We start from the raw sequence: 72089 nt of genomic DNA, 5'->3' as shown, positions 1-72089 counted from the left end.
ATTACTGTCATTTTTGAAATACCAATAAACAAAAGTGTTAATATGTATTAAAAAGAACTTAGCCATAGCAGTGCTTAACTTGTAAAAGAATGAGTGCTGGTGCCCAAAGCTGTGCTTAGAAGCCCACAGCTGGCACTAATTAATGTTAGTGCACTGAAAACCAAGGCTGCATAATCTTCAGTCCACCTCAGGCCTCTTTAATCCACTAACAGACAGCCCTTTTGCCTTTATCTCACTCTTTTAGATTCTTCCTTTCTCTCTGTGTGTGGTCTTTCTTTCTTTCGTTTCCACCTTCCTTCTCCTTTGAGTGTTTTTCCTCTCTTGATCTTGGAAAATGTCTGATCAGAAAAAATAAGCACCAGTCCCCAAAAAAGTGTGCCAGTGGCCCCCACCAGCAACCACTTGCTCAAATTAAGCACTGGCCATGTCATAAATAGATAGAGCCAAAACCCTGAAAAACACATAAAAAGGTTCTAGATAAGGTATCCGGTAATTTCTGTGGGAATTACTCCAGGCCCTGAAGATCCATTAGGATGTTATCAAAAGAATACAGATTCTATATAGATTCCCAGTTGCTTGTTTTTGTATTAGTGTAATCACATCTTCCATGTAGGTGTTAGTCAGGGCACTCAACAGCCTGTCCACTCTTGCTAGTTCTGTTTGCTCCTTATTTGGAAGCATACATTAGAAGGAGGTTTATAAATCACTAATTTAAGAAATATCTCTGTTATATTTCAGGAAATAAAATGAAATAACTAAGTTTGTTCATTATGGTTAGATGCTATGGTTTATATATAAGAACCTTACAGACTGCAACTCCTCACAGCTTATATCTGTGCTCACTGTTGATTCAAATATGTTTGCTAAAATATTAGCAAATAGACTTAATACCATGCTTTTATCATCAACATTTGAATGTCAACATGGGTTTATTCTAGGGAGAGACATTAATTCTCGAGCTAACTTAGCCAGAGCAGTGGTCAAGTCCTGGCTGCAAAAATGAGCTTTAACCTGAGGGTGCGCAGACCCTGGAGCTGTAGGCAAGATGGTCTGCTCTTCCTGCACCGTACTATCCTGCAACCTATGTTGCTCACACACTTTATTACAAGACTTAGGCACGCATGGACACAGTTATAGTTTGTAACTCAAATGTTTATTATTAGAAGCTGATGGCATCTAGTCTTCCTGAAAGTGCGACCATAACCCCATACCTAGTGGGAGATCATTTGCTCCTGCTTGCAATGCATGAGATATAAACTGTTAACCCAGGATACTGACTGAGTGGTAATATTGTGCTGTATTACTGTCATTTTTGAAATACCAATAAACAAAAGTGTTAATATGTATTAAAAAGAACTTAGCCATAGCAGTGCTTAACTTGTAAAAGAATGAGTGCTGGTGCCCAAAGCTGTGCTTAGAAGCCCACAGCTGGCACTAATTAATGTTAGTGCACTGAAAACCAAGGCTGCATAATCTTCAGTCCACCTCAGGCCTCTTTAATCCACTAACAGACAGCCCTTTTGCCTTTATCTCACTCTTTTAGGTTCTTCCTTTCTCTCTGTGTGTGGTCTTTCTTTCTTTCGTTTCCACCTTCCTTCTCCTTTGAGTGTTTTTCCTCTCTTGATCTTGGAAAATGTCTGATCAGAAAAAATAAGCACCAGTCCCCAAAAAAGTGTGCCAGTGGCCCCCACCAGCAACCACTTTCTCAAATTAAGCACTGGCCATGTCATAAATAGATAGAGCCAAAACCATGAAAAACACATAAAAAGGTTCTAGATAAGGTATCCGGTAATTTCTGTGGGAATTACTCCAGGCCCTGAAGATCCATTAGGATGTTATCAAAAGAATACAGATTCTATATAGATTCCCAGTTGCTTGTTTTTGTATTAGTGTAATCACATCTTCCATGTAGGTGTTAGTCAGGGCACTCAACAGCCTGTCCACTCTTGCTAGTTCTGTTTGCTCCTTATTTGGAAGCATACATTAGAAGGAGGTTTATAAATCACTAATTTAAGAAATATCTCTGTTATATTTCAGGAAATAAAATGAAATAACTAAGTTTGTTCATTATGGTTAGATGCTATGGTTTATATATAAGAACCTTACAGACTGCAACTCCTCACAGCTTATATCTGTGCTCACTGTTGATTCAAATATGTTTGCTAAAATATTAGCAAATAGACTTAATACCATGCTTTTATCATCAACATTTGAATGTCAACATGGGTTTATTCTAGGGAGAGACATTAATTCTCGAGCTAACTTAGCCAGAGCAGTGGTCAAGTCCTGGCTGCAAAAATGAGCTTTAACCTGAGGGTGCGCAGACCCTGGAGCTGTAGGCAAGATGGTCTGCTCTTCCTGCACCGTACTATCCTGCAACCTATGTTGCTCACACACTTTATTACAAGACTTAGGCACGCATGGACACAGTTATAGTTTGTAACTCAAATGTTTATTATTAGAAGCTGATGGCATCTAGTCTTCCTGAAAGTGCGTCCATAACCCCATACCTAGTGGGAGATCATTTGCTCCTGTTTGCACAGCATGAGATATAAACTGTTAACCCAGGATACTGACTGAGTGGTAATATTGTGCTGTATTACTGTCATTTTTGAAATACCAATAAACAAAAGTGTTAATATGTATTAAAAAGAACTTAGCCATAGCAGTGCTTAACTTGTAAAAGAATGAGTGCTGGTGCCCAAAGCTGTGCTTAGAAGCCCACAGCTGGCACTAATTAATATTAGTGAACTGAAAACCAAGGCTGCATAATCTTCAGTCCACCTCAGGCCTCTTTACTCCACTAACAGACAGCCCTTTTGCCTCTATCTCACCCTTTTAGGTTCTTCCTTTCTCTCTGTGTGATGTCTTTCTTTCTTTCTTTTCCACCTTCCTTCTCCTTTGAGTGTTTTTCCTCTCTTGATCTTGGAAAATGTCTGATCAGAAAAAATAAGCGCCAGTCCCCAAAAAAGTGTGCCAGTGGCCCCCACCAGCAACCACTTGCTCAAATTAAGCACTGGCCATGTCATAAATAGATAGAGCCAAATCCCTGAAAAACACATAAAAAGGTTCTAGATAAGGTATCCGGTAATTTCTGTGGGAATTACTCCAGGCCCTGAAGATCCATTAGGACGTTATCAAAAGAATACAGATTCTATATAGATTCCCAGTTGCTTGTTTTTGTATTAGTGTAATCACATCTTCCATGTAGGTGTTAGTCAGGGCACTCAACAGCCTGTCCACTCTTGCTAGTTCTGTTTGCTCCTTTATGGAAGCATACATTAGAAGCTTCAAAGTTACGCTTACTCTCAAATTTAAAATCTTCCACCACAATAGCCATGTATGCCAATGACTTTTTCATATGCTCTTCTACTTTAAATGCAATATTGACAATCATTGAAAAATCTGCAGAAGAATTCAGTTAACTATCAGGATACAAATTGAATACCACACAAACCCAAATTATACCAGCAAGTGGAGCAAGATCCATAGATCCACAAATTACTGAATCAGCACAATATTTGGGAATCATCTTATCTCCTTGCATTAGAACATGCTTCAAACATATTTATGCTACCCTACTTCATACAACCAGAGATCAACAAAACCTTAAATATCTCTTCTCTGCTTAGCTAGCCATATCAATTTAGTTAAAATGGGCATCACCCTCAAATTTTGTTTCTCTTTCACTCAATACCCACCATGTGCCTATTAGCTACTTAAAAAATCTTGCTATTTTAATTTCTCAATTTAAATGAAAAGGTAAAACTTTGTGTAGAACCCTAAAATTCCTTAACCTTCCTACAGTTAGAGGTAGATAGGATGTACACGATTGAAGGGTGTATTATTCAACCAGCTTTTGCAACATATAAGACTATACTTTATAGATAGTCCCAAGGGATACTGCTATGAATGTTTGCTGAACAATACTATGTGATAATCAATTATATTGTTTGGTGATCCAATTGTTTTTAAGACGGTGAAATTCAAGACATTATCTCCTTTAGGTAAGCTCTGGGATGAAATTGAACATTGATCCCTTCATACATTCATTGCATTGAAAAATAACTTTAAATTACCCAATGTGTTTCATGATAAATTTCTGGGCAAAAGGCATCAGCAAGGAATAATTTACTATCCATTTAAACAATATTTTGTGATATTTACAGATCATAATTTGTTTAACAAACTATGAAAATCGGACACAGCTCCCCTTGAATACAATAGTTCGTAGGCTAGGAATGTAATGCACAACACTGGGATGGACTGGTGGCTTCCCCAGCTGTCTTGGGACATTTTGGAATGTATTGTGGACAACACTATAATGGGTACAGATGGCGCATAATGCCCGAATTGTAGCCTGTACTTTCTGAATAATCACAGTGTTCAATGTGATGTGTATTGCGATGTACCTCCACATGAAAATCCCAATAAAGTTTGTTTTAAAAAAAAAATATACAAACTATGAAAATTACTTATTCTTCACATCCACATGGTATTGTAAAACTGTGCTTGGCACAATTCCACCCCTATTTCTGCTACATATGCCAAATTTACTCAAGCTAAATCAGACAATATGATACTTTTAGCTGATAAGTAGTCACATTGGTTACAAGAATCAATGTCTTCTGATCTAATTTTGTCTACGCTTCAGAAATTCTGTTGAGTTAATATACCTACTTGACCAAGATCACTGTTATACTATATGCTATACAATTTCTACATCACCACGTACAAACTAAAAAAATTGTACAACTCATTAAACGATGTCCTTGCAGCTCATGCTCTCAAGCTGCCCATATTTTATATTGTCTAAAAGGACAAACATTTTGGACTTGAAATTCTATTCACAACTAACTTTTCCATGTCTTTAGTCCTTGTTTTTTGTATTTCATCTTCAGTTAGACACTTGACTTCCAGAGTGCACTTAGTTTAAAATTCTGAGTTTGCACTTCACACAACTAACCCCAAAAAATCATTGCATTCATGCTGCATTACCATCACACTCATTAGATCCTGCATACTGTAAAACATGAGGACTCTGGGGCTTATTACGAGTACAATAGTCCTGGGACTGCTGTACGCGTGGTGTGGGTCCGACGACCACCATGGATCAAGGATCCCACTGCCGTGGGGTCTGCAAATGCTGAGCATATTAAGACCTGCATATCCACCACCATTTTCAAATCCACCATCCAGCCATGAAAAGGGTGGCAGATGTACAGGTAAGGGGGACTTAACAGGGCCCTTTGCCGAAGCTCAGCTAGGGGGTGCGTGCACATGTTTTGCCCCCTGGAATTGGACCCTTGTTCCTGCATGGTGTGGCATGCATGACATGGTGCATGCCACAACGTACAGGAATGTGCAGGAGGGACTCTCACTGCAGCGGTCTGCTTGTAAGAGCCTAACAGACTGCCACCATGACACTGTCATTGCACAGCCCTCCTGTCCTGCGGGATGGTCTTAACCTGGGCTTGATGATCTTCCTGGGACCACCGCGGTCCTATTGGAAGAATGCCAAACTCCTAATAAGGCCATCTTTTCCTACATACAGCACAATACACATGCCTGCTACTATGTTTTTCCTCTGTCAAAAATGCTAAAAATAGCTAATTGGTAAGTATAAAGGTCAATATCAAATGCTAATAACAAAATTATATGGTTTTGACTCAAAATGTTCCAGATGACTTTTGGAACTCATTTGAATCAAAGAGGATGTATATAGGGCTGTGAATTGCTGAATAATCCAGTGTCCTTTAAAAAACAATGTAACAGCTAATTTCTTAAAATTTGTTTATCTATTTATGGGGTCTATGGATGTTTTTTGTGTAGGTTTCTACAGTCCCCTCATCCTGACAATGTGTCATATTGTTCCTCCTTTGCATATTTGTCCTGCCAGAAGATTCACTGACACCCGTTTATAAAAAATTGTGTCTGTTCTCTCTATATTCTCTATGTTGAGTGAAGAATGTCACAGGCAGTGCTTACACAAGCATTTTAGATAACTAGGAGGATAGTGCATGGAAACGCTAGAGCATAGTACAAGATCATGACATTTCACTGATCTATTCTGACAGCAACCACAATTGCATAACCCCACCGTTTCTTTTTTGGCAAAAATGTATACATACACCTAATGTTCATTGTTAAGTATGCCCCCATTCAGGTTGCAAACTTAAATGTAAATGACATTTTTAGAAATGAAAGTACTCCTGCATTGTTTTGTTCATATACATCCACACATTATGTTACTCCAAGAGATGCAACTATCACCATGGGAGTTGGCAGTAAGCGATTAAGATTGGGTGGTAATATTGAACCACACAAGTATATAATAAGCAACTTGAACTTCCCCTTTGTGCTGTCCACTAACTGAGTATGTATTTCTTAAACCAATAAAAACGTTTGGCGTAAAAAGTAAGAACACAAAGTGATTGCTTAAACAAATAGATTTTAAGGAAATGTCATTTCAGTATCCAGCCACCCAAACTTTGTTTAAACAAAGTAACCCATTACCCCAATACAAATTATTTATTTTTATTCCTCAAACCTGTAAAAAACAAAGAAAATAAAAACACAAAATCAAAGCATTAACATAAGATTAGCACACATAATATACAAAAATGCCATCTTTAAAAATACTAAAAAACCATTAGCACTTATGTACCAACCAATACAATGTTTCATTAATAGTGGCCAGTTACCACCCGCCAGATAAGGATGGCGGGCAGTGTGACTGGCGGGCTAAAAGCCCGTCCGCCACGAGTCAACAGAGGCAATTGTTACAATTGCCTGTCAGACCACACCACATCCACCATCTGCCAGATCAGGATGCTGGATCCCCACCAGCCTTTCCATGGCGGTTCAACCGCCATGGAAAATCTGGCAGGGATGTACTTTGGGGGCCTACGGCGGGCCCCCCCTTGTGCAGGGACAGTTGGTCTGTGCACCTACATGTCCCTGCACCATGTGGCAGCACTGCAGCCAGCAGCACCCGCCATAATGTTAAACATGCCGTTTGCAGCCCCCACGGTGGCGGTCACATCCTAATTTAATTTGCGGGACCGCCACCTTATAGGCGGGCAGTCCCCATACCAGGGGTGATGGCAGATGGAATGAAGTCTGTCCGCCATCGTAATGACCCCCTTAATACTTAAGAAATTACAAACATTGCAAGACAAGGAAACTCCGATGGATTCTCTCACCTGACCATTAAAGAAATAATATATATGTCTCAAAAACTACCTAAACAAGTAAGAAACACTTTTGTGTAAACTAAAACATAACTGTCATTAAACTGAAAAATATAAAACAGCAACACTCTCCAACTTCTATCTCTTTACAAAGATTCCCTATAAGAACATATTTATGACTTGAAAACTGATAAACTGTAAGAAAATAACTAACCAGCAAAAAGATATGTATACGTAATTTATTAAAAGATTATAAGCTCACCCAAATAATAATAAACAAACCTACCGACCTCAGCCTCTACAAACTACCAACAGCTTAACATTTCAAATGAAACTTATGTTTTTTTCATCCAACAGGAAAGAAAGCAGCTGCTCTATATTAGCTGCTCTATATTAGAACTCCCCGAGTGGAAAAGCTGTATACCTGTGTAAAACATCTAAACAGAACATACATGTAAGTATACGTAATTGAAGAAGTTGCATTGTTTTACATGTTAATAACAAGCATGCAAAAGTTAAAATATAATATACATTTATACTATTACACTACTTTCAGATAAAATGACAGAGGCTGCTAAATTTATCACTTCACGGAAAGGAAAGAAGTTACTAAATCACATGGGCTTCACTTACAGCCAAGAAAGTACAGCAAAAATAAACTGTAAATGTTCAAAATATTATTCTAATGCATGCTATCGGAGGGCACCACTGCAGATGATGTTGCAATTCATGTAAGAGAGCACAAACACCCATAAATGTGACAGAAATTGAAGTAAGAGAAATATTGAAGGACAAAAGCGAGGTAAGCACTAGCTCCTAGGAACCCACTAGCAAAATCCTTCAAGGTATACTGCCTAAAGTCTCCAAACATATACCAGGGTAACTATCACCTATACCCACTTTCAAACATTGTATTTGCGCAAATTAAAAAAGCCACCAGTCATACCCTACCTGCACCTAGAAGATACCAAGACATACACATACCTGAACAATTAACAATAGCACAAAGGGCCTCATTATGATGTTAGTAGGAGTTGCCTTCGACTGACATTGCTGCAGTATCGGGACCGGCCGACCTTTGGTCTGCGGTACTGACCACATTATTACGTTGTGACTGCAAATAGTCCCGTTGCACACTCCCATTTTCCTATGGGAGCTTGTGCTGTGGTCAGAAACCGGCCGCAGCACAATCTCCCATAGAGATATGGGAGTTTGTGTAAATCCCTGCACCCTGTGGCAGGCACCTCACAGTGTTTGCCACAGGGTGCAGGGATTTACAGGAGGGCACCATAGGGGCCCTCAGGCCCACAATTGAAGGCTTCGGAGGGAAGTGGGCCTTGCTAGGGACCCTTAAACCGATTTATGTCAGCCTTTCCATGTCAGAAAGGCCGGCATGCAAAGGCTGTGTGAAACTGACATTGTAATCCCGATGGCGGAAACGCCGTCCTAAAGGGATTACGTTGGGGTTCTGACTGGCCAAGGGGCTCCTTGAGCCCGCCGGAAGCCAGGCAGAATGATTTGCCAGTTTGACTTCCGCCCACCGGCATTGAAATTAGGCGGGTGGCAGTGAAACCAGGGATGTCGGTCAGAGAGCCTCTGACCACAGGTCGGATGTTTTCCGACCGACATCATAATAGGGCCCATAATGAAGAAAGATTTCTTATACTTGACAACCTAAATAATGAGAAACAAATCCTAATTCTCTACAGCAGACAGCTTAATAAAACATACCAAATATCAAACCTCAAAGATTGATACAACCTTCAAACTGTGTCCCAAACCACTTATTCAGATATACAGCATACATGGTGAATATCAAAACACAAATATCCCATTTACATATGCCCTATTACCAAATAAACAAAGCAGTGCTTACTGTGACTTCTTACGGCATATAAAACCTCAAACAAATAACTACTACCGCCAAAAAATAATCATAGACTTTGAGCAAGCCATGATTTAAACTATTCTAAAAATGTTCCCCAAACAGCCATACAAAGCTGCTATTATCTCAAAGAAATTACAAAAACAATCTTCTTTTTTGTTCTTATTAGTATTGCTTGCATGAAGGAAAATATGCATGAAATGGGTGTCGGCTATGCCACAGATTTTCAGAGACTGAGTGATCTCAGCTCAAAGTGCCAACAGGCTTAATTGCTGCTGCCAGACTGTTAAGAGGGCGGAAATGTGGATATACTTTGAGAACTGATGTAAGGAAGGATTGGGGAATTATAGACATCACTGCAAAAGTGATCCTGTTGTCCAATGGTTATGACTTTAAAATGAACAAGTGAGGGGTTATAAGGCCAATCCCGATACCCCGTTGAATGTTGGGCAAAGTAATTGACCTGGGGTAGCACAAAGGGAGAGTGTTGTCACTAATATGTGTAGTGTTTCTTCACCTTAGCTCCTACCATCTGCCACAAATGCGGAAAAAAGGCTGCTGCTATCATTTTAATCAAAGTATATGGAGACACCTCCAAAAATTTGCTTTAAGAGTAGAATATGCTACAAACAGCCAATTTGCCTTTCAAATTAAAATAAATGATAGCACTAGCCTATGTCCCTGCTACAGAAATAGCCAACCACTACAATTTGCTAATAGAAAGACCTTTCTACCAACAAAATGAAGACAAACTTAGTCCCCTCGTGGACTTTTTTTAACACCCTTGGGTTGGCAGACTGCATCACTCCGGATTCAGATGCCAACCCAAATTCCATATACCATGGTTGAATGTCTATGACAGCACCTTGGCACAAGAAGCCCAAACAAACAAGGTAGTGGAAAGATGGCACAACACCTTTCAATCCACACTAGGCAGAATCCAGCATTACAAAAAGAACAAAGCTACCAAGAACTACAAATGGAGCAATCTGTTATCTAAGTTGTCACTAGATTTTGCAGACAAATCCAAAGAATTTACAACATGCAACAAATTAAGATCAAACTCTACATAAATTTAAAAGCAGTAGATTTCTGAGAAGTCGCAGCCTAACAGTTGTGGCGCCGCAGCCTGGGCGACAGATGCTGGAACTCTGGGGCTCACAGTTTGATCTCCGGCACCGGCGACAGGTCAGCCCAGCACCATGTGACTCTGGGCAATAGCTCGCTTAATCTTCCCGATGGCCCCCAGCGCCGGGATGCCTTCGGGTAGCTGTTCACGCATTACAAATACTCGATTTACATTTAACAAATATTATAAAATAAATGGTAACCTACCAAAGTCCTCAAAAATTATGACATATTGTAAACCAACATACCAAACTTTGTTTGTTTAATACATTTTAAATATAGTATTTTATTAGCTCAGGTAAACAACTATTTAAAATCCCAATGTTAATAAAGACTGATATAATAAAATGATATACAAATTATTTAGAAAACATGTAACCGTCACCAACCAAGAGAGTTGAAAACAAACTCAATCCATCACATAAATGAATTGCAACACACAAATCAAACAATCCCAATAGCAATCTCATATTTTTGACATAAATATTATATTATCACATTTCACACCCAAAAGAAAAGAAAGAAAGAAAACTTACTGTTCTGTACCTGAAGATCTTTCTCTGTATCCACGTGATGGATGCAGAATGCAGAAACATAACAAATTCAATAGAAATCCCTTGAGGTAATCAAAAGTATCTGGGATCTATAAAAAAGCTTGAAAAAGTGTTTTAAAAAAAGAAACGGTCCAGGAAACCTAAAAAATTAAGTCAATGTAAAAACCAATGTTTTATTACAAACCAAAACTGATTTCCTTAAAAAAAAATTATAATCCAGATGCCAATAGGACACATTTGTAGAAAACATCTGTAAAGCAAATTTGAAAAATACACCCACAAAACACATTATATTCCCAAAAATACATATACATAACAGTTAGTCATCAAAATATTACCAACATCACACAATTTAACATAACATAGTGATACAATGTTAAAATGGTCTACAAATCCGCAAAATTGCAAACTAGCTGAAAATACTCACACTAATACATTGAAATATGCAAAAAAACAACAAACAACACTATAAGTAACTTTTAGACCTCCATTCTAAATCCTCACTACCCTCAAAACCCTTAAAAAACTCCTTTAAAAATGACGTACATGTTCCAGCAAACAGAAGCACTTTACTGCAACCTAGTTCTTCAAAAATAGACGAGAAATAACAAAACTAGATTAGAAAATCGAAGGCATGGTAAAATAAAAATGCCAGCTAAATAAAACAACAAAAAATATTTTAACCCCATAGAACTGAATGGGGAATATTATAAAAATGTTGATTAAATGTTTAAGAAATGTAAATAATTATTAAACATGTAAAACATATAAAATCAATGTTATAAAACAAATGAAATAATTGTAAAGTATAAATTAAGTAATAGTATAAATATATATAATTATATATATATTCACTGAAAAAACCATGGGTTTCACACACGTTACAGTTAGGAATTCAATGAAAAAACCAAAGGTTTCACACATGTTATAGTTAGCTGGACATTTCACTCGTAAAAAACCATTGAAATTCCCCCGTTATAGTTAGTTCAGCTAACTATAACTCGCGCGCCCGCAATGCACTACTGATGACGTCACATATTACATCACTCATGACATGGTCAGTGACATCACTCATGACATCACTGATGACATCTCAAATGACATCACTGATGACATCATCCAGTGAATGTGTGTTTTTCTGAAAATTAAATATGTTTAATATATGTATATCTCAAGGTCGATGGAAGAATAAATGAGTATATAAGTGTCTAAATTGATGATTTGTTTTTGAAAAATTGATTGTATTACTGACTGATTAAGTGTATCTTTATGAATACATGGCTAAGTGAGTAATGTTTAAATGTGTAAATACCTGTATCAGTCTCTCACTTTGTATATAAGTGGCTGCATGGGTTGGTGAGTAGCTACATTAGTGTCTATATAGGTTATTAGTTGGTTTTTTGAGTATCAGTATGAGTGTCTGAGTGTCTTCATGGTTCGGTGGGGGTTATTATGTAGTGCATAGGTGCATGAATGAGTGACTCACTGTTTGTATGTGTTGAAGACAGCATGTGTGTAGGACCGTATGGGTGGATGAGTGTGTGTATGGGTGTGTTAGTGAGTGAATGACTGTCTCAATAGTGTCTTTATGAGTAACTACATATGTTTTAATCTAGTATATGTGAGTATTGGTGTTTATAAGTGAGTATATGTCAGAGTGAGAGATTGGTAGACTTCCTGTATGAATAAGTATGTGTTTCTATAAGTGATTGTTTAAAAGACTAAGTATGTGTAAGTTTCTGTAAAAGTAAGTGTGGTGGTGTGTGTATAACTGTATATGCAGGTAAATGGATGTTTGATTCTTTATTAGCATGAGTGACTATGTGTGAGTAACTCTATGAATGAGTGGCATTGTGTTACAGGATGTTTAGGTGTTTGAGTACATATGATGTGTGAGTACATGTATGAGTGACTGTATAGGATTGTTGGTGGATGAGTGGATGTGTATGTGGATCTTAGAATTACTGAATAGGTTGTTGTAACTGTTATTGGTATGTCCATTTTTTTGAAAATTTCAGTCTCTATTTTTAAATGTGTGTATCAAAGGTTATATTAGGGTGAGAGGAGGTCTACCACTCTGTCACAAGGATAATGTCATCAGTGATGTCATTTGAGATGTCATCAGTGATGTCATGAGTGATGTCACTGACCATGTCATGAGTGATGTAATATGTGACGTCATCAGTAGTGCATTGCGGGCGCGCGAGTTATAGTTAGCTGAACTAACTATAACGGGGGAATTTCAATGGTTTTTTACGAGTGAAATGTCCAGCTAACTATAACATGTGTGAAACCTTTGTTTTTTTCATTGAATTTCTAAGGTTTTTTAAATGCTAATTCCTAACTATAACGTGTGTGAAACCCATGGTTTTTTCAGTGAATTTCAAAGGTTTTTTAAATGCTAATTCCTAACTATAACGTGCCTGAAACCTATGGTTTTTTCAGTGAATTTGCAAGGTTTTTTAAATGCAAAGTTTTTTTTTCTTTCTATTTTTTTTTTTTTACATATTTTTATTTTTATTTACTATCCTTTTTTAAAGACTATGGTTAAATTTTAAAAATTCTACAATATGTTTTTATTTTACATTTTTTTAAAAATAAACAGGTAAAATTTATTAGCAATACATTTTTTTTTTTTTTTTTTTTTTTTTACCGTGCGCGTACGGTAAGCGCACGTCTTGCTGTAATTACGTTAGATTTATACGCTGTTTGCGTTCATTTACGCAATTTGCGTAGACGCACGTCACGCGCGCATAGCGCGTAACGCGTATGCTGCACGCGCACGTTACGCGGAAGTGAAGGGGCGTGCCTGTTTTGCGCATGCGCGCGTGTCTTTTTTACGCGCATGCGTACTTTTGCCGTAAGCGCACCGTAAGCGTACCGTAAGCGTACGGTAGGTCATGTGATCATGAAACACAACTTTTGATTGGTTGAAACTACTTTCAGTTCTAGAACTCTCCTACACCACACCCATTCCCCTCATTTCTGCTTGTGATCCCTTAGGAGAAGGAGCTGGGTTGTCTTTGTGATACGATGGCAGAACAGCAGAGCCCTTCTGAGAGTGAGGCTAGCAGCACTACCTTGAGGCAGAGAGCGAGGAAACAAAAGACCTCTTACATATGGGAGTATTTTTCTTTTCCAGAAGGACAGCAAAAGGTAAATGCACCCTTAGTGACTTGTAAGCTGTGTGGCCGTGTACTTTCAAGAGGGAATCCTGACAGGAAGTATTCCTTTGGGAATCACACCATGATGAGACACCTTAAGGATGTACACAGAAGGGCACATGCTCGACTTACTGAAGGTAACCCTTCAGTAAATCAACCAAGCACATCCACAGCAGCTCAGCCTGGACCATCATCTGCAGTGCCGAGTCCTTCTTCTGCAGGTCAGGTGAGCCCTTCATCTGTGGGGGGAGCATCTCCTTTTTCTGGTCCTCTGGAAATTAACCCTCGGTTTGCGAGGGTTGAAGTACGGTGCGCCACTTGTCATGATCTAATTACTTATAGGGAGACCAGTATTTCCCTAGTGAACAATAAAATAGATCAGCACACTTGTCGTACCATCTAATATTCCCAATCTTTCTTTCCTCTGTCCCTGCATGAACACAACGGCTCTTTTAAGAGCCAACCTTACCTTTCATCTATTTTTTATATATGTTTTTAAAAACTTTTTTTAATTTTTTTTTACCGTACGCGTACGGTACGCGTAATTTTTTTTTTTTTTTTTAAAAAACACTAAAAATCAATTATCACATTTCAAGGTCCTTGAGAGACTACAATTAAAAACTGAAAATGTGATTGTAGAGAAGTGGAAAAAAGGGACCATGATATTATTGACTTACCATATCCACTCAAAAAAATATTTATTCATTTAAATTTTTTTTTAATTGCTTTAAAAATGGTTCTAGTTTTCGAAAATTTTCTATCTCAATCTTAAAAAAAATGAAAAAAGTATTAATATTTAATAAAACATTTTATAATACAGTACACATATTTACATATTTTTCAAAAAATATTTTTGCCTTTTTTTTGCTGTTTTCAGAATATATTGCATTTCACTATAAATTGTGAAAGCAATTGCATTCATCATTTAACAGCAGACAAAAAAAAATTAACAATCTCAAAGATTGTTTTAAAAAAGCCCACAATCTCTTTTTGCATAAACATAACTTTATAGAAATGCATAATATTCTTAAAAAATATCATCTAATATCAATACTTATTTCTTTAAAATACCGTCTGATATTTTTGTTTCAGAAGTATAATCACAATAATATATCTCAAATAACTCCACAATACATCTGGTTCCATTTCCTTTAGGCCAAATAGTAATTTTAAAATTCTTTTTTGGTTAAATTTCCAATGGTAATCCAATAAAAATCTAAAGTTTAAATTGTACAGATCTCACCGATTCTCTGTAACATTTTGGTTTCCAAAAGATTTATTAATAATTAAATAAGTCCACAATAGAATTGTTTACCTTTCCGCATGGCCAAATGGTGATTTTAAAAATCTTTTTTGAAAAAATTTCCAATGGCAATCCAATAACATTCCAAAATTTAAATTGTGCAGATGTTACCGATTTTTTCTAAATTTTTGGTTTTCCAAAGTTTCCTTAAAAAATGGAAAAATTCCACATTACAATTGGTTACCTTTCCATTAGGCCAAATGATAATTTGTTAAATCTTTTTATTTGTAAATTCCAAATGGTAATCCAATAAAATGGTAAAATTGTTTTGTCCAGATGTTGCCAAATCTCTCTAAAATTTAGGTTTCAGGAAGATTAGATAGGAATTTGCTAAATCAAAAGGCAAACGTTGCTTAAAAATCAATTGGGAATCATTACACAGTGTCCAGCCTTTTTCACATTTAAGATAAACTGTGTAATGACCAGAAGTTACAGTAGGTCCATCATGGAAAATTATTGCAACTGTTACAAAAGTTTTTCCTGAAATTGATAATTGCTGTCCTGTAAACTTCTTTATTAAAGTATCCAATTTTGAACCATCAGCTCTACATCGTTGCATCATTAAAATTACATACTGTCCGTATTCCTTTAAAATTAACGTTGAAAACATGTCAGATTTACACTCACCGCATTGCATGCTATGATTAGCATCTTTAACTAATTTAGCAAAAGTGACTGTTTTACTCTCTGGCAATGTTAAATAAATAAACCTTTCATTATCAACATTAGAGCTACATATATTATAACAGTTTTCACAACTATGTTCCCATTTATAAGAGAGACCAAATAAATTTTCAATGGGAACCCCTTCTTCTTCCAGTACCTGAAGAAAATACATCAAGAATTCCTGTGCGTCTTGCTGTACATTTTGAGAAAACTGTGTTCGTCCTGAACATACATCTAAAAGTTTTCTAATTTCAGTAGCACTTTCTATTTGAGTTTTATCATTACTCAGCTTTTCAAAAAGGAGACTCAGCACAGAACACAATCTTTTTCCCTGATTTACTATTATCTGCTCTTGCAAACTTTCCAGATAAAATGCAACATTCAGCACTACATTAGCGTAGCAGTTGACACCAGAGCTATTTTCAAAATGACATCCTACAACCTGTTCTTCATTTTCCTTATTCTTTTTGCTTGCAATTACATCACTCCTCTTTTTTTTCCTCCTCTCTACATCTTCATTACAGATATTCTCATTTCTCCTTTTACGAGAAACTACACATTTCTCCAACACAGGATACTGACCTAAATGAGGAGCATAGCTTCTTCTTAATCTATTATACTCCTTTACACAATTTGTATCAGCACTAACTTTTGAATCATCAAAGTCTATCATGAATAAACCTGATAATGTTTTCACTCGTGACAAAGCAACATATGCCATACCTTCTTTGAACACAGTTGAACCAATGTTCACAAATGCACAATCTACAGTCAATCCTTGAGACTTGTGAATAGTTACAGCATATGCTAGCGAAAACGGAAACTGCTTCCTACGTACACATAAGTCTTTCACAAGCATGAAACGAACTGAACAACGACAAATTTCTTTAACTTCTTCTATCTGATCAAATTTTATTTTTAAACATTCAATTCCATCTTTTTTCTGATAATTAATAAAACCCACAACTCTTCCCATAGCTCCATTAACTAAACCTTTTTCAACATCCAAATTTCTCCTTAAAAATACAATACAGTTCATGCAAACATATAGTTTTTTTTCTAATCCAGCTGTTTTGGAAATGTTCTTCTCTAGTGAATCCAATTTATTTTTCAGTGTGCCTGTTAATGTGATAGTAATTCTTCCATCCTCAATTTTGTCCACTGCTTCCAATTTCCTGATATCTTCCTTTTCCAATTTTAAAAGCTCCTCATTGAATATTGAGCATTCACGTAGAGTTGGCATTAAGCAGATGACACTTTTCTTTTCTGCAATGTTCTTGTATATCTTCTCTGCAACTATTTCTTCCTTTGGAAATAAATTATGTAGCAGCCGACTCTGTAATGCTTTTTTGACAACTTCTGTGAGTAGTCCAATTCTGATATCTTTCAGAATACTTCCATATTCTTCATCGTTTGCTTGCCTCATATTAGTAGTAAGTTCCTTTACTCAAAGAAGGACCAAATATTTGTATTACCGATGCTTCCCAATGACTTCTTCGTGTCTTCATGTGTCACAGTATTAAACACTGGTTGTCCTTTAACTGGAGTAAGTTGCAAAAGATCTCCAAAAACTATGACGTGTTTTCCTCCAAATAACACGTCATAGTCTGTCTTCAGAATTTTCTGCATTCTTAAATGCACAAAGGCAAGCATTAAGTTTGATACCATGCTCACCTCATCAATAATGAGAACTTGCATCTTCTTCAATACTCTTGAAACTTCCAAGCATGCTTCTCCAGTTAGCTTGTTGTATTGTATTTTGTTCTCATGCTCCACTGGTAACATTAGCAAACGATGTAAAGTGATTCCTTTTATGTTATATACTGCTAACCCAGTTGGAGCAGTAACCACACAAGACAAAGTAGAATCCGTTTTTTGCTGTAGGTAGCTTCTGATGACTTTTATTAGGAAACTTTTTCCAGTTCCAGCTTGTCCGCTTACATACATCCTGATTGGATGAAATGATGTGCATGAGCACTCTTTTTTTTCATGTAGAAATCCGTGATCAATTTTGTTTCTGATCTCTTCATAAATTTGTTGCTGCTCTTCGTTCAGTTGTCTTTCCAAATTTTGTAAGTCTATAAATTCTTCTTGAGCTTGATTCATAGCCGTTTCCACTTCATTCATGGCTATTGATGCTTCATTTTCAACGATTGGTTGTCCTAGGGGATCTTGACTGAGTGTTCCTGAACTTTGGCTGTCCTGAGAACTGTCTCTAGCTATTTCTGCTGCAATTGTAGTTTCCTGTTCAATTTCTTCATTTAACATTTGCAGATAAGTTGAGAATGTACTGCATTGTATGCTGTCTTTGCAAGCATTAAAAGAATCTTCATAGCTTTGAAATTCTCCCAGTAGTTCATCCTCTGTACGCCATGGTTTAAACAGCTGTAAAAGAGCCAAGTAGTAAAATTCCTTTTTGTCAATAGTGTCGCAACTCAGCTTCCTGTGATTTATCAAACTTCCTTTTGTTTGCTTCACCAAACATCCTTCCTCACCAATGACTTTATATTTTCCATTGTTGATGTCTTCTGTGGCTTTCCGTGAATAAATGTAGTTCTGCAGCACTTCATAGAGACACATGTTCTCCAGATGATGACTTCTCTTGGGATAATATGTGTCCAACATGTTTGATTTCAAAATATCTGTACTTTCTGGGTCATTCTCGGCCAAATATTCAATTTCTCCAACAGATTTCAGTACCCGATTTCTCATTGCTGCAAGGCCTAAACTTGCCCAAATTATTCTTCTTGATTTCGAATAGAGACTTGCAGAAGATAACCTATCTGAACATTCGTAGGATCCAATTTCTCGATGCGATAACATCTTCAAACTGAAACTGTACAGCTTCTTACTGACAGTTTTCTCGTGAGAAATCTCTTCCCACATTTCCTTCAATTCTGTTTTTTCTGATTTCGTAATGTAAGACGTTACATATCGAGCAACAGCAATGGAATTGTCAGCTACATACTGTATATCCATGTTAGCGTTCCACATGGATAAAATCACTGGGTTGTAGTCATTTATATTTTTTGATTCTTCTTTTCTTTTAAGGTTGTAGGTATTCTTAGGTGATTTTCTTGTGATAGTATGTCTCACAGATGACATAAAACTGTTAACTCTTCCATTTGAAAGAACAGGTCTAGGAAATCCAAATCAACATTTAGTGTAGTATTTATCTTTGCTCTTGTATTTCCGTCGACAGTATTTTCCACACCGATGACTTTGGAAACGTAAAACTTGCTCCTTTAACTTTTTCTCTTCTGTGCTTTTTGGTATAGCACATGTTGCATATTCTTCAATGTAAGATAACACTGCTTCATCAGTATCTGTTCCAAACTTTGGGGCATCCTTGATCCACAACAGCATATGAATATGAGGAGCACCTCTTGCCTGGTACTCTTTTCTCCAAAAGAAATCCACTACTTCTCCTAGAGGTGGATTTTTTTTATTGCAGATGAATGACATCATAGCCTCAAATCTATGATTGAAATATCTGCAAACATTAACCGGATCCAATGAGCACAGTTCTCCTGCTGTCTTGTATTCGATGTTTTTAATGTTTGAATTTGCCTCTCGTAGAAAATCCAGTAAATCATCCCAAGCGTACTCGGCACAGCTTAGGGCAACGAACCATGTTGGTGTTCCTAAATTCCGTAACATGCATTTTAATTCACCATGGCGTCGGTACCAATATTCATTTGTCCCACGCTGACAAGCCATCAGATTGATCAGTTGTGTTTCCAAATGATCATCTCGGTGCTGCACTTTCTCCATAAAATCCTTAGCAGACACATTTTGTAAATGTACTCCACTTTTTAAAATGTGATTTACTGCATAAGACAATGCAGACAAGTCGCTTTCAAATAAAAGATGGAACAAATAAGGAATACTTTGTCGAAATCTGGGATCTTCAGCATATAGTCTTGTAGTCCGATACTCAGAAGCTGGAATCTGTTCCGGACGTTCATCGTATCGTCCTCCTTTTCCTTTAGGAAACAGCTGGGGAAAACATCGAGCTTCCAAGCTCTCCTCCCATACACTCACGGGAGTTCCTTTTGCTTTCTTCATCTGAAATAGATCAATATTGTCTCCCATAACTTCTTTTGAATGAAGAGGATGTATGCTAAAATGTTCATAAATTTCTTCTTCCTTTGACTTGTCCACTTTTTCAATTTGTCCAGTTGGTGTTTCTGTGTCTTCTTGTAAATCTTCTTCTTCTTCTTCTTCTTCTATATAAATTGATTCATACCATTTGTTATTCCTTTTCAAATACAAATTTGCTCTTTGTACTTTCCGTACATCTACCAGCTCCTGCCAAATCTTCTTATTCTTTGTAGGTACACCATTAACCAGAATAATTAATGGTTCAGATTCCAAAGTATCCGCATCAATAGTTTCCATATTTTTTTTCAAATCCAAGGGCCAATACACCACTCTACCTTTTAAACCTCTCAGTAAATCTGAAGGAGGTAATTTACCAGTTTTGGGCTCCATACGTACTATGGTCTGGAACGGATGAACACATTGAATGAGTATAGACTCATATGTATTTAATTCAGAAAGTTCAGCAGGAATAGCATCCAATTCTAAATTATTATGTACAGCTCTGGTCGGCATTCTATTTTCCTCTAACTTGTTGTAACAGTATTTACAAATATGCTGATCTTCACCCAATTCAAAACAATTTTCAAGAAATATATATGTGGCAAAATCCTTCCACTTATAATTATCTTCATTTTCACTCTTTCTGTAGAGATCAACATTCCTAGTTTGTTTTCTATAATGAGTTCCGCGGCAACAAATACAAGTAATATTTGGTCTTTCATTAGAGATTATTGCAAATTTTGTTATGTGATCATTAAATGTCTTACTTACAGAGGGTTCTACATTCTCTTCCACTTCTTCCTCATTTACTGTGTCCTTCTCTGCACTGTTTTGTTCAGGACCAAAGTAACAAAACTGAATTTCATCAACAACCTTCTCTACATCTGATACCGTTCCACGGAACAGAGCCCTATTCAATTCATCTAACTTTATTGCTGGACTTTTAGCAAAATACAACCGTCTCACAAACTTTCTCATTTCAGTATGATGAACAGCCAGCATCCTAAAATGATGGAAAACACTATTACACACTTTTCTAGATAGACAAGCCAGAGAATGACCCTGCAAACCAGTATTCTCTCTCACTCTGCATGGATCCAGACTTTGAAGCACCTTAATCTTCTGTTTTACACTCTTTTTACTATATTCTCTTAGAAACTCACGAAATTTATCAATAGATTCCTGACGCACAGTGCAAATACTACTACAATTCCAAGTGTACACTGGGGCTTTAGGACGTCTCCCCATAGCCTCATCCGCCATCACTTGTACCTCATCTCTTGGAACCATTATCTCCTTCTCCATTATGCAACCATTTTTCACTTCATAAGCACGACCTCTGGTGTCAACTGCATGCAGCAAACTATTACTTTGAAAATAACTCTCTTCATTAAAAAAAGGTTCACTACTTGAACTATGCATCCATTTTCCTAAAAACACTTTAGAAAAGTTTGTTCTGTTCACTACTCTTTTCCTTTTGCTATGTGATTTCAGTACATTAACCATTTTGTCTAATGTACGCATCCTATTCAAAATTAAAATGAATAGTTTCCTTTTTAATTCTAATGCCTTTGCTGCAATGGCTTCAATTTCTTTTTTTCTCTTATAAAACTTAGCCTTTTGCTTATATTTCTTCACATCCTTTATCAAATTGGACATAACACTTCTCTGAAACATTTTTCTACGTATCTCTTTAAACGCTGTTTTTCTGTTTAAGTTAATCTTTTTAGTTGCAGAAGGTATATTTGCATTAACTAAATTCTCAATTTTTTCCTGTCCTTTTCGATTGAAATCATTCTTTCCAGTACAGACATTTTGTACATTTTTCCTTTTTTTGAATATGTTCTTTAGAAAATTTTTTGTCTGCTTACCAGAAGATTTTTTCTTTTTCCCAACATGAGCATCTTCAACTAACTTAGGTCCTCCAGTTGTCTTCAAATATAGGTTTTTTTTGTGGTCTTTTTTTACTCTGGATTTTGTAGGCATCTTAAATTTTGTTCACTGCTCTTCAGCAATACCTGAAAAAAACTAAAAAAAAATTCCTTTATTTTATTTAAATATATTACTACATTTGTTTTCACATTAGTCACAAAACGAAATTTCTTTGCCAATTTGAAAGCACACTTACTACTCTTTTTTTTGGCAAGTGATAATCACTTTTACAGACTGACACATTATGAATCCACTTTTCAGATTTTTTAAAAAGCACATGTCCAAACTGCTTTTTCAGACCAGCACCATTTGTAACCTGGGTGACTGCCTACACTCCAGCAAGGGCAACCAGCCTTAGTGATGCTGAATGTATTTGCATTACTGACTGAAACCTCAAACCCCACTCGCTTGTGAATACTGTGCATGATTCCACAGGGTAAGCAGCTGGGTGTGTGCTAAGAGTCTGCTTCTGCACCAAAAAATGGCTCCCCCTTTTCATCTAATGCAACTGTGAAATCACCAGAGCAATACGCAATAAATCTCTGCCTGTAATTTCTCTTTGCACACAGAGTCATGTTTTCACATTAGTCACAAAACGAAATTTCTTTGCCAATTTGAAAGCACACTTACTACTCTTTTTTTTGGCAAGTGATAATCACTTTTACAGACTGACACATTATGAATCCACTTTTCAGATTTTTTAAAAAGCACATGTCCAAACTGCTTTTTCAGACCAGCACCATTTGTAACCTGGGTGACTGCCTACACTCCAGCAAGGGCAACCAGCCTTAGTGGTGCTGAATGTATTTGCATTACTGACTGAAACCTCAAACCCCACTCGCTTGTGAATACTGTGCATGATTCCACATGGTAAGCAGCTGGGTGTGTGCTAAGAGTCTGCTTCTGCACCAAAAAATGGCTCCCCCTTTCCATCTAATGCAACTGTGAAATCACCAGAGCAATACGCAATAAATCTCTGTCTGTAATTCCTCTTTGCACACAGAGTCATGTTTTCACATTAGTCACAAAACGAAATTTCTTTGCCAATTTGAAAGCACACTTACTGCTCTTTTTTTGGCAAGTGATAATCACTTTTACAGACTGACACATTATGAATCCACTTTTCAGATTTTTTAAAAAGCACATGTCCAAACTGCTTTTTCAGACCAGCACCATTTGTAACCTGGGTGACTGCCTACACTCCAGCAAGGGCAACCAGCCTTAGTGATGCTGAATGTATTTGCATTACTGACTGAAACCTCAAACCCCACTCGCTTGTGAATACTGTGCATGATTCCACATGGTAAGCAGCTGGGTGTGTGCTAAGAGTCTGCTTCTGCACCAAAAAATGGCTCCCCCTTTCCATCTAATGCAACTGTGAAATCACCAGAGCAATACGCAATAAATCTCTGCCTGTAATTCCTATTTGCACACAGAGTCATGTTTTCACATTAGGCCCTTAAACGAAATTTCTTTGCCAATTTGAAAGCACACTTACTACTCTTTTTTTTGGCAAGTGATAATCACTTTTACAGACTGACACATTATGAATCCACTTTTCAGATTTTTTAAAAAGCACATGTCCAAACTGCTTTTTCAGACCAGCACCATTTGTAACCTGGGTGACTGCCTACACTCCAGCAAGGGCAACCAGCCTTAGTGATGCTGAATGTATTTGCATTACTGACTGAAACCTCAAACCCCACTCGCTTGTGAATACTGTGCATGATTCCACATGGTAAGCAGCTGGGTGTGTGCTAAGAGTCTGCTTCTGCACCAAAAAATGGCTCCCCCTTTCCATCTAATGCAACTGTGAAATCACCAGAGCAATACGCAATAAATCTCTGCCTGTAATTCCTATTTGCACACAGAGTCATGTTTTCAAATTAGTCACAAAACGAAATTTCTTTGCCAATTTGAAAGCACACTTACTGCTCTTTTTTTGGCAAGTGATAATCACTTTTACAGACTGACACATTATGAATCCACTTTTCAGATTTTTTAAAAAGCACATGTCCAAACTGCTTTTTCAGACCAGCACCATTTGTAACCTGGATGACTGCCTACACTCCAGCAAGGGCAACCAGCCTTAGTGATGCTGAATGTATTTGCATTACTGACTGAAACCTCAAACCCCACTCGCTTGTGAATACTGTGCATGACTCCACATGGTAAGCAGCTGGGTGTGTGCTAAGAGTCTGCTTCTGCACCAAAAAATGGCTCCCCCTTTCCATCTAATGCAACTGTGAAATCACCAGAGCAATACGCAATAAATCTCTGCCTGTAATTCCTATTTGCACACAGAGTCATGTTTTCACATTAGGCCCTTAAACGAAATTTCTTTGCCAATTTGAAAGCACACTTACTACTCTTTTTTTTGGCAAGTGATAAACACTTTTACAGACTGACACATTATGAATCCACTTTTCAGATTTTTTAAAAAGCACATGTCCAAACTGCTTTTTCAGACCAGCACCATTTGTGACCTGGGTGACTGCCTACACTCCAGCAAGGGCAACCAGCCTTAGTGATGCTGAATGTATTTGCATTACTGACTGAAACCTCAAACCCCACTCGCTTGTGAATACTGTGCATGACTCCACATGGTAAGCAGCTGGGTGTGTGCTAAGAGTCTGCTTCTGCACCAAAAAATGGCTCCCCCTTTCCATCTAATGCAACTGTGAAATCACCAGAGCAATACGCAATAAATCTCTGCCTGTAATTCCTATTTGCACACAGAGTCATGTTTTCACATTAGGCCCTTAAACGAAATTTCTTTGCCAATTTGAAAGCACACTTACTGCTCTTTTTTTTGGCAAGTGATAAACACTTTTACAGACTGACACATTATGAAACCACTTTTCAGATTTTTTAAAAAGCACATGTCCAAACTGCTTTTTCAGACCAGCACCATTTGTAACCTGGATGACTGCCTACACTCCAGCAAGGGCAACCAGCCTTAGTGATGCTGAATGTATTTGCATTACTGACTGAAACCTCAAACCCCACTCACTTGTGAATATTGTGCATGATTCCACATGGTAAGCAGCTGGGTGTGTGCTAAGAGTCTGCTTCTGCACCAAAAAATGGCTCCCCCTTTCCATCTAATGCAACTGTGAAATCACCAGAGCAATACGCAATAAATCTCTGTCTATAATTCCTCTTTGCACACAGAGTCATGTTTTCAAATTAGTCACAAAACGAAATTTCTTTGCCAATTTGAAAGCACACTTACTGCTCTTTTTTTTGGCAAGTGATAATCACTTTTACAGACTGACACATTATGAATCCACTTTTCAGATTTTTTAAAAAGCACATGTCCAAACTGCTTTTTCAGACCAGCACCATTTGTAACCTGGATGACTGCCTACACTCCAGCAAGGGCAACCAGCCTTAGTGATGCTGAATGTATTTGCATTACTGACTGAAACCTCAAACCCCACTCGCTTGTGAATACTGTGCATGACTCCACATGGTAAGCAGCTGGGTGTGTGCTAAGAGTCTGCTTCTGCACCAAAAAATGGCTCCCCCTTTCCATCTAATGCAACTGTGAAATCACCAGAGCAATACGCAATAAATCTCTGCCTGTAATTCCTATTTGCACACAGAGTCATGTTTTCACATTAGGCCCTTAAACGAAATTTCTTTGCCAATTTGAAAGCACACTTACTACTCTTTTTTTTGGCAAGTGATAAACACTTTTACAGACTGACACATTATGAATCCACTTTTCAGATTTTTTAAAAAGCACATGTCCAAACTGCTTTTTCAGACCAGCACCATTTGTGACCTGGGTGACTGCCTACACTCCAGCAAGGGCAACCAGCCTTAGTGATGCTGAATGTATTTGCATTACTGACTGAAACCTCAAACCCCACTCGCTTGTGAATACTGTGCATGACTCCACATGGTAAGCAGCTGGGTGTGTGCTAAGAGTCTGCTTCTGCACCAAAAAATGGCTCTCCCTTTCCATCTAATGCAACTGTGAAATCACCAGAGCAATACGCAATAAATCTCTGCCTGTAATTCCTATTTGCACACAGAGTCATGTTTTCACATTAGGCCCTTAAACGAAATTTCTTTGCCAATTTGAAAGCACACTTACTGCTCTTTTTTTTGGCAAGTGATAAACACTTTTACAGACTGACACATTATGAATCCACTTTTCAGATTTTTTAAAAAGCACATGTCCAAACTGCTTTTTCAGACCAGCACCATTTGTAACCTGGATGACTGCCTACACTCCAGCAAGGGCAACCAGCCTTAGTGATGCTGAATGTATTTGCATTACTGACTGAAACCTCAAACCCCACTCGCTTGTGAATACTGTGCATGACTCCACATGGTAAGCAGCTGGGTGTGTGCTAAGAGTCTGCTTCTGCACCAAAAAATGGCTCCCCCTTTCCATCTAATGCAACTTTGAAATCACCAGAGCAATACGCAATAAATCTCTGTCTATAATTCCTCTTTGCACACAGAGTCATGTTTTCACATTAGTCACAAAACGAAATTTCTTTGCCAATTTGAAAGCACACTTACTGCTCTTTTTTTGGGCAAGTGATAATCACTTTTACAGACTGACACATTATGAATCCACTTTTCAGATTTTTTTAAAAGCACATGTCCAAACTGCTTTTTCAGACCAGCACCATTTGTAACCTGGGTGACTGCCTACACTCCAGCAAGGGCAACCAGCCTTAGTGATGCTGAATGTATTTGCATTACTGAGTCCAACCTCAAACCCTTAAACTATTCTTTTTTTATACCAGTACACCTTAATTTATTGTGAAAACATAGTCCATATTATTTTACATGTTCCTTACATTTAAATTTCTCCCAAAACAGAAAATAATAAACACAACTTCAACAAAAAGAATTGCATTTCTATTATTCATTTCTTAATTTACCATATACATCCCCTCTCAAACTCTAAACTCACCTTTAAAATTAGTTAGTTGTGAAAGAAATTTTGCACTCAAACAGCAGATTAGCAGGGCCAGGATCTCTGTTCTGTTCACCTCTCTCCTCTCAGCAGAACCAGATAATGGCAAACTTTCCCTCTCTTTTTCCACATATATACATGTTAATTTCAAATCTCAGTGCTTCCCCCTTTTTTTCAAATGTAATCACACATTTCTATTGGTTGAAAACCAACCCTTTTCCAAAAGTACCCTTCCCCCAACTTGACTTCTGCCTAGTACCCTTCCCCCAACTTGACTTCTGCCTGCTACCATAGCAACAGCTCATGGAACACTGCTGTGTGGAGTTAGGTCAGAAGTTCGCCAAACAATGTTTCAATTCCACAGAGCAAGAGTGCTTGACTTTTCTAACCTAACAGCAAATCCATAGTACTGTTCTTTGGTAACACATTTTTCTGTACCAATACAAAACATGCTTCTATAAATTTACACATACAGCCTAGTTTTTAGTGTAGAATGGTATGAAACAGCCAATCAGTTCTTTTTAAAAAAAAAAATATGTATGCCTCCATTTCCAAACTGTCTTTCATTTCTTTTTACCATTCTACTGAAATACACCTCCTGAGTGCATCCAGATCTCCTTTGAAGATGTTCACAGTGTGGATTGTAGGACACAGCTATGTCTTCTGGAGTGAAAAGTTTGCAGAGAAAACAGGTATGGTGAGAGACCTTGCTTTGCCAAATGTAGACATTAAATGGATTGGTCAGAGAGGGTTAAAGTGGCACCAATTGATGCCATTGGTGAAATCCTTCATGCAAAACCAACACCCTGACCTCATAATAGTGCACTGCGGTGGCAATGACCTAGGCACTTTGACTGGGGTAGGTCTGGAAATGCTTATGAAGGACACCTTTGCACAGCTGTTTTCACTTTTCCCTAAAACTGCCTTTGTGTTTTCTAACATATGCCAAAGGCAAAAATGGAACTGGTCCAATCATTTCTGTCCACAGATTGACAAAGCAAGAAAGCACGTCAACAAATCTGTTTCTGCTTTCCTCCGTGACTATGGTATGGGTTCCATTTACCACAACAACTTGCGTTACGACATGCAAGACATTTATAGAGGAGATGGTGTGCACTTCAATGATGAAGGGAACAGAGTCTTCCTCTTGAACCTTAGACTCTGCATCGGTACTTACTTGTAGGTACCACTTAAAAATCACTTCATAAACACAACGGCTCTTTTTAGAGCCCCCTAATATCTAAACACTTAAATCTGCATTTCATTTCTTTTTTTCTTTTTTTTTTTTACCGTACGCTTACGGTGAGCTTACCGTACGCGTACCCCGCGATTTTTTTTAAAATCAATAAATGTTTTCTTTGTACTTTTCTGTCCTTCTTTGACCCCCTTACAAATGTTAGGGGGTCTGTAACTCTCCTCCTTGCCCCCTTTTCTTGTTATCACTCTTTTTTTTCTGAGTGAAACACACGAAATGGCGGCCGCCGCTTCCTGGTTTCGGCCGATTCGAATGTTTACTAAGATCTAAGAGCCAATCAGAATCGTGCTCGCGCACGCCACCGTACGCGTACCGTAAGCGTACCGTAAGCGCACCGTAAGCTGGCTCAGATATATATATTGATTTAAAGGCTATTTTCTCAGAATCTACTGAACAGATTTACACCAAACCAACAAAAGGCACTTCCTTGACCTGAGGACTACCTCTCTGCCAAATTTCTAGTAATTCTGTTCAGCCGTTCGGGCTGTAGCCCTGTCTAAAGGTCCTATGGAAAAATGCATGGGAAAAACGTGTTTTGGGACCCCCCTTTTATCTCAGCCCCCGCTTGACGAATCCCCCCGAGACTTTCAGGGAAGGAGCGGAGCGTAGCGCCCCACCTATTTTGAAAAATTTGCGAGGATTCGTCGACCGGCGCCAAAGTTATTCAAAATAGAATGTTGCGGATTTCCTATGGAAACGTGGTCCTAACTATAACTACCTACTGGCGACCGCCAGTAGGTAATATATATATATATATATATTCACTGAAAAAACCATAGGTTTCACACGTTATAGTTAGCGGAAATTTTACTGATAAAAAACCAATGGAATTCCCCCGTTATAGTTAGTGCAGGCAACTATAACTCACGCGACCGCAACCCTCTGCTGATGCTAATACTGTATTTAGACACTTATTTGCCCATGTCTTCTTCCATACATTTTTAGCTATACATATATTACAAATATTTTTTTTTCATAAAGACACATATGTCATCAGCAGAAGATTGCGGTCGCGTGAGTTATAGTTGCCTGCACTAACTATAACGGGGGAATTTCATTGGTTTTTTATCAGTAAAATTTCCGCTAACTATAACATGTGTGAAACCTATGGTTTTTTCAGTGAATTTGCAAGGTTTTTTAAATGCTAATTCCTAACTATAACGTGTGTGAAACCTATGGTTTTTTCAGTGAATTTGTACGGTTTTTTAAATGCTAAGTTACTTTACGCCATTCGTGGCGTGCGTGCCCACTTAACGCAGTCCGTTCCGTGCGCGCACGGTACGCTTCGCGCACCGTGCGCGCACAGTGAGCACGCGGTGCGCTTTGCGCACCGCGCGCCCACTTTACGCAGTTACTGCCGTGCACGCACGGTGGGCACGCAGTGCGCTACGCGCACCGCGTGCCCACGTTACGCTAGATGGGCCATGTACGCACGATGCGCTTCGCGCACCGTGCGCACATGGAGGACATATGATGCACTTCGTTTTGAAAGGTAATATTTTAATTTTTCGTATATGTTAGAAGCCATGCGCAAATGGTGCCCTTCGGGCACCATTTGCACACGGGGTGGAGAGAGTGTGGATAATTTTTTTTTTTATTATTTTTTGTTTTCATATTTTAGTTTATCTCAACCGTAATAAGCCATGCACAATCGGTGACCTTCGGGCACCAATTACACACAGGGTGGGGAGAGTGTGGATAATTTTTTTGTTTTTTTCATTTTTTACCGTACGCGTACGGTAAGCGTAATCGGCGCAATTAGCGATAAAATAAAAATTCCGTTTTTGGCCTTGGGGGATCTTTGGGGACTCCCTCAACATTGCTATGTGTGTGGGAGCTGTCTAAACAGCCCCTTTAGATGTTTTTGTGCTTTATATTTTAAACATCACTCTCAGTGCGAGAGAGAAAATGGCGGCCGCCGCTTCCTGGTTTCGGCCGATTCGAATGTTTACTAAGATCTAAGAGCCAATCAGAATCGCGCTCGCGCACGCCACCGTATGCGTACGGTAAGCGTACCGTAAGCGCACCGTAAGCTGGCTCAGATATATATATTGATTTAAAGGCTATTTTCTCAGAATCTACTGAACAGATTTACACCAAACCTACAAAAGGCACTTCCTTGACCTGAGGACTACCTCTCTGCCAAATTTCTAGTAATTCTGTTCAGCCGTTCGGGCTGTAGCCCTGCCTAAAGGTCCTATGGAAAAATGCATGGGAAAAACGCGTTTTGGGACCCCCCTTTTATCTCAGCCCCCGCTTGACGAATCCCCCCGAGACTTTCAGGGTAGGAGCGGAGCGTAGCGCCCCACCTATTTTGAAAAATTTGCGAGGATTCGTCGACCGGCGCCAAAGTTATTCAAAATAGAATGTTGCGGATTTCCTATGGAAACGTGGTCCTAACTATAACTACCTACTGGCGACCGCCAGTAGGTAATATATTATCTACTGGCAGTTGCCAGTAGATAGTTATAGTTAGGACCGTGTTTCCATAGGAAATCTGAAAATTCTATTTTGAATAACTTTGGCGCCGGTTGACGAATCCTCGCTAATTTTTCAAAATAGGTGGGGCGCTCCGCTCCTACCCTGAAAGTCTCGGGGTGATTAGTCAAGCGGGGGCTGAGAAAAAAGGGGGGTCCCAAAACGCGTTTTCCCCATGCATTTTTCCATAGGACCTTTAGTCGAAGGTACAGCCCGGACGGCTGAACAGAATTACGTGAAATTTGGCAGAGAGGTAGCCATAAGGTCAAGGAAGTGCCTTTTGAAGGTCTCGTGTAAATCTGATCAGTATTTCCTGAGAAAATAGCATTTAAAACCATATCAATATCTATACGCGCGCACCGTGCAATTCTGATTGGTTGTTAGATGTCAGTAAACATTCGAATCGGTCGAAATCAGGAAGTGGCGGCCGCTATTTTGTCTCTCGCAGTCTGAGGCAGTGAAAAACAAAGGTGGAAAACGTGAAAAGGGGGCAGGGTGGACAGTTCCTGATCCCCTAGCCTTTTTCAGGGGGTCACTGAAGGACCCCCAAGGGTGAAAAAAACATTTCTTTTTTTGCCGAAAATGCGCGGGGTGCGTGCATGGAGCGCGCACGGTGTGCGCACGGCACGCACAACGCTTCGTGGGCACCGTGCGTGCACGGTGCGCGCACGGTGAAAAAACTGAAAAAAAAAATATTAATAAATACATAACTTAGCATTTAAAAAACCATACAAATTCACTTAGAAAACCATAGGTTTCACACACGTTATAGTTAGGAATTAGCATTTAAAAAACCTTGCAAATGCACTTAAAAAACCATAGGTTTCACACATGTTATAGTTAGCTGGACATTTCCCTCGTAAAAAACCAATGAAATTCCCCCGTTATAGTTAGTGCAGGCAACTATAACTCACGCGACCGCAATCCTCTGCTGATGACGTCAGATATTACATCACTGATTACATATGTGTCTTTCTGAAAAATAAATATTTGTAATATATGTATAGCTAAAGATTAATGGAAGAAGACATGAGTAAATAGGTGTCTAAATACAGTGATGTAATATCTGACGTCATCAGCAGAGGATTGCGGTCGCGTGAGTTATAGTTAGCTGAACTAACTATAACGGGGCAATTTCAACGGTTTTTTACGAGTGAAATGTCCAGCTAACTATAACATGTGTGAAACCTATGGTTTTTTCAGTGAATTTGCAAGGTTTTTTAAATGCTAATTCCTAACTATAACATGTGTGAAACCTATGTTTTTTTAGTGAATTTGTAAGGTTTTTTAAATGCTAATTTATGTATGTATTATTATATTTTTTATATATTTGTTTTACAATAAACTACCTATGTATATAGTTATAGATTGACTGTATCCTTTAATATGGAATGGCTCAGCTCTTTTATTTTGAATTTGGATAAAGTTGAACAGCATAGTTAATATATTATATAAACTTATAAACAGTTTAAAATGTTTTTTTTTTTTTAAGGTTTTTTCAAGGTTTTTTTCACCCTTCGGGGTCCTTCAGGGACCCCCTGACAAAGGCTAGGGGGTCAGGAACTCTCTACCCTGCCCCCTTTTCACGTTCTCCACCTTTCTTTTTCACTATCACACACAAAATGGCATCCGACACTTCCTGATTTCGACCGATTGGAATGTTGACTGACATCTAACCACCAATCAGAATTACGCTCGCGGACATTTGGTGCGCGCACCGTGCGCGCACAGTGCATGCACGGTGCGCGCATATAGATATTTATGTACTTTTAACTGCAATTGTCTCAGGAACTACTGAACAGATTGACTCCAGATATCCAAAAGGCACATCCCTGACCTGAGGACTACCTCTATGCCAAATTTCAAGTAATTCTGTTCAGCCGTTCGGGCTGTACCTTGGACTAAAGGTCCCTATGGAAAAATGCATGGGGAAAACGCGTTTTGGGACCCCCCTTTTTTATCAGCCCCCGCTTGACGAATCCCACCGAGACTTTCAGGGTAGGAGCGGAGCGGAGTGCCCCACCTATTTTGAAAATTTCGCGAGGATTCATCAATCGGCGCCAAAGTTATTCCAAAAAGAATGTTGCGGGTTTCCTATGGAAACACGGTCCTAACTATAACTATCTACTGGCGGCCAGGAGATAATATATACATAATATATATATATATATAGTCGCTGAAAAAACCATAGGTTTCAGGGATGTTACAGTTAGAAATTAGCATTTAAAAAACCTTAGAAATTCACGTTATAGTTAGTTGGACTTTTCACTCGTTCAAAACCAGAGAAATTCGGCCATTATAGTTAGTGTGCTATCTATAACTCGTGCCCCGCAATGTACTGCTGATGACATCACATATTACATCACTCATGACATGGTCAGTGACATCACTGATGACATCACTAATGACATCTCAAATGACATCACTGATGACATCATCCAGTGACTGAGTGTTTCCTCAAAAGTTTAAATATGTTTCTATATATACATGTCAAGGTGTATTGAAGATTGAGTGGGTGTATGGATGATTCGGTAGGTGCCTCACTGACTGTATAAGTGAGTGATTAAACGTGTCCTACTAATACATGGGTGACTGACTAATCTGTATGAATGTCTGTATCAGTCTGTCAGTTGGTGTGTAAGTGGCTGCTTGGGTTGGTGAGTAGCTACATGAGTGTCTATATGGGTTATTGATTGGTTGTCTGAGTACCTGAATGGGTGCCTGAGTTTCTGTGTGGGTGGGTGGGGTGTGTGTGACTCCCTGCATTGATGTGTGAGTAGGTAATTCACTGGGTGTATGGGTTCAAGAGTGCATCTGTGAGGGGCTATATCGGTGGGTGAGTGTGTATGGCTGTGTTGGTGAGTGAATGGATGCCTCAGTGGTACATGTGTGAGTAACTACATATGTGAAAGGCAGTATATGTGAGTGTTGTAGTATATAAATGATTATATGTGAGAGTGAGCGATCGTGAGAGTGATTGTACAGATGAGTGTGTGCTTGTGTCAGTGATTGTATAAGAGAGTAAATATGTGTTAGAATCTGTATAAATAAGTGAGGTGGTGTGTATATAACTGTGATGTGAGTAAATGGGAGTGTGATTGAATCTTTGCATGACTGACTAGCTGTGCGAGTAACTCTATGGGTGAGTGGTGGTGTGTGAGTGTCTGTATGAGTGCATATGACAGTGGCTGTATTGATGAGCGGCTGCATGTATGAATGACTGTATGATGAGAGAGTGGATGTGTGCGTAGACCTAGGAATCAGTAAGTGGGTATGTAGTAACTGGTGTTGATGTGTCTATGGTTTCAAGAATGGCAGTCTGTATTTTAGAGTGGTGGTATCAAAGGTTATATTAGGCTGTGAGGAGGTGCAACAGGTTATCACGTGGATGATGACATCAGTGATGTCATTTGAGATGTTATCAGTGATGTCATCAGTGATGTCACTAACCATGTCATGAGTGATGTAATATGTGACCCCTTGTGCTCTGCATATATTCATGCTATCTCTTCATACATTCCGCCCAGTCTTGCATGTTGGAGCAGCTGTATTGACTTTGTCAATGGTTCATGCCGAAAGGGCAATTTCTTCACTTGTGGGAGATTTGATACATCAAGTAGATTTTCCACTTCTCTTGTCAAATCACAGATCAAAATCTCCTCCTGTCCTCCAATGATTTTGAGCTTTCTCTTTCTGGTATCCTTCTGCCCTCCCCCAACCGGAATTCTGAACTGCTAACTTCCCAAATTACAATAGATTCGGGGTATGTTAGCTCCATTTTGCATCACTTTTTAAATATTTGTGCAAATTTTGCATGATGCATTGATGTTTTTTGGAGATGCAAGGATGTGCTGTGATGCTCTCCTGCCTCACACCACAAAGTACATTTAATACATTGCAGGGTAGGAAAAATAATTTTGTGCAACACGGCACAAACTTTTTTGGTATAATAGATTGCAGTGTGAACTGTAGTTATTCTAGCCCTGAATATGGAGCAGAATCCACCATTTGAATGCTCATCAAAGTAATATCCCTGTGGTGTAGGAAGTTCAGCCAGTAGCTTCTACTCCGTATTTAGAGACTCGGCCAGAAATGTGACACTTTTCAGTTACCTCCAATTTCTAAAGGATGCCACTTATTTAAAATATATAAATGTGTTTATATTTAAAGACTAGGTAGGAATTTGTTTGCCTTTTGACATAAAATACGAGTGGTAGGTATAACCCCAGACTCTAGAAACAGCAGATTTCAAGAAGCCTACAAAAAACTGCACTGACCTTATAAAAATATAAATTGCGGATGGCACTCGAGAGAAGGCAATCATAAAGGAGAGGAAATAATCTGAAGGGCAGTTTACAGAACAAGAGAAAAAAGAAGGGGGATTAAAAAGCTGGCTGGTTGGTCACTAGAGAGTAGGTGCGTTTCAGAGGTGGAACACAGATCTCTCGAGGGCGGGAAGCGGCTTTGAGCTGCACTCTTCCTCAAGCGCTCTTTTCTGTTGATCATCCGAGTATAGTACCTCTGATGGCTGACTGAAGATTCAGACACTGCCTCGACGTGACCTAGAGGGAAAGTTCAACAATGGCGGTGTGGTAGCAGAAACAATAATACTTGTTCTCTCATTTTAAATGTCATCTCCTGGCTTCCCATTTCATACAAAATGTCTCCCTCCCAACCTCTCTTGACGGTAGCCCTGTTCGAGTTTGCAGTGTCTTCTAATTTCTTTCATGTGCATCGCTTGGGATCCAGAACTGTCATGCTGCATAAGCCTGTGAGCAAGACATCTGCATATTTCAGGCCATCGAGAAAGAAAATATTCACCCTTCTGTACTTCTGTAACAGCTCAATTTCTTAATGTCAAAGGTGCCATTTCAAGGCAAGGCGATTATTCTTTCGGCAAGCGTTTGAATAATAATAAAAAGAATACAATTTTCTTTTGACATCGGAAATTTTAAGACACTATTCAATGGAAATTCGTTTTTCAAGTGCGACTTTGTTATTTCGCTACTATTAAAAGGTGCTGCTTAAAGAAGCTAGCCTTTTTTCAACTGCTTCTGGAAATGTGCTTCTTAAAGTGAACTATCATATAAAACAGCAGCTTCTTTAAAGCAGAGCTCTGAAGGTGTTTAACTAATATCAGGGGAGTAATACAATTGTAATAATATATGTGAGGTATATTTTAAGCATTTTCTTAAGACAAAGGCATAATGCATACTGTTCAGAAGGAGCCCGAATCAGTGCAAATATTTGATTCCGGTATTGTTTGTGCGCTGCTCTCCATTGGTGCATTATCACTTGAATGCGGTAGAGGTGTATCATTTGCACGAGCACATTTTCTGAAAAAAATGAGAGGAAGTGACTGACATTTGTCCATTTTAGAGTATGTGGCAAGGGCAGCATTTTCCCTTTGAGGAGAGCACACTGTAGATCACCACACTGATGACTGGCCTACAGTGTGGTTGTCCGAGGGCATTCTTTAGCAGGGATCAAGAGAGTACAAAGGGGACCCAATAAGAAGACTTTTCCAGTAATCAGTAATCTTGGCAAGGAAAAGAATGGCCATAAGCGTTTCAAAGTGTAGTAACATCCATCATAGAGAAACATAGGGACCCTTAGTGTAGGTCGCTAGAAGGTTAGGGGAGGCCCACAGTCACTGAAGTTTCTGGTAACAGTTGACTCAATACATTTCTGCTGCTTTTTTGAATTTGTTTGGTACAGAGCTTCTGCCAAAAAATGGTAAATGCCCATATTGTCAAACTAGTGGTTTCACCGCACCATTTCAAGGCAGGGGAAGCACCAGGCTTTAGATGACATGGCCTCAGCATGCTCACCATTTGAACACTTTGATGTGGTCATGCATCTCCCACATGGCCACCAGTTCACAAAAACAGGTGACCCGTTGTATTTAGGGAGGGGTGACCACCAATGAATTTCCCTGCACAGGTCCGCCATCGGAGGCCCGGAGAACCTGGCAGGGGACTCAATTAGCAGCCATGACATATAAGGAGAAATTCCATGCATGATATTGCTGTTGCTTTTTTATTTTCTGAGTGACACTCCCACTTTAGGACAATTTTTCAGTAAAACAAAAAGGTTTCCTGGGCCGGACCTGATAAGGTGTTTTAGCAAAACGAAAATTAATATATTTGAAATAAATGTGTGTGTGGGAGGGCAGGTCGGATAAACAGACGCGGAGGCCGTATATATGATGATAAGTGTCGAGTTTTATTTAAGGCTGCGCTTAAGGGTGTTGGAGATTCGGTAAAGTTCTCTGGGTCCTCTGTATTATCTGTCTTTTCTTCTTCCTTTCGGGTGTTTGGGTCAGTGAATCCCTTGCTTGCTGATTCCTCTTCTGGACGTATGGTGTTACCCCGGAGGCTCATGAGCATAAAAAGAAAAAGGGAGCCGTCAGTTTGTTATGAACTTACACTTTCTGAGAGGATAGTTCCTTCACCAAACCCGGGAGTGACTGTGTGCTTCTTTCTGAAGGGGAAGTGCCGCTCGTGAGGGAGAAAAAACCGTAACAATATAGCAGGGGCCCGATATCCTATACACAGGGGTATCTTTTCCCTCCTCTCAATCGTTAGACTAGCGTGGTTGGTCTTGGTCACAGGGAAGGGTTAGTGCACGAGGGATAGGTGAATCACGCATGCCCTTCTTATCCTGGTATGTTATCCTTCTCCCCCCCTCCCTTTTCTATCTCTAGCCCACCCCTGTCTCCCTTCCCCAGTCCCGCACCACTCACCGGCTCCGCCGCAACTCTTCTCCCGAGTTGCGGCCGCTCTCCAGCCTCCTCCTGAGGTGTCCACCAATCTTCACACCACCGCTCGTCTTCTTCGTCCTCTTTGCCTTGGGTGTCTTCGGGTTCCTCGTCTTCTCCGTACTCCGTGGTTCCTGTTCTCGTCGTCTCGTCCTCCGTATACTTCCTCCTTTCTCCGGCTTCCTCGTCGCGCCCTCTGTTCGGGGATTGGTCTCTTTTAATCTTGTTCTCGTAACTGCTTCCGGGTTCTCTCCTCTCTTCTCGCGGGACCTGGAGAAGCGGTTCCTGTAGGGCGGCATACGGATGGGATTGTTTACCGCTCCGAGGATAGTTTGCCGTGTTTCCGGCCTCAGGGTCCTAATGCCGGTAGGTGGGAGCTCGGGGATGCGGAATACGGGCCAGGGGGAAGAGTCGCTCGGCTCTTCCTGACATCCCCTTTCCCTTGCTGTCTTACTAGTGGGGGGATGCCCATGAGGATAACGGGAGAGGAAGTCCGCATTTATCTGTTCTGTACCTTTCCGATGTTTGGTTTGGAAGTTGTAGGGCTGTAGTGATAAAAACCATCGCAAAACCCTTTCGTTGTTCCCTTTGTTGCGGGCCAACCATTCCAAGGGTGCGTGATCAGTATAGAGGGTGAATTCACGTCCCTCCAAATAATATTTCAGTGAGTCAATGGCCCATTTGATGGCAAGGGCTTCTTTTTCAATGACTGCATAATTACGTTCGCGGGGAAATAGCTTCCTGCTAATGTACAATAGAGGTCGTTCCTCACCCTGTCCATTCCTTTGGGATAGGACGGCTCCTAACCCGTGGTCGGAGGCGTCCGTTTGTAGAACAAAGGGTAAGGAGTAGTCAGGACTGGCGAGTACCGTATCAGAGGTGAGGGATGTTTTTAATTTTTCGAATGCTTGGACTGTCTCTGGGGTGGGGTTTCTGAGTCTACTTTCCGTGTGTATTGTCTTCCGTAATAGGTCCGTAAGGGGGGCCGCTATTTGTGAGAATTGAGGAATAAACCTACGATAGTATCCAAGTAACCCTAGAAAGGCACGGAGGTCTTTTGCTGTCTGTGGAAATGGTATTTGGGATATTGCTGCTAATTTCTGGCTTTGTGGGCGTATTACCCCATCTCCCAATAGATAACCCAAATATCTCACTGTTTGGGCAGCCAAATGGCTTTTGGCAGGGTTGATATTCAAGCCATAGGTTCCCAGGGAACGGATTACTTGGGACAGGTGAGAAAGGTGGTCGCTCCAGGTGTCGCTAAAAATGATGATATCGTCAATGTAAGCCCCGGCATATTGTTCATGAGGCCGTAAGATAATGTTCATGGCTCTTTGAAATGTAGCGGGGGCTCCATGTAACCCAAAAGGTAATACCCTGAATTGGAACAGGCCATCCGGGGTGGAGAAGGCCGTCTTTTCTCTGTCTTCGGCTCTCAGGGGTATTTGCCAGTACCCTTTGCATAAGTCAAGGGTGCTGATGTACTTCGCTTTCCCTATCCGTTCGATCATTTCATCTACTCTCGGAAGCGGGTAGGTGTCGAACGCGGAGATCTTGTTTACTTCTCTAAAATCAATACAGAAACGTACCGAGCCGTCAGGTTTAGGCACCAGTACTATAGGGGAATTCCATTCGCTGATAGAGGGTTCTATTATACGCATCTTTAGCATCTGTTGTACCTCTTCCCGTATGGTGCTCCTACGGGCCTCCGGAATCCGATACGGTCGGAGACGTACCCTCCTGCCGGGATGGGTTTTAATGGAGTGTTCTAGCAGCGTGGTTCTCCCCGGGGTCAGAGAAAAGATGTCCTGTAATGGCTTTAAGACTTTGACTAGGTCAGCCTTAAAGGGGTTCGGTAGATCATGATCGATGCATTGCTCGAATAGTGGTATAACACCTCCTGCGCACCCCACAAGTGTCGGGAGGGGTCCCTCCCATTTCTTTAGGAGGTTAACGTGATATACCTGGGATGTCCCTCTGTTTTTATCCAGTTCTATTCGATAAGTAACGGGAGTTACTTGCTCTAGAATAGTATAGGGACCCTGCCATTGTCCTAACAGTTTGTGGTCAGATTATGCCATCATTAATAACACCGCATCTCCCACGGCGAAAACTCGAGTCTTGGTTTTCCTATCGTAATGTGCTTTTTGTGCCTCTTGTGCTCTCTCCATATTGTCCCTGACTATGGCCCTTATTTGGTGTAGATGTGTTTTTAGTTGACTCACGTAGTCTATGAGGGGGGTGGAGTTATTTGGTTCGGCTTCCCATTTCTCACGTGTCATATCCAACAAAGAGCGGGGTTGATGACCATAAAGCAGCTCAAACGAGGAAAAGCCCGTGCTTTTTTGGATTTTGCAATGAATCGCATATAAAGCTAAGGGTAGTAGATCTTCCCATCGCCTCGATTCTAGGGATAAGAGTTTTTTTAATGTGAGTTTAAGGGTGGCGTTATAACGCTTCACCAAGCCATCCGTCTGGGGGTGATATGCCGCCGTTCGTATCTGCTTGATACCCAATTGGGTACACACCTGCTTCATTAATTTAGACACGAACGGGGTCCCTTGATCGGTTAAGATCTCTTTTGGGAAACCGACTCGTGAAAAAACAGTGATCATGGCTTTAGCTATAGCAGACGCATTTGGGTGTCTTAAGGCGATTGCCTCTGGGAATCGCGTGGCATAATCCACTAAGACTAGAACGTAGCGACAGCCGCTACGAGAAGGCAAGAGAGGACCTATGATATCCATCCCTATTCTATGGAAGGGTTCATCTATAATAGATAGGGGATGGAGTGGGGCTTTAGGGGGTCTATATCGGCTGTTTTTTTGGCAAACGGGACATTCCCTGCAGTATTGTTTTACCTGACTGTATATCCCTGGCCAATAGAATCGCTCTGTAATTGAGTGTTCGGTTTTCCCATTGCTAAAGTGACCCCCCAGGAGATGACTGTGTGCCATATATAGGACTTTTCCCCGAAAAGGGCCGGGAACCAATAACTGGGGTATTGAACCTGTCTCGGCCTTTCTGTACAACAATCCCTTGTTGATAAAAAAATATGGACATACATGTGAGGGGTCATCTTGTTGTAGGGCTTGATTCCAAGCTTCTTGCAGAACGGGATCTTCTTTTTGCGCAGCATGGAAATTTCTATCTTCTTCCCAGGGGTTGTTCTCTACTTGCGCTGGTAGACCTAGGAGAGGGGTCTTCCTTTCTTTACGCCTTTGGCTTTTAGATTTCCTCATCTTCGAGGGAGGCCATTCAGGGGCCTCGTCTTGGGAGAAAGGTGCTTCGGCCCACCAGTCCTTACCATCTGGTTTTGTTTGTTCCAGTAACTGAGACAGCTGCGGATAGTCATTCTCTAAAATGACCTGTTAAGGAAGTTTCAGAATAAGGCCGACCTTTAGTTGTGATCCTGGATCCGTGGGGTGTTGTATATGCACGTAGGTAGTGGGATATGGCTTAGTGTCTCCGTGTACACATTTGATGTTCACAATCTCTTCGGAAGTCTTGAGCTTAGGTCCCAGTTCCTGAGGGCGTATCACGCTCTGTCGACATCCAGTGTCGGCCAACGCTGTCATTGGGCGGCCGTTCACGAGTACATCACAACGGTAGGGTGGTGATGGAACAGTCTGTGATAGACAACAATAATTTCTCGCCACCCCTATCTCCATGGGTTCCTCTTTTTGCGGACAGAATCTAGCGATGTGTCCCACTCCTCCGCAATGAAAACATTGAGGGCCAGGTAGTGGTGTTCTTACTATAGGGGGACCGGGAACCCTGAATACCGGGGTTCCAGGAACAAGAACCGCTGGTTCCAATTCTCGACTCAGGAGTGGTCTTGGTGTACGATGGGGCCCGCTGACCCCAGCTCTCCATGATATGTGCTCCCGCCCTTTTTGTACTTCTTGGGCTCTACTATAGGCACTTGCGATCTCCACAGCTGTTTCTAATGTAAGATTGGCATGCTGTCGTACCCATCTCTGAATGGGAGGGTGTAGTGAGGATAAATACTGCTCAAAAAATACTTTTTCCATAATCTCGTCCTTGGTGGAGGTGGCCGGCTTCAGCCATCTCTCGGCCATATCCTTTACTCGGAAGTACAAGGCTCTGGGGGTTTCTTGTGGACCCTCCTTGATTTGTCGGAATCGTATCCTATAGGTATCGTCGTCTACCCCTAACCTTTCCAGGATGAAACGCTTAATCTCGGCGTAGGGAGTAGTTCCTTGGATGTTGGCTGCTTGGTACGACGCCTGTAGTTCTCCTGACAGCAAAGGCCCTAAATATTGCTCCCATTTCTCTGCTGGCCAAGCCGCCGCCATTGCCATCCTCTCGAAATTGTTAAAAAAATAATCCGGATCTTCTCCTGTAACGTATTTTTGCATAATTACCGATGGTAGGGTTATTGGTGTCCTCTGTTGTCCCATAACATCCGTAAGCTTTCCCATGGCGGCATCTTGTGATTGACCTTGTTCGGACAACACCTGTTGGAGCTTCCCTCTTTCCTGCTCCACTACTGACAAGAACTTTTCCATAGCCTTACCCAGGCTCTCTTGGTTTTCTGCCATCTTGGCGAGTACAGCCTCCATGTCTCCTGATGATCCCACTTCTGACACCACCTGTGGGAGGGCAGGTCGGATAAACAGACGCGGAGGCCGTATATATGATGATACGTGTCGAGTTTTATTTAAGGCTGCGCTTAAGGGTGTTGGAGATTCGGTAAAGTTCTCTGGGTCCTCTGTATTATCTGTCTTTTCTTCTTCCTTTCGGGTGTTTGGGTCAGTGAATCCCTTGCTTGCTGATTCCTCTTCTGGACGTATGGTGTTCCCCCGGAGGCTCATGAGCATAAAAAGAAAAAGGGAGCCGTCAGTTTGTTATGAACTTACACTTTCTGAGAGGATAGTTCCTTCACCAAACCCGGGAGTGACTGTGTGCTTCTTTCTGAAGGGGAAGTGCCGCTCGTGAGGGAGAAAAAACCCGTAACAATATAGCAGGGGCCCGATATCCTATACACAGGGGTATCTTTTCCCTCTTCTCAATCGTTAGACTAGCGTGGTTGGTCTTGGTCACAGGGAAGGGTTAGTGCACGAGGGATAGGTGAATCACGCATGCCCTTCTTATCCTGGTATGTTATCCTTCTCCCCCCCCTCCCTTTTCTATCTCTACCCCACCCCTGTCTCCCTTCCCCAGTCCCGCACCACTCACCGGCTCCGCCGCAACTCTTCTCCCGAGTTGCGGCCGCTCTCCAGCCTCCTCCTGAGGTGTCCACCAATCTTCACACCACCGCTCGTCTTCTTCGTCCTCTTTGCCTTGGGTGTCTTCGGGTTCCTCGTCTTCTCCGTACTCCGTGGTTCCTGTTCTCGTCGTCTCGTCCTCTGTATACTTCCTCCTTTCTCCGGCTTCCTCGTCGCGCCCTCTGTTCGGGGATTGGTCTCTTTTAATCTTGTTCTCATAACTGCTTCCGGGTTCTCTCCTCTCTTCTCGCGGGACCTGGAGAAGCGGTTCCTGTAGGGGCGGCATACGGATGGGATTGTTTACCGCTCCGAGGATAGTTTGCCGTGTTTCCGGCCTCAGGGTCCTAATGCCGGTAGGTGGGAGTTCGGGGATGCGGAATACGGGCCAGAGGGAAGAGTCGCTCGGCTCTTCCTGACAGTGTGATATTGGTATGCAGATTTTAAAATGAACAGAATGCACATTTTATTAAGTGGAAATGTAGTAACAAGTTATAACTACACGTACTAGGCTCAAAACTGCTTAAAGCGGCATTCCTTAGAAAGTGGTTGGCCGAAAATGTACTGATGCATGCTTTTGAATGTTAATGTTCTTGACCTTTTTCATCATCATGTTTTATTAAATGATTGTTACTCTGCTAAATGTTTCTTCTTACACCGTTAAGAATACAAAAATGCCCATTTAGAATGTAATATTTTGTAGAAGTATGAAAAGTTGACCACATGCAAGTAGCAAAATAAATTGAATTTGTTTTATTTTAACATACTTGTCTTGTTTCCCAAGGATGAGATCTTGAAGAAAATGTTCCTTCATTAATATAGCTGTTTTGATTTCTGCATAGCCCATTATTGCTAAACTACAATTTGCTTTACTAGGATAGAAATGTGGTTCCATTCATGGGAAAGGATGTTCAAAGTAAAGAAACCTTGTGTGCATTTGGATTTCGAAACAGGAAAGTTGCATACGCCAAGGTTAGTGTCTGAAACGCTATGGTATCTCGTGTGAGAAACTAAGGAGTGAAAATGTTCCCAGGAAGAACCCTGAAAGATGATTGGAGAGGAGGGGTAGAAGATGCAACATTAACTGTATCATTTACTTTGACCACTTATAAAAGTATGTGCTCCTAGAGTAGGTTAATGCCATTTTTTCCACACTCTACACTACATAATTCCATGCCATTTTACCCTTTGCCATTGGTTGTGGTTGCTTCGGCTACTGCACATTTCCCCTGCTTTATTCGTCATTGCTTGAGATGCTTCTGAGTTTCATGAACATGTCTTTATGGGAAGTTCTGCTCTGATTATTGACTTTTAGATATTTTGGGCTTTATGCTTGATCTCACTATCTTCAAACTTGAACCCTTTATGGGGTCCGACTGACACCTTTTCGTCCCATCCTTAGAATAGGGATTTTCTTCCTGTAAGGAACACGCCTTATGCATTGTACTTTGATTGAACTAATCATTTTTCCTTTTCAACTCTGTAAAAGACTGATTATTTGAAATTAATATGAATATAATGTATGATTCTGAATAAAGACTATATACTACACTACGAATTAATAAAACCCACAAAATCTTCAATAACTCTCATTTTTGACTGAACTTAGATAGAGGTTGTGATTATTATTTATATGATGATTTGCTCCTAATTCTCTGATTCTTCATTCTTCATTCATGATCCAATGGCCTATTGAATGAAATATAGCTGGGATCAGCCCTGTGTATGAGATAGTAAACCATGTTTTTTTTTTTTTTTTTTTTTTTTTAAATCAAGGATGGGAAACAAAAGTTGGCTCCGAGCAGCGGGTGGGGAGCACAGATCTACTGTGAGAGGAAGCAGTAAAAATAAAGCGCCCCCGAGGAAAGGAAGGGAGTCACAGGGAGGAAGGAGGTGGGGAAAGAGACCACTTACAATGGCAGCAAAACCACTGTCGACATGGGTAGGCAAAAAAACTTTCAACCTGCTCCACACAAACAAGCAGCAAAACGGCATCTGACATACTGTGATCCGTGTTTGAGGACGCATGGACAACCAAACACACATGAACCACAATAGACAGAGCACAAAATGGTGGAGAGAGGTTAGAAAGTAAACATGGAGCAGAAAGATTCACACTTACCAACACACCAGAGTGTGAGAATCGGCACAGGAGTGCACGAGGAGGAAGTGGTTTGCCTGCAAATGAATCCACTCTCATGAAGGGCTAGAACTGAAATGAAAAAAAAGCCCCTCCGAAAGTGTTCGGTCCGTGGTAGGATACTGTTCATTCACCGGAAGCTGTACTTGGTCTAAGCTCCACAACATAGACATATAAAGCCAGAGCAAAAGCACTGGAAGAAAAGAAGCGCTGACCAATGGTAAGGAAGGAAATGAGAGGGAAGTTGAAGCCAACCAATGGTAAGTAATGGGTGGGCTCTAAGCCCTTCTAAAATTTGTTTAAAAGAACAATAGACTTGCATACAGTGCATGCTCTAAGACAACACCTAAAAATCACTGCTATGCACAACGTTTTCCTTTTTTGCTCAATTTGAAATCAAAGATTGTGTTTTCCCATCGTTTTGGTGTTAGTAATTGTGGTAGGTTAGACCTACAAAATGAACATTCCATTATGAAACTGGACTCATATACGTAGAAGTGTTTCCTCCATGCACTAAAATCACATAGCCTTTACGGGAGATGGGCAAGGCTAAAATTCTAGATACTGACAGCTGTTGTGGGAGCTGCCCTGAATATATTTACGATTGAGGGACCTACATCCACACTTGAGAAGACCTCTGAGGACCCACGTGTGGCATTCAGATGCAGTTTGTTGTGTGCAGTTTAATGATTAATGGCTAAACCACAACACTTAATCCACAAAGAAAACTGTGTGTAAAAACCCATGACTAGCATTCATAAGTTTCTTTTCTGACAGTAAATAATAGCTGCAACATAAATTCAGGCATTCAAAATTGTCATGAAAGAAAATTAAGCCTTGAGAAGATCAGTGAAACTGATAAGCAATGGTTCTGAAATTATTAACTGAGGACGGAGCCAGCCGGGCAAAGTGTCCTTTCTGGCGCAGCTCTCATCTTGGGCTGAGTTTGAGCACAAAGATTTAGGATAGGGCACAGCTGTGAATGATCACTCTGCCCCAGCGTGGTCAGTCCACCCAGGGTATGAGTACAACATTTGAAATCATGCACTGACTCCAGAAATATTGTGAGTTTCAGAATCCTAAGCAATTAAATAGGTCCTATGGTGGCTGTGCTTTCGCCCTAAGGGCAGGTCGGGCTCTTACCACGCACCTGGTGGTTCTAGTACTCCTGAATCTATGTTGTTGTTTTGGATTGGTAGAATGGATGCCAATCTCAAATTCTCCGTTGTAACTACCACTTGTGGGTTGTGTGCAGGAGACAGAATTGTTAACGGCACAGAAAAGTCTGTTAGGAGAATATAGATGCATCCGAAGTTAGAACGCAATGTGGCTGTCCACTGCCAATTTAGCTCTCCACAAAATGACAGTTGATCGACAGGCCAGTGGCGAGCTGGTGGTCTCTTTGTGGCTAAGCCAGTGTATTTACTACACAGAGTTTAATTTTGATAGCAGTGAAAGTAATCATCCCTTCTATTAATTGCATTTAAATGTAAGAGAGAAAATAATTATTCTCCATAGAAGGCCCCTTGTTTGACCCAGCATCAATTCTCAACACATGCAAGAGCCATTGAACTAAGACTGACAGGCAGTGAAGCAATACTACTTGAAAAGTTGTTGGAATTGTAAAAATGAAACCAAAAAACTGAAAGTAAGATGGTTGTAGTAGAGAGAACAAGGAAAATAAATAAATGGCTGCATTACCAGAACTGAGAAAAGCATTGGGGATCTGGAGTAGTAGTGTCTGCCACCAGTGTAGTTAGGGATACAGCACGTGACATATGAGACCCTGAGGCACAAGTTCGTTGAGAAATGTATGATTGGAATCAAGGCTGCATACACTGAACAGAGTATGAACGCCACCCATATTATAGTTTTGGGTGCTTCCATTTCAAGATGTTTTGGCATTGCTAGGCTGTGTGTGTTTTTCATGATAAAAACATTTAATTGATCATATTATGAAACTCTTTGAATTATAGTTCACTTAGGGAGAGTCTGGGTGGGAGACATAGGCTCAGGAGGAAGAGGCATAGCAGTGGGGAAAGCTTATTTCAGGGGAGCCAGGTTGGAATACATTAATCGAAATTAGCATGAATACACTAACTCCCATCGAATTACTTTAAAGGCGCATATGTTTGTAGTGTTGTCTCAGAATATTTTGGCAATGTTTTCTGGGCCTGATATATTTGCAATTAAAAGTTAATATAAGTGAATGGAGAGAGATTGAAGAAAATAATATAGTATCAAAAATCAGTTTGTAATTAGCGATCTCTACTTTGAATATTGGTGTTCTCAGTTAAAAAGGTAAGAGAACAAAAGCGATTTATTTTCTTGTGAGTGTACACTATGAACACAGATTCGCAATACTTTGTAATCTGGGTACTACACTGTTCTTTATTTCTCACTATTTCATTCATTTTATGTCAGAATACATTGATCCATTCACATTGTTTTTCTCGAGGAAGGTTTTGAATTTCTTATTTTTATATGGTAGACCCCCAGTCTCACGTTTCACACCCTGTGCATCACTCTTTCGCTTTTAGGAGTCATTGCTTTTTTTAGGTTCCATTTACATTTGCCTTCCCGTTTTTAAATGCATTAGCATTTCAGTCACGATTCCATGTTGGCACAACCCAACAATCACAGTTAGGACAAACAGTACTTTTGTATACATGCAAAATTGTTCAATTTTTTTTTAAAAGAAAACTTATAAAATGGTGTGATCAAACTGCATGCAATGTTTTTTTCCTTAATGATTTTTGTGCAACAAAAGAACTATACTCCGAAAGTTCGACATAAATATGATGTAATGGGAACATATTGAATTCTATTTTGAGTGCGTATATATTTCACTTTAACAAATCATAGAAGGAAGTAGACATACACAGTATGTTACATCATTGATATGGCACAAAAGGCAAGTCTCTCAGTTTATCATTGGTTAGCCATAAAATATTCAGACATTGTGTGATTATGCTTTTAATTTATTTTTGTTTTGTTAAGGAATGATGGGAGAAGTTAATCATCAGAAGCACCGATAACAAGGGACTGATTAATAACTAACATATCAGGGTCACAACATGTAAGACCTCATTCGCAAAGACATTTTTTTTTGGGGGGGGGGGGGTAAACATAAAAGGCTCTGATTAAGCCTGCCACGAAATTATTTTTCTACTATAAATGTCTCAACCATAAGTGCAGAAAACATTAGGCAAAACACAAAGGCTGGGGAGTGCCCAAATCAAGGTGGGGTTTCCCATGAAAGTTTGAATTTGTTGTTTAGACACTTGACTTAGATAAATGTACTACACTAAATTAGGCCTAATACTCGTTGAAAGCAATCCATCAATATCCTTGAAGAATTACTCGTGCACCAATGTTGTCAATCCTAATTACTTCCTGCATTCCCTACATTGTTTAGTCTTTGTGTTGCTGTGACTCTTGGCTTCTCTTTCTCAGTGGAAAGTCATTTCACAGACTCCCTGCCACTGAGTTACCAACCGCATGTTGGTTTGAAGGAACTGGGAAGTTAATGTCATTACATTACTGAAATGAACACAAAGCACCCAATGTTTTCACCCAATGATCTCAGTTAAGGTTCATTTTAATAAAAAGCCATCGAACATTGGTAACAGGTTAGTATTATTATACATTCATACATTCTATTTACCTAAAGAAAGTACTTCACATGTTACTTTTTGCATTCATTTCTCTGCATAAAACAGTGCATATCAGGGGCCGGAATAAATGGTGTTGACAAATAGATATGGAAAGCCCCAAGTGACCTTTGACCTTCTTTTGCACCTCATTACAAAGGTGAACAATACGTGCCTGTGCTCACAAATGGTGACAATGTTTGCACAGCAAATACCTCTTTGAATTTGCTATTTTAATCGGACGTTTGGAACTAACAGTGATCAGTGTTAAGTGTACTGAATTCTTTGCGCCTTGGTGTGTAAATTAGGACTTGAAAAACAAAGGGGCTTATTTACAAGCCCCTTGCGCCACTTTTGTGTCATTTTTAACATGGGTAAAGTGACATACGGGCAGCGTAAGGTGCTTGTAAATAAGCCCCAAAGTGCCACAGCTTTATGAATTGCACAGTAAAATAGTCAGACTTCAGCTTAAAATTGGAACTTTAAAAAAATCTGTTGCATTGTAGGGAATATTAGAGATGTGTCAAGTTTTTATTGTGCATGCGTATGCATGCAGATTTGTCAAATATTGGGGTACCCATAGTGCCTGATAGATTCCTATGTTTACATGTCCTCTGTAGTTTTTCTCTTCCGAGTATGCATGCCGGCACTCCACTTGTCTCCCACTGGATCTTTCCAGAGGTTCAGGTAAACACCCATGGTGCTCTCAACAGGTACTGAGATGCATCACCAGCTGAGTTCATCAGTTCAATGGGGGTCAAGGGAATTCTATTCCATTTCCCTATTCCAAGTGGCATTGGGTATCATTTACAGCACCAACATGGCACTTGAGCTGCCCTGTGACACAAAACACCATTTCCACAAGAGATGCAACTGGGCGCACACTTGCACACAACCAGTTAAGATGTCTTAATAAAACAGGAAGGGATGCTCCAGTGCTCCAGAAATAGTAGGGAAATTCACTGGAGCCTATTGTGTGTTGCACAACACTTTCATGTGATGGGGCTTTGATGTAGGACCTACCTGTGAACTCTAGTTCCATTCAGATTTCTGGTTTGGAACATAAAACAGAGGTCAGGACTTGCATGTTTGGGATAGATTACTGACCTTGTATTTCAACTGAGCTGCTAGTTTGGTTGCTGAATCACAGTATTTTAACAGTGTGAATCAACAATGAATGGTAGACTACGACCCCATCAACGCATATCATCTTGAGACACCACTGTTTGCACCATGAAGATGCCACACCCACTCTTGCAATTCTAAATGTAAGATGCATTTGCACACACATTACTCACTTATTCATTGACTCATTCAAGCATACATACGCATGCACCTTTCACTCACAATTGTCATTTACCCCCTCAGATCAGGGCATACCACATGTAGGGTGAAGCAAAAGACAACTAACTTCACAGACAAAACATATTCTATATATTTTACTCTTATGTTTGAAAAGTATGGAGTTCCACTGGAAAGATTTATGTGGGGCCATTCACAACCCTAGGCATGTTCCCCCTTTATTCTCTCTATCTATTTATTTTCTATCTTTTAACTTAAATTGCATGCCTGTGTCTCTGCTAGGTAGGCATAGAACAACATAGCAGCAGTGCAGGTTTCTACCAACTGTGACAAACAAGAGGTTAGGTACAAGACCATGAAGTAGTAAGTCTTCACTGGTTCAACCTCGAAATGTGACACAAACCATCTCCATTCTACTAATTCTTTCACCCAAGATGTCACCAAAATGAATGAGGACAAAGATGAGATGGTGCCCCAATTTCTACCCAAATTAAGTGGTTGTCATCACGAAGGGAGATAACCACATTTGTCTACAGCTTTAGAGGGTACTTTACACCACTCAGCTGAGAAATGGAACACGCATGGGTATCTTGGTGCTGCAGTGCAGTGACAGTACACACTTTTCAACCTAGAAAGTGCCTTGAACCCTGGTAGAACCTTCAATTGTGGGTGCGTCTGAAGGCAACTGATGTACTGCAGATATCCTCCCAGCCTCACTCACAGTACCCCAGACCCCCACACAGATGGATCCTTAAAACAGCTTGCACAGATCTCCACCTTCATCATGATGCTCACGGAGAGTACCACCGAGGTATGTTATTGGATCTAGAGAGTGTTCAACTTTAGCTATGAACTGCAAGCATAGGTTTGAATATCTCCTGTTTATTAGGTCTAGTCATATCCATGTTGCCTGTATGCTATGGTGTTATTCGTAAAGTGTATTCCGGAACATGTGGTCAATGTAACTATTATCTGGCTTCGTACTTTTTTCTAAAGCACATAAAATAAATGCAATTGTATCACATGTTCACAAACAGGAACTTTGTCATGATAGATCATGTGTAGCTTTATAAACAATGTCCATGTCACCATAATCCCACATCCTACTTTTCACACTTTGGCACATTATGTTGCTAAATTCATATGTAATTTATACACGTCTATTTCCCACATGTCAGACACAGATCATAGTCAGAATTAATTGGGTGTCTTAACCATTCTGATACTGTAACACACACAAAACCTCATTGTTAACTATTGTACAAATAATGTACATTTAAACTTTCAGCCATCACTTGTCTCACTAAGAGCAATGCATTCCACACTCTTCAGTCATCACTGTAACACTGAATCATGTCCGCTTTCCATTTAGCGTCATGAGGGTATGTAAGTGTGACATTGCTTAGGTCCAGGCTTTCCAAGTACTAAACTGACATTTGCGTATGCTGAACTCTGACAAAGGTTGATGTTTGAAAAGGAGGTACCTTGTACTACAGCACGTTTGTGGCTAGAATCATCCAGAGTTCAAAGTGGCCAAGGGATGCGGGGTATGTGACAGTGTCACTCTTTGTTACAGAGACTATTGTAATAATCCCATTTATTGTTCTGTATATGATGTAGTGGACATATGCACACATGATTATTTCCTTGTCTTACCATTCCTTTTCAATGAGTAGCCAAGAAGGACGCATACAATGGCTGACCCGAGGTGAAGAAAGATAAGGGACTCTTCCTCTTGGTGAACACATGAAGATTTCACTACCACAGAGGAGCAGAGATGAGACACCATGAGGGAGAGTTTGCCCACAAAAAGAGTTACAAAGACACACGCAGAGAGACTCCTAGAATAATATGAGTTCCCAACAGTGGGGGCGGTCAGTGATTACATCAGTACCAGTAGTCTGATGATGGCCTTTTGACCAGAAATAGCAAACAACAATCATACCAAAGGAGCAGACACCTCCATCAATGGAGTCTGAAGGCCTTTTCACAATCGAAGAGGCCCTTCTGTTGGAACTAATTCTTTATGTGGGCACGAATGTTACTGGCGGAATATTACAGGGGTTATAGAATGTAGATATTGTTGTTGTTATTGTTGTACAAACCTTACCAGCAGTTGGTCCTGTCTGCAGCTGCTCGGTCGGTCGCTTGTTAAAAACTCAGAATCAACTAATTTGATCTCACATTACCTGTCTCCATGTATTTCCTGTGGACTTTACAGTGGTGACGAGGAGTGGACTACAACTGCGGCACCTTTATTCTTAAATTGGTGTACTGACCGAGCCATTAGGAGCCTTGCCATGCATAACTCAAGTGGACCGCAGTTCTGTTTGTGGATCGCTGCAAACATGTATTGTCTTCCAGTGTGCACTGCGTGTAGTAGGAGGTGATGTTTCCCACCCACATTTAATTCGCTCGTGGAGTAGGACGCAGGGAGTGGGTGGCGCTGTTGAGGGCATTGGGCCTCATCCTGCTGTTTAAGCAAGAGCTTGCTGTGGGCGTACTGGCAGCGCCATTTTGGATTGGACTCATCAGTTGGGTGTGTGCAGGGGGTCATATGGCCACTGTGTGTGCCATTGTAGATTTGGATTGCGTTATTTACCTAAATAGCACAGGCCTTCTTGGATCTATTCGGTGATGTGCACAACATTTTCAATGGTCTATGGTATTTTAGCTCTTCCACGGCATACCAATGCAGGCGCATCTTTGATTCATTCTGTGATGTGCACACCATCTTCAACAACACATTTTAGTTTAAATTCTTCCACGGGCATAAGAAAGAACGACATGACACTCCAGTGATGAGCACACCAGTTTCTTCAGCGCATTTGGTTTTGACAAAGGATGGCATTTCATTGGTGCGCACACCAGCCTCAATAGAGCATCACTCTGAATGCATGCCATTTTATAAAGCTTGTGCACATATGTTTATGACTGCTCCATGTACTGTGATTTTGTGTATTTGCTGCAGACTCATTTCCAATTATTGTGTTTTGGATTTTGACTGATTCTCATAATTTCCATACTAAGTTGTATCTTTTCCTTGCATGTGAGACTATTGTAAGGCAATTGCGCTCATATTCATTGGTGACAGGAAATTCTTGGCACAACGTAGACTCTAAACCGTGCTCAATTTGTGTTTTCTTTTTAATTCTAGAATGTAACAAAACATTATTCCCTTTCAGACATTTTTATCCACACTGGGGTCGCCACTAATTGATTGTGAACAATTGAAAGAAAGGTTTGAGGCCTACTTGGAAGCTATTGAAGATGATGTTTTTATTCAGAAGAAGTACGCACTTTTAAAACATTCTTTAAGTCCCAAAGGTAGAGACATTTTAAAGCCCTTACCAGTAACTAATGTGATGGTAGAAGGAGATTTCTTAGATGAGTATGCAACTGCTTTTAAAATGCTTCATACTCGATTTTTGAAAAATATAATAATGAAAAGGCACAATTTGTTTGCTAGACATCAATTGCTGGGTGAGTCAATTGAGTGTAATGTGGGGACCCTGAGGAACTTAGCAGCTTCTGGTGAGTATAAATAAACCGAAGATGAAAGGATTTGAGATAAAGTGGTGGAAAAGAATAATAACAAAAAGATTCAGGAGAAATTGCTGACCACTGACATTTTGACTTTGGAAAGAGCTGTTGAAATTGCGAGTAGCATGGAATCTACTTCTGCTTATATGGATCAAATGTCTTAGGGCACACAGGTACATGTCTTGCAGGGGGTGGGTTGAGTAAAACATAGTTGAAGGAAAAGTGAAGGGAACAAACACAATTTAGAATGTTACAGATGTGGCAATAGAAATCATTGGGGACATGCTTCATGTTGTCCAACTTTTGATAAAACATGTTCCAAATGTAAAGAGAAAGGGCATTTTGCCCAGGTGTGCAAGTCAAGTAGGACGGCAAAGTTCTCATGAAAAAAGTTGTTAGTTTAAAGGACTACAAGCAGCAAAATCAAATCAGAATCAGATGTAAACAGTGTGATGTTATGTCTGGATGAGGCAGAAGGAGAAAGAGTTAAGAAAAATGGAATGCAGATTGGTTTAGGCATTATCAAAAGGCCATATTGCCTTATTGACATATTGGGTGTATTGGTTACCATGATGGTAGATTTTGGGTCCTTTTTCACACTAATTGGGATCAAAGTATGGAATAGATTTTACAATAAAATTCTCAGGAAGTCATATGTGCGTCCAGTTGTTTATGGGGGTAAGCCCATAAAAGTGTTAGGGGAGTTTGATGCCTTGTCAAGTTTCAAAGGCAGTGAAGCTTGTGGTACAGTTTATGGTACAGTTTATGGTACAGGATGGGTCTTGCCTTTTGGGGTAGTTGCAACAGAGGAGTTTGGGAATTAAGCTTGATCCAAATAGTCTGATCCAGTGTTGTTGAGGTTTTGCATGATGGTGGGTGCAGTGGATGTGTGTCCCTGGGTGAGTGGATTTCCTGAAATATTTCAGGGAAATTTGAAAAGCTTTCATCAACAATTGATGTCGGATGCCAGACCTGTTTTATACTAGTTCCGGTGGGTGACCATTTCCATGAGGGAGGAATTAAGAAAGGAGTTGAAGGGTGGCTATCCCCGATTGTTTGGCAAGGAAAGCCAATGCAGCATTAAGGATTGTTCTGAGAAATTTCATAGACAGATAGGTCCTTCTCCTACCTCGCCGCCAAGACATGGAACTCCCTCCCGACCCACCTCCGCCTGACCCAGGACCACCTCGCCTTCAGGAGGCAACTCAAGACCTGGCTGTTCGAGCAGTAGCGGACCCCCCCTCCCCCAGCGCCTTGAGACCCTCTGGGTGAGTAGTGCGCTATATAAATGCTTGATTGATTGAATTTGGGTTGATATTCACCCCAGCCAAACATCACTGACATACTTTCATCTCTCAAGGGTGCCAAGAGATTCACAACCCTGGATATGAGAGATGCTTACCATCAGATAGTATTGAAATAAGACTAAAGGCATTTGACGTCATTCATCACTCCTAGGGGTATATTTAGTTATACGCATATGCCATTTGGTTTAGCCTCTGCCTCATCTGTCTTTCAGCGGGTCTTGGAAGCTCTGTATAGGGATATCCGTAATGGCAGATGCTTTCAAGATGCCATTTTGGTATTTGGTCCGGATGCACCATCCCATGATAAGTTATTAGGCATGGTTATATTTGTATTCAAGGAAAAGGGCATCATATTGAAGGCCAGCAAGTGTAAATTTACTTTGGAATGTATAGATTATCCTGGGCATAAAATATCAGAAAAGGGTATTGCACCCACGAGAGTTTAGTCAGGGCTATTTATGAGTGTCCTGCTCCAGAGAATAAAGACCAATTATGATAATTCTTTTGGATGTTGGAGCTTCATGCTTGTATTATCCCCAAGTGTGATGAGCGGATGCATAATTTAGAGTCTTTACTCAAGAAAAATTAGAAGTTTGTATGGGGAAATTATGTGGATGAAGAATTTAAGATGATTAAGCAGGAAATTGCCAATGCAATTCCTTTGAAACCATTAGATACCTGTGATGCATATGTAGTTGTCACAGATGCTAGTCAGTATGGCTTAGGAGTGTGCTACTGCAAACGTGAAGGGAAAGATAAATGTGTTGCTTTTGTGTCTCATACCCTGAGGGGTGCAGAGATATCCTATTCTGTGATCGATTGTAAGGTGTTGGCTTGCTGAAGGGAGTTAGTCATTTTAGGAACTATTTGTGAGGTGTGAGGTGTGGAATTCATGATTTGTGTGGACCACAAACCTTTGATCAATTTATTCACTCCTATGGAGTAAGTACAGCTTCTCAGTGTATTACCAAGTGTCAAATATAGACTGCAAGAATTTCAGTATCGTGATGACTACATACCTGGTCTGAAGAAAATCTTTGCAGACTGTCTTTCTTGGTTATGAGAATCAGTTGACGTGCAAGACGTATTAGAGGAGGATTTCTGTATGGTGGGAGTGGATGTGTTTCAAAAAGTGAATGAAAATTTGCTGTAGAGGGTGATAGCGTTTTGTGTGAGGTTTTAGGTTTCATTGGCAAAGATTGGACTAAGGATGATGTTTCAAAGTTGATTTATGGTATTAAGCATGTTTTTGCAGAATTTAATATATGTGATGTATTACTGAGGAGAGGTGATTTTGTGTTTGTGCTAAGTGGTATTTGTGCCAAGGCTATGGATTTGGTACATGAAGGTCTTGGAACGGATGAGGGCCATGAATTCAAAAATACGGGATACTTTTTGGTGGCCAGGATTGGATAGGGATGTGGGTCATTTTGGGAGAGAATGCTGTGCATGTTCCGGATAAACCTTGGATTAAGCGTGGTACATATGTCATTGGTCCCATCAATGCGGTTAGGGAAAGTTGCAGGTTTGGAATCATGCTAGTGGATTATTTTACACAGTGGCCTGAGGAGGAGTTTGTGAAGTCTGCTAACACTTCTGAAATATTTGGGTTCCTACAGTCCCTATTCATGAGAGAAGAGGACCCTAATGAGTTAATAGCAGACAATGGAGTTCAGTTCACTTCTCATAAATGTGAAAAAGTTATGACACATTGGGGTGTTAAGCACAGCTAGACATCTTTGTATCACTCCCATAGCAATGGCCTAGTGAAAAGGTGTAATAGGGTCATCAAGTAAAATATGCAATTGGCCATCGCCAATGGTTTAGATTGGTAAAAGGAACTCAAGAATTTGCCATGGACCATCCGTACCACTCCCAAAACAGTCGCTGAGATGTCCCCTTTTGCCCTGTTGAAAGATTTTGTGCCATCCACCAAATCGGTGTCTCCATGGATGGGTAGTTTGTGTGTGTCTACAGAGTTGTTGTTATGTTCACTTCGAATCGCGCCTGGCCGTACCGGTAAGCCGCACACGAACATGGTGGCCAGGCATGATTCGAAGAGACCATCCTGTCCCCGATTGATTCATACAGCCGTCACCCAAAATTCAAGGAACCCCATGGACTGTTAACATCCCATCTTTCCCCAGCAGTGGATCAGGGCTCCGACCCTGCTATGGGCATATTCACAGATTCCCTTGGAACCTCTTGTTGCCTTCCCGCAACCTCCACGACGTAAACGCGCTTTATCCTCATGCACAGACCCTGAATCCTGATCAAACCACCTGAACTTAACTGAACTCTTCGCACACTTTGCTTTTTTCAGTACCTGTTAATGAGCTACCTGGTCCTGAATATGATCCTGATTCAATAGGATCGAAACGTCGTCGACCAATTCAGCGCAAATTTGCGGCGCAAAACTCAATATGGTTCAGGGAAAATCATTGACCAAACTTTGATCTCTTGTGTAATTACCAAGTGTTGAACCATATATCTTTGTACATAATTTTTCACCTTGTCACATTGCGCCTTTTCATTGCTCTTTCACGTGTCACTTGCGCCGTCACCTTTGTGTCATAAGCACATCAGTGCACCAGTTCTCTTAGGGTTGCCCTTGCAATTCTTTGCACAGTGCTGATACAACTGTCATTTATTGTATATAATTTGTTTTTTCAATATATGATGCCATGAGCACTTTTCAAACCTTACCACGAGTCTCCCTTTTCCTTTTCTTGTAATGTGTTATACATGCATATTTACTTGCCTTCCTAAAATAATACCGGTTGAAACATTGTTGTTAGTCTTTTGCTTACCTAACCAGGGGCCATATGTAGGAAGCTCTTTTGCGATCGCAAACCCTGCGATTCGCAAAAATCAGGGTGTTTGCGATCGCAAAACAGACCGTTCCTATGTAGGAAAGGTTTCCGCTGCCCAAAAATGAGAATCGCTAATTTAGTGATTAGCATTTTTGCGTAATGCAGATTGTGCGAATTATTTTGTGTAATCGCAGTCTGCGTGACATCAACTGCGAAAATCGCTATTACTGATCACGCACATTGCGATTGCGCAAAATTAGATGTTGGAAAAAATTTGCAATTAGCGAAAATCACTATTTTGCAATTCTCAATTACCTCCAACTCTGACAAGGTAGTAACCATGTGCAACCTATTTAAACAGGCCCACAATACCACTGGGACTTCCCACCATGGCTGGCCTGTACGTGATAGCCAGGAGGCTGCGAATCAGAGATGCCACACAGAGAAGGAGACACCAGGAAAGGATCTACAGAGCACGCATCACCATCTTCCAACTGACCGAGGAGGAGATCCATGTGAGCTACAGGCTGCACCCAGACAGCATCCTGGATTTAATAGAGGAGCTGACACCCATACTTGAACACCCCACACGCAGGGCACACACCATTCCCACCCATGTTCAGGTCCTGTGCTCACTGCACCTCCTGGCATCAGGGAGTTTTCAGGGGGTGATTGCCCCAGCAGGAGGTGTCTCTCAAAGTGCACTTTCGCGCTTCTTCCACGCTTTCCTTGATGCAATGGTACAGAGGCTGCATCAGCAGATACAATTCGCAAGCAGACAAAAGGGATTAGATCAGACCAAGAAGGAATTGTACCAAATTGCCCAATTCCCCCACGTCAATGGCTGCGTAGATGGGACCCATGTCGCAATCTCACTCCCATCAAAGAAGGAGTATGTGTTTAGGAACAGAAAGTCATATCATTCCCTGAACATCCAGGTAGTGTGCAATGCCCAACATATTATCACTGATATTGTGGCCAAATACCCCGGAAGCACACACAACTGATTCATGTTTCGCCACTGTGCATTAGATCGCAGACTCACACATGGCAAATTTGGAAAGGGCTACCTGCTAGGTAAATGCATGCCATACAGACACAGAACCAGTAGAGTAATGCAGTGGCAGGACAGTATTGAACATGAATCTACTTATACCCTGCAGGTGACAATGCGTATGCTGTGCGCGACTACATCCTCACACCGTACCTGAAACCAGCAACTGCACGTGAGAGGAGGTACAACAGCGCACACAGAGCTACACGCTGTGCCATTGAGAGGACCTTCAGAATCCTAAAGAGCCGTTTCTGATGCATCCATAAGAGTGGAGGTGCGCTACAGTACAGCCCTGAGACATGTTGCAAAATTGTGGTTGCCTGTGCAATGCTACACAACATTGCTACCAAACAAGGAACCCCAGTGCATCTGACAGACTCTGAATCATCAGAAGAGGAGGGACAAGCTCCACATCGCGGACCAGCAGGTGGGGCCGGTGCAGCTGCCGGGTGCATGAGACGAGAGGAGATCACACAGAACTACTTCTAAGTGAGTAATGAGGACACAATGCCACTGAATGGTGTTTGACAGTGATGTTTATTACCTTAGTTGCAGGAATACATCTATCACATAGTGTGACTTTATTGTTCGTGCTTGCACATGTTTGTGTCACAGTGCAATAACTGCCATCAGCCACTGAGTCAGTATGGAATGTGTTGCTTCACACATGGCCATTAGTCCCTGGTGTCCCTTCACCTCCTACGTGCACGCCCTGTTGCCCCTCGCTCTGTCTGCGCAGTGCCCTCCCTGGAGTCACCATCCACTCTCCCCTGGCGTGCACTCCGGCGTCTTTCCTGTGGAATTGGGGGAGTGATGCTGCTCCTGCTGGACTGTTCGTCCGCATCCATTACACTGAGTGGGCCTATGCCACCTGTGGCAGCTGCGCGCATCTGGTCCACCACATGTGTTACCTGCACCAGGACACTGCCCACATCCTGGCAGCAGTGGGCCATCTCACGCTGCATACTGACACATCTTCTGGCCAGCAGGGATGTGGCGGTTGACTGGCGGTTGACTGCTCTAGTGTACAAGTCCATCCGTGTGTAAAGGCGATGTGTCTCCCTGCGCCAGGCTGCCCTGTCCCTCATGATCTCCCTGCACAGTCTCTCCAAAGCACCAGTCATGGCCATTACACCAGCCCGCAACTCGGTCATGTTGTGATTGTGTGCAGCCAGTTGCCACTGTATTGACCGTATCCCCTTCACTTGCAGGCGCTGTTGTTTAAGCATGCTGCCCTCAAGGCCCGAGAACACCGTGTCCTCTTCGGCAGGAGCAGTGCTGGTGGACGGGCGTGCCCTGCGTCTCAACCCTCTCCCTTCTCTGGAGTGTTCAGGAGACTGTGTTGGATGCTGTCCTGCATGCTGCCTGTGCACGGGCTGTGGCTCTGCTGCTGTGTCTGGTGCCTGTGCCTCCAACAGTGGCAGTGGTGACACTATGTTGCGCCACCTGCATGGTGCAAAGTCTGATGTTCTTGCTTCGCCCGGCTCCTCCTGCCCTGCCTCGTCCTCCATTTCTGCATTTTCCTTCCCTTCAGGCACGATTTCCTGTGTTGGTGGTGTTGCTGTGAATTGAAAGGCACACATTAATTCTGTGCCCTGTCTCGCATTTGTAATGCATTATAGTTTACACAATAAAATTCACATGGGTACTATCTGTCTGTTTCCCTAGTTACATGATGGAGTCCTCCCTATTCCACCTGGCTGTGTCTCACTGGCCCAGTTATCAGTGCATGTGACTACATCTTCCATAATGCATTTCTGGGTGTGCTGGTGGACATGTACTGGAGTTGCACTTAGGTTGCCTTTTGGGGTGTGTGAGAGGGTTGGGTATGTATCAGGGGGTTTTGGCATGCATCTTACCTTGTCTGGTGTCTGTGTGTTCGGAGCTGTCCAGGTCAGCCACACCACTCACACTCTCAGGCTGAAGTGTGCCCTCCACCAGCTCCTCCAGGGGTGTTGGATCTGTTGCTGTGGACGGCCCACCACCGGTCTTTTTAGCCTCGGACAATCTTGTAGCCACCCTCTCCTTTGACCTTTGCCGCATGTCGTAACACCTTTTTCTGAGGCCTTCGACTGTGCGGTGTGTCACGCCAATGGAATTCACTTTTTCCTGGCTGTCACTCCATATTTTTCTTTTTCTTGCCTCTGGCACACGTAGGGAACTTTTGTCAAACAGGAGGTCATGGCTGCTCACTACTTCCTGAGTGAGGACCTCCAGCTCCCTTTCGCTGAATTTCTGTTTCCTTTTTCTTGGTGGTTCTCCCTGCTGCCTTTCTGGCCCCTGGGACTCCATTTGGCTTGCTTTCAGTAGCTGCGCACAACTGTCCACACAGGCTCCCACACAGCTACTGGCTCTCACACAGCTGCTGGCAATCAGGTGCAGCATGGGCAGTCACACTTCCTGGGTGTGATGTCATCATTCTGCACCTGAATTGCAGATTCCCAGATTTGCGATTCCTTAATTGCGTTCTTGCAATTAAGGAATCGCAATTTTGCTAATCGCAAAAAACATCTGAGAATTTTTGGGAATCGCAAATTAATTGCAAATAAATATCTACATCGGAATTTGCGATTCTCAAAATGCGATTCGCGGAAAATCGCAATTTCAGAATCGCAAATTCTTCTGTACCTACATATGGCCCCAGATCTCAACTTGGTCTAAGAGTTATACTCCTGTTGTTTTCATACTGCATAAATACTTTACACATTACCACTAAGTTAAGCCTGACTGCTTTTCTGCCAATAGACCAGAGTGTTAAGCACAGGTTAATTTAGTGACATTTGAGGTTCACCCTGACAAGAACTGTGTTTATTATTTGAGTGAGGCTTCCATCCTCCTCAACTAAAACCCAAGTTTCTTACAATGTACCACAAAGAAACTTGAGTATATGCCTTGAATAGTTTCCTTTATCATACAAAAATAACCCCAATAACCCATGGACCGGCCACTAACTGCGGGGTCCCAAGCAGTGTTCTTCGTGCTGTAAAGAACTTCAATGCCTTGTCAGTGGTATAAAGCGCTATATAAATGCAATTTTAATGTTCACTCCACAATCACATCAATGCTAACCATCTCCTGCAGGACAAGCAGTCTGGCTTCAGATCATGCTGTAGGAGGAGACTGCTACTTTACACATCATAGACAATGCACTCTTGACGACCCGACAGATGAAGACAACCTGCTATCAGTGGACCTCTCAGTTGCCTCTGATGCAGTCGACTAGCCCACCCACATACTCCCTCTGGAGTCTCAACTGGGATACACTGGTTCTGCTCATACCTTTTTAACCAACATCTGTTTATTCACATGGGCACCTCTAGGTCTCAAAAGATCCTTCTGACCTCCAGAAAACCACAGGGTCCCAGTCTGGCTCCTTCCATCTTCAGCCGCTACAAGGAGCCAGTTTGTGCTGTACTAACAGATAACAGCATCAAGATTCATCATTATGTCACTGATACACAACTCTAGTTAAAAGCCGCCTCTGCTTCAGGCATCCAGCTTCTCAAACACTGCCTGCACATCATCCAGACCCAGATTGCCACCGACTACCTGAAGTTCAAACCACCCCAGACAGAACTTTTGCTATTTGGCAAGAACAACAAACATGAAACAGTACAAACCTGGCTCAAATATATGAAATTTCACAGCTTGCAACTCCACCTTTCTCTGATTGTTAGGCCACTTGGATTCACCCTGGTCACCAAACTCACTCTCCTCACAGAACAAATTGCCAAAAAACAAAGATGGCCCAATAACAGCTCTCTCGTCTAAAGAAAGTGAAACTATTTCTTTCCCAAAGGGACTTCAGGACTTCTGCAAAAGTACTCATACTCTCACACCAGGATTCTATATTGCACTGCTCTATGGTCTCCCAGACTTCACCACAATGGCACCCCTTTAAGGGATACTATGCACCGCAGAACACAAAGCCTGAAGAAATATAATCACATCACCCCCATACAGATGGAGGTCCATTGGCACTCCTTGCCAACCTACAGCAGATTGAAAACCAGCAGCCTTGTTTGAAAAGCTATCACAAACAGCAGCCCTGCTTATCTTGCAGATAAACTCACCATTTCTAGTGGATCTTGGCACATCCACAGCAGGACACCATCAGACTGCAGAGTAACATGTGGAAAATATTAAAAAACAAGTCAGCAGGTGTTTTCCATCTATGTTCCCCTGATCTACATACATACATACATATCCCAAAGTAGTTTGGCTGTTCCCGAGCCTCTTAAACGGCGGGCACACGGCAGGGGTAGCCACCCCCGAATATACCACACAAATCCACTGCGTCTCACTTTCCCAGTCACAGGACATAACATCAAACACAGGAGCCGTGGCCTCAATCAAAAAGTGTGTTTATTTAAACACAGGGTCCCGGTGGAGGAGGGGACCCGGTCCCACCAGGGACCCCCCAAGCCAGGTTCATGCAGTGGAGAAGGCAGTGGGAGCCCCAAAGCCCCACGACCCCTGTGGCTCCCTGCACACAGCTACATGCTGGGTAGGAGCTGGCAACAGCCTTCCTCCTATTCCCGCCTCTTGGGAGCATTCTTCTTTTGCCTCCCACCTGAGGAACAGCCATGCTTCATCCGAGTCCCAGGGATAGGGGCTAGGTCCCAATACTGTTCTTCGGTACTCATTGATGGGGTCCAAAGCACAACTGATGAATATGCCAGCTCAAGGGATGGAATCCACGGGCCTAGGAGGACTCTGAGTAGCACGTCCCTCTCCCCAATGAACAATTGATTCATTTTGTGCCAGCCCCCAGGCTCTGGCCCACCCTGGACGTTCTATTTTGGAAATGCATTGGAACCCCACGTGCTCTTTCTCTTGGGGAAAGGTCAAAAGTCACCAAGCTTAAAAAGGCTGTAACTCAGGCCCAATTGGGGCTGATTTGAACGATCTGGAACTTGTTTTACTCCTGGTAGCGCAATCAACCCTCCAGGGGCAGTTCCAACAGCCTTATTAGATTAAAACCAATGCACCTTGTAGAGGAGTTGGTTTCACCGACTCTTTGTGCCAGCTTGCCTCCTACTCTTGGTCTATGGGCGCAAAAGGCCATATCTTTCTTTCAGCTGATCCTCAGAAGGGTAAGGGGGCCAGCCTCATGGGCCCTTGGAGAGGCCCACTGGTCTTGGAGGCAACCGGGACAGAGTCCTTAGCCCTTTTGGGCATCAGGGCTGTTTCTCCTTCTAGTTGTCCATCGCTGTCACAGTCCCAGAGTCTAGCATCAAAAAGCACAAACATCCCAAGCAGCCCTTTCTCTCCCTTGTGCAAGAGCTTTTTAAAGGGGGAGGTAAGTTCTAGAAGCCAGGCCACCCAAGTCCCAACCCTGCTACACAGCATGCTGGGGCCATTCAAGATGGCATCATATAGGAGTCTCTGGTCACTTCTGCTCTTGGGGTCTCAGCTCTGCCTCTCACTGATATCACTGTCAGTGCCTTTCCCACCAAAACTTCAAAGAGGAGCCCCCGGCTGTGTTTTGGCTTCAGTTCTCTGGGTTTCCTACTTTGTTCAATAGACCTGGGCTGTGTGCCAGGTAATTAACAGATGGAAACTTTCTTCACCACCCTTTCCTCCCCTGGAGCTGAGTGAAGCACTGTTAATCACTCCTTTTGTGTGGGGTGGCCTTTGTTCCCTCTGCTGGGGAGATATGTCATTCAATTGGCCCAGCATGGTGACCAAAGGCCTCGGCTCTGATCATGAGCTGAGCCAGAGACATATGACAATTCTGGTCCACCCATAAAGTGTACAGGTATGGTCTTGCGACCTGCAAATATGAACTGGGTGCACTTTCCATCACAGTTTCATACAGCACATGACATTGTAGGCCAAAAGGAAGCAAAACTGCACACTAAGGAAGATCTCCCCCTATGTGTATAATAAAGTGTCACTCCAGACAAAACAGAAAAATCCTACTGATTTTGCCTATGAAGTTCCATTAACATTATGAGACTTACACCAGGACAATATCCAACCCTGCAAAGTCCCCTCTGTGGCAGGCTACCTGTGCTCAGTTACCGGGCAGCACACAATGGTAGTTTCACGCATGCAGCCGGCACAGATTTCCACATTCTTGTGCATACGTGCTCACATGTAACCAGCCAAGTGTGCCTTACCCGGCTGCTCCATAGTGGCCTAATATTAAAAGGTAGACACTGGAGGTAAACACGGGCAATCCATTTGCTGTGTGACTACTGTGGGTGACACACATGTGGTGAGACTCACCCACAGTAAAAAGTCCAAAACCAGGAAGTCTATAAAGCAAGAAATCTGGGTGCATTAAATGGGCAGAAACCATTTTGCAACACACTAGCTCTGGAGAAAGAGACCAACACAGTCCTCAAAGTATGAGCCTAGAGTCCACTCAAGGCTGAGGATAATCAGCAAGCTGGTCCATCCTGCCTCCTATGTGGTCCATTGTTCTCCCAAAGCCTCTTCCCCTGTGCAAGGGTTTAAAAGTGGAGGTGGCAAGTCCTAGAAAGTTGGTGTCTAAGCCCTATCCAATGAGTCTGCAATATCCTTCCATCCCTGCAAGGCATTTCCTGGGCACAGTCCATTGGCTTGCCTACCCCATGTACAATATGTTGGAATTTTTAAAGGTGACTAAGTATACTATGTTGTATGTTAGGAGTCGAACTGTGATACACAGAGGATTTACCTCAGGAAGGACCTGAAACTAATTTCAGGTGCAAGTTGTGCCAATGTGCTGTTTGTGCATGCAGGACTATGCAATTACCTGCACTGTATGCATTTTACTCCCCTTGCTCACATAACTGGATGCAAGTGGTGCACTAGCCAATTTGTGAAACCCACGCTCCTTAAAATTTTTGGGTACGCAGTTTCAACCTGCATTATGCAGCTTGATTGTGTTTGGTCCCTCAATGCACAACTGTGTGAAAAACTTTGAACTTTGCAACCCAGAATATTTGCAATACACAGGGTTGTCTCTTCAATAAATTTGTATTTGCCACTCAGTGGCAAAAATTAGGAGAGAGGTAAACAGCATCTGGTATAAACCACACGTGAAATGATTTCCTACAAGTGGTAATTCAGACAAGTAACCTTAATCAACTGTTTCTGATTCCATGGAGAAAGGTTCACACACCTTAAACCTCATCACAAGTGCCCTCTAAATTCTGAGGGACTGATCCAGGAGACACAAGCCTCATCCGAATTATGAGTCCTAGTGGAACACCGCAGGCCCATTGCAATTCACTCAGAGACTCCACATGCTAAATTAGACTGAGAATGAATATTGTACAGGCGAATAAGGACCATAATTACCAATTTACCCAGTAATTCCTAATTTCTCAGTGGATGCTCTGAGTACAATTTGTAGTTGGCTAGTAATTCCCTCCTGCCACTGAGGCACCAGTATACTCGGTATTGATAACTATGGGCCTCATTACAATGTCAGTCGGATAACAACCAGTTACAGTCCGACCGATATCTAGTGCTGCGGTATGACTGCCACATTATGATGCAGGCGGTCGGAGGCAGCGGGAGCGGAGGGACCGACCAATGCTTATGACGGGCTAAAGGAGCCCGTTGGACCATCGGTTGGAGCATAATACCCTTCAATAGGGTCATTGCCTGCTCAGGCACCGTCGTAGAGAATACGATGTCCGTTTCAAACAGCCTTTCAATGGCGGTCCGACCGACATAGGAAGGCTGTCAAAAACAGACATTTGGGGCCGCTTGAAGGGCCCCCGTCCCCTGCGCCCTCTGATATGAGGCCTGTGGGGCATCTATGGTGCCCCCAAACATCCATACCCTGTGTGCCAGGCACCACATGGTGCCTGGCACACAGGGCATGGATGTTTGAAAACATCCATTTTTCCGATGCTGCCCTTTCCCGGCCACAACACAAGCCACCTTTCCCGGCCACAACACAAGCCACAATGGAAAAATTGATGTTTAAGACTGCCTCATGGGCAGTCGCATCCTAATTTGTGTAACTACTAGTCGGGTGGTTTCTATTTCGAAACGATGTAAGTCGGACACATGTCCATCCGGCATCATAATAAGTCCCTATGTAATTTAGCAGTCCCAATTACTAGAGGCACTTAGATTGAAGCCTACAAAGTGTTTAAGACCAATAACGAAAAACACTTCTCGTAATACATGTTGAGATCTTCAAAAGTGAGTGTTGCCTCTGAGATGTCCACGGCAAGCCTTTTCTACTGGCTTTAGGGGTGTAGCTACCATTGGTGCAGCCGGTGCGGAGGCACCGGGGTCAGAGTCCTGAGGAGCCAATTGAACCTTGAAAATTGCTGTTTTATTCTCCAATAGTGCAATTGTCCTTGATTAAATCAGGGCCCCTGGCATTCTAGCTAGGCTACTGACTGGTTCTTCGCAGAGGGACAGTCGAACACAAATCATTGAGATCAGGCCACGGTCTCTTTGCATATTGTATACTAAGAAAGAAGACACGTACTTTCCCTATGTCTCTGGATGATGTAGCACTGGAAATAAAATCAGACTGTAGAACTCTATTGCATTAATAAAGACTGTGGAAGTGACGCTCCCTTTAGTACATTTGCATTAATCTTCGAGGCTGTTGTCGGTGCCCTCTGCGTGTCACAGCGATTCATTAACTTCTAACTTCATTACAGGCTGGGTTAAAAAGAAAGATGTGGTACACACGGCGGTGCCTGTATTAAAATGTTGTGACCTTCATGCTTCATGATTTATTAGACTAATATAGCTAAGGGGCAATATCACGTAAACAACACAACGTATTTATCAGATGCATCTAGCCGGAGTAACTTGTGATAAGAACAAAGCTGAATTTATTGCCTTCATACTGGCAGTTCGCTACCAGTACGAGGCACAATTATGCAGAATTCTCTACTTAGGTGCTTTGTTTTGTGTAGAGAAATGCCCTATTTATTTCCTCTTTAACTTTAACTGGAACCCTTATGCGATCACTTTATGACTGGGTTTTGTGAAAACCTTGTTACAATAATAAACTCGAATAGAATTTTGTCCTTGTAAGCAAAGTTGCTCTGACTTTAATTTTTTTTATCTGCCGTAGTAACTGTCTTTATCAGCTCATTAACCAGAAAAGTCTGTGTGCATGAAACTCTGTGCGGCAAACTTCATTTCACTTAGGTGTTCAGAGGAGTCTCATTATTTGGAAGGCTATTAGTTGTTGCTTTTGGTTTAATTTGAAATTATTTACACTTTCTCGAATTTTATGACTGCAACTGTTATCTGTAAAGATCCTAAAAAAAGAATTTCGGAGCTAAGATTTTGTAAGCAGGAGCCGGTCAGTAACATATTCAGACTGTCAAGCTAACAAACGCATGTAGGGGCATATTATCAAGAAACGCCGGTTTAGCGGCAGAAAACTGGGCTTGATAATATGCCCTTGTGAATTCCCATAGAAGCCCATGTTTTGGTGACAACATGGGCTTCTATTGGAATTCTCTGCGGCATATTATCAAGCCCATTATCGCCGCTTTAGCGGCAATAATTTTAACGCCGTGCTTGATAACATGCCCCGTTATCGAGCAGTGAAAAAGTCTACTGGGCCATATTATCAAGGAACGGCGATAACATTTTCGCCGCTTTAGCGGTTAGGAAACTGCCGCTAAAGCGGCGATAATGGGCTTGATAATATGCCCTTGTGAATTCCCATAGAAGCCCAGGTTCTGGTGTGAACCTGGGCTTCTATGGGAATTCACAAGGGCATATTATCAAGCCCATTATCGCCGCTTTAGCGGCAGTTTCCTGCCGCTATAGTGGCGAAATTCCTTGATAATATGGCCCTACATTTTTGTTTTTCTGCCACCAAAGCAGCCAGTGCCACGTTTCGGTTTCTGCTCTGTTCTTGGTGCAAGCCTTTGAGACCAGTGGTGTAGCATGGGCGTGGGCCACAATGAAAGCAAGGAAATTGAGCATCCAACACATGGTTTTGTGGTACAAAAGCCACTAATTATGCTCATTAGGTCCCTGGGTTCTGGTGCCACTGCACCTGTTGCACGATGATAGCTATGCCCCTGCTGGAGAAAAGAGTTCTGGGGTTATTGTATAGCTTCTCAGTAACAGTGAATCGTGCTATGATGCTCATGGGTACACCTGAGATAGGGGACATCTTGTGCAATCTGAGCTTTTCAGAATGTGGCTAGGGTTGTCCGGGGTCTTGATGAATTAATTTTTGTTGAAAGAGGAGAGACAGGTGAGTTTTGAATTTTGATTGAGTAAGGGAAGCAGCTCATAGCTTGGGAGTTGAGGCGGGCAGTAATCCAAGATGGCAGCCATGTGATCGGCTGTGTGTTCCGCTCTCCAATCCCAACAAATGGTGCTATTATGAGCCCTGAAACCATGCCTTTTTCCCTTATAGGATGTCTCTACTATTGTGTCTGGCCAACCTCTGTGGGGTGCAAGACCGTGCGCTACAGTGTTGAGGTATATTCCACTGGCAACAACTCCCCTGTGATTCCCTTCTATCAGGACACAGAGGTGAGGCTTAACTATGGGGCCCAAATAACCCAAGTCACACATGCACCCTAATCTGCCAAAGCCATGCTCTACTGGTGGCTCGGCGTGGCATCGGACTGGAGGCATTGCAGCGGATTGCTCAACATTGGGGAGGCAGACCAATGAAGAAGCAGCGAAGGAGCCCTCTGCAAAGCCTAGAGTAGCCTTGATTTTTGGCTTATTCACTGAAACAGATGTCAGACAGAATATTGGACCAACAAATATCTTGATACATAAATATCAAATAAACCATATCGTTGACAAAAATATAATCTACCCATACTTATAATGGTAAGTACAAAAATATCGAAACAAAAATATTGTGGACACCAATATTGTTATAATAATACAAAAATATTGTATCCTCATTTGTGAGCTGCCGGGATGGAGCTCTGCGTGTCACCATTAAGCAGCTGGGATAGAGGTGTACTGTGAGGCCGTAAGATGGGACACTGCAACTTCAACAAAAAGGTGGGGTTGGAATTGTGCTCCAATGGCAGTGGGTATCTTTGTACTTAAACCCCAGGTGATATGAACTATTGAGTGAAACAGGCATTGAGAAAGGCCGCAAGGCTGAAATGCATCTTCCACAATGTTTTACGTTGCAACTGGCTGACCTGTACAGACAAATTTGGGCTTATTATATTCACAAGGTGATTCATCTGAGCTGTTCAGTTCCATTCTTGAGTTGGAGTGGGGTGTTGGACTAGAGATATATAGAAGGGAAGAAGAAATAATTAAAAAACGCAAAGCATACAAATTCCAAAGGGATAAGGTGGACTATGAACAAGGCCGTGTGTTTACGTTTGCCAAAAAATATGATGCGGTCAAAACCGCCAAAACATCTAGTGCTTTGAATTTGGTCCAACCTGGGAATAGCGGTATCACACCCTTATCCTCGTCAGTCTCCGACCTGAGCTCTGCGGTGGAAAGTGAATCAGAAAATGACCAGCTGGCGATAGCTAGAAGACAGGGGCTCCCAAAACCTAGCCTCGCACAGGAACTGGATTTTGTCAGGCAAGACAGAATCAGGTCATTACAACCGCGTGCTCAAAATGCAAACACCAACAGGGACTCAACCTCAAAAGACGGGAACAGCACAAACAGCAACACCTACGTAAAAAACAACAAAAAATCAAACAACAAAAAATGGAAACGCAAGTAAAAAGACAATCCAATGCGCAGTCAGTGATCAACTTAACAGACTGTGTGCTGAATGAGAGTGATCGTAACATACTTGCACTAGGCTTATCTTCCAGCCCTCCCAGTAACTTTGATTATGCCCAGACAAGAATTGATGTCCACAAATTTGTACGCAAACTGAAATTACGGAAGTATCATCTTATCCAAGGCACCCAGAACAAGGCTAAAGGGGTCAACTTACACATGCAGGGAAGTGGTGTAACCTTAACAGCCGGGGACGCAGACTTCTTTGCATCTATGCAAGAACTCCAGGATGAGAGCAATGAAGAGGGGAGTGAAACAAGCCTCGATATGTTCCAATCAGGAGGTGATCCACAGACCAACTTCAGAATCAAATCAACATTTTGCCCTATGATGCTGCGCGATAATGTAGATATATTTCACAACAACATTACATCTGAACTGAAAAAGCTACAGTGTTCCATTTCTCGCGCCCCCAAGAAATACACTAAACAGGACAATGCATACTTCCAATTGATGAAGAAATTGCAAGGGGATGACAATATTATCATCAGACAGTCCGATAAAGGGGGCAACGTGGTGTTGTGGCCGCGTAAGTTGTATTTGGAGGAGGCTCTCTCACACCTCAATGATAGAGACTGCTACAAACGTAGCGATATGCAAGCAGTCAAAACCTCTTGGAGCACGTTCTACACCAAACTGATAGCCTGGAAATCAGCAGGTCTATTGACTTTGAATGAATTTAAATTTCTAAAGGTTGAACACCCCATCATTCCCGTGATCTACTTTATACCCAAAATTCACAAGCATGCATGTAAACCCCCAGGTAGACCTATAATCTCTGCCCAGGGGAGTATTATGGAAAACGTCTCAAAATTTGTTGATTTCTTTTTACAGGAACATGTCAAGAAATTACCTTCATACATACAGGATATGGGGGATTTTCTTGGCAAAATTAATCATGTAAAATGGGAACCAGGATATGTGTTAATCTCCCTAGATGTGACATCGCTGTATACAAGCATTCATCATAAGGACGGCTTGAAAGCTGTGGAACATTTCCTGAATACACGTCCCATCATCAGACATTCACATAACAAAATGATGTTGAACATGATTGCTAATTGTCTGGAAAATAATTTTTTCTTGTTTCACAATCAAGTCTACCAACAGGTTAGGGGCGTTGCCATGGGGGCTTGCTTCTCTCCGAGTTATGCTTGCTTGCATATGGGGCTCTGGGAGGAGCAGGTCCTCATGGCAGTCCAGGGTGATATTTTAAGAACTCAGATTGTCTGCTGGTATAGGTATATTGACTTGTTTTTAATTTGGAATGGCACGGAACAGGCAGCACAAGATTTTATTGTCAAATTGAATATCAATAACCTAAATCTCAAGTTTACGGCTCAGATGAGCAAGAGCAGTATATTTTATCTTGATGTGGAGGTTTTTGTGTTTAATGATAGACTGGAAACACGACTTCATAGAAAACCCACATCTGGCAATACAGTCCTACACGCACGAAGTCACCATCCTCCACACTTAATTAGCAGTATCCCGTTTGGGGAAATGTTGAGGATCCGTAGGATTTGCAGCTCAGACAGGGAATGTATACTAGCTCAGCTGGAATGTAGAGAGAGATTTTTGGACAGGGGATATTCTGAGAACGTCGTGGATCTAGCTATGACTAAGGCCAACAAAATACAGAGATCAGATACATTGAGGCTCAATGCCACTACCGATATTGATCAGGTTCAGCCTACTCATCTGATACTAACATACAATGTACAGCATAAATCATTACGTAGGATTATCAACAAGAGTTGGCCGTTAGTTTATAGTGACCCTGTCCTAGGGAAAGAAATGACAAAATCCCCCAGTATTGCATTTAGAAGAGCACGATCTATGAGTAGCTCTTTGGTCAAGAGCAGCCCAGAGGTCAGGCTTACAAACACTTGGCTTGGCAAGAGGAAGGGATTTATAAAATGTGCTATTTGTAAAGCTTGTAAATATGGTATGAGTACACAAAC

This window comes from Triturus cristatus, chromosome 5_1 (genome assembly GCF_964204655.1).
Source record: "Triturus cristatus chromosome 5_1, aTriCri1.1, whole genome shotgun sequence".
Taxonomy (NCBI): domain Eukaryota; kingdom Metazoa; phylum Chordata; class Amphibia; order Caudata; family Salamandridae; genus Triturus; species Triturus cristatus.
The sequence above is the reverse complement of the archived record's forward strand: the minus strand, read 5'-3'. Positions refer to the sequence as shown.